This window comes from Cnephaeus nilssonii, assembly GCF_951640355.1.
Source record: "Cnephaeus nilssonii genome assembly, chromosome: 13".
Lineage (NCBI taxonomy): Eukaryota > Metazoa > Chordata > Mammalia > Chiroptera > Vespertilionidae > Cnephaeus > Cnephaeus nilssonii.
Genome location: NC_137084.1, coordinates 41248752 through 41320130, shown reverse-complemented (window position 1 = coordinate 41320130; position 71379 = coordinate 41248752). Strand labels below are relative to the sequence as shown.

The window sequence follows — 71379 nt, the reverse complement described above, 5'->3', positions numbered from 1 at the left end:
AAAGAAATGCATTTGTTTAAACATATTTCTACTTCTTTTAACAGGGTATTCCTGGCATTACTCCAAACACAGAAAACACTACCTTCTCTCCATTCCTTTATGAAAGCTGTTTTGTGATATCAGTTCTAATCATCTTTAACATTCTATCTACTCAATGAAATTTAAAGTTCCCTGAGGTAATGAAACATGGATTATGCTTTTCCATTTCTATGAGGCCTAATAACTGATTATGTTTAAGGTCTAGCAATGAAAACAAGAGCTAATCCTCCCAAGAAGGTATATATAGAAGGTTAAAGGGCCCATAAAAACTGACAAGGGGAATTTCCAGAAGTCATGCCAGCCTCCAATATTACCTCAACCCATCCAGCTGTCTTCTTGTTGGTAGGAATTCCAGGTTTGGAACACCTGCATGTGTGGATCTCTATTCCTTTCTGCTTTGCCTATATTCTGGCCCTGCTAGGCAACGGCACCCTCCTCTTCATTATCCAGGCTGATGCAGCTCTCCATGAGCCTATGTACATCTTTCTGGCCATGTTGGCAACCATTGATCTAGTCCTTTCTTCCACAACACTTCCTAAAATGCTGGCTATTTTTTGGTTTAAAGATCGAGAGATCAACTTCTATGCCTGCCTGGTCCAGATGTTCTTTCTCCACTCCTTTTCCATCATGGAGTCAGCGGTGCTGCTGGCCATGGCCTTTGACCGTTATGTGGCCATCTGCAAGCCACTGCACTACACCACGGTGCTGACCAGGCCCCTTATCACCAAGATTGGTATAGCTGCTATGTTTCGGGCTGTGACACTAATGACTCCACTCCCTTTTCTGCTCAGACGCTTCCACTACTGCCGAGGACCCATGATCGCCCATTGCTATTGTGAGCACATGGCTGTGGTTAGGCTGGCCTGTGGGGACACTCGCTTCAACAATATCTATGGCATTGCAGTGGCCATGTTTATAGTGGTGTTGGATCTGCTCTTTGTTATTTTGTCTTATATCTTCATCCTTCGGGCAGTTCTACAGCTTGCCTCTCAGGAAGCCCGCTATAAGGCCTTTGGGACATGCGTGTCTCACATAGGTGCCATCTTGTCTACCTACACACCCGTTGTCATCTCCTCAGTCATGCACCGTGTGGCTCGCCGAGCTGCCCCTCATGTACACATACTCCTTGCTATCTTCTATCTTCTTTTCCCACCCATGGTCAACCCCATCATCTATGGGGTCAAGACCAAACAGATTCGTGATCATGTGCTCAGTCTATTTCGGAGAAAGGCTATGTAGATGCATACTTTTTTCCTTACTCATCAATATGAGTGGGTGGTGGATTAAAGCACAGAGGAAAGACTTCAAGTAGGAAAATTGCAGAGTCTCCATGTTTGTTAATTCTCAGTAATGACAAGGAAAAAAAAGTGCCAATCTCATAGATCTACCAATAAGAACAAAACAGGTGTGTCCTATAGTCTGACAGCAGAGGTTTGACCTTCCTATTTTCATAGACTCATCACATGGTTAAAGAAAATAAAGAGCCTTCCAAAGTGTTATTGTCATATCAGTGAAAGATAATATGAACATTGGCTGAGACTGGGAGAACTCTTCATCCAGACTATGGGTGAGGAATTGAACCCAAGTTTTGTTACCAAAAGGCTAAAACCACATATAGTACTGAAAATAAATCCTTATCTCTTTTTGATAAGTGGTTTTCAGCCTCTGACAATCTTTAGCCTACTACTGTTGTAGTGGCTTTACAGTTGGACAGCTCCTTTTTTAAGGAGACTTACTCCTTCCATTAAGTCAGTTCCTTTCTGACCCATAGTAATGGTCAATTCCTTATTGCACAATTAGCAAAGGAGTCTTAGGATATCACTTTATAAAAATTTATATTATGGTAACGTACTTTTCACATGCATATGCCCTTTGTCTCCAAAATCCTTACTAATATTTATTATATGAATGCATAGAAGAGCTGAATAGACTGTGGCAATATATTCCCCTCTTAAAGATGAGACTACTGAAACTCAAGAAGAAAATAGTTACAGTATGTAGTTGTGATAGGTTATTCTTGTTCACAGATATTTACTATCCTGTTCCTTTCTTCCTGAAGGGGCATTTCCTTACTCTAGAAAATTCTTTCTATGGCTTTCTTTGGCCAATGGAATTTGAGTGGCCTTGAAATGTGTCATAATAATCAGAAACTTTAAAATGTGTTTGTGTGGCTTGGCTCAGTGTCTCTTGCTTTTCACCTCTGCTACAAAAATCAGTATGTTTCCCAACAGTTTTTTTCCTCCAACCTAGACCCATGATGAAGAGAAGATACACAGAGCACTTATGAGTCTAACTCATGGCCTGGAACACAGCCACAGCTGGCCCACAGTGTTCATGTAACATGAGCAAAGGAGGTTTTGTTGTTGTTTTTCTGTAAACTACTGAGATTTTGGAGTTGTTTTCTGGAATGGTGAGTTCTTTCTTGCACTCAAATGTCAGCTCTTGCATGACAGTTCAAGACTCCAAGTACTTAAATAAAAAAAGAAAGATAATGAAAATCCACTATTTCTTCTTCTAGCATATCCTAAAAAAGAATTTCACTTATCTGTCTGCTTTTGTCTCCTTATAAAAACTCTCACAATTGAACATTAAAGAGTAAGAGTGATCATTCTGGTCAGTTAGCACAGGGTCCTATAGCTGGAATGAAGGTATTAGCATTAGAAAAATTCAGAGTGGACACTGCCATGGACTTGTGGGGATATGACAGCAATCTCGTTCAGTCAACAGTACCTGAGAATCTAGTAGAAGGAGGTCATTTCCCACAGGTAACAATGTGAAGAAGCACCAAATTACAGCACAAGATGAGTCTGGGGTCAGAGCCCAGATAAGATATAAGGAAGCAGGAGACAGTCCTTTCCCATGTGACTGCCATGATGGCAATCTTGTAAAAACCCATTCATCCCCTACTGCAGTTTCAAATCTAACATAAGGAAGAGGGTGATAGGAAAACTCCCGGGGGAATTTTTGAACCTGTATCAGACTAAATTATATATTGAAATGGACTAAGAAATAATTAAAGTGGACTGGATTTGGTCAGAAGTGCTATCTTCTATAACACTTTGATTTTATTTTTACTCTAAATCCTATTGTGCAAACAAAAACATAACCCTGAATCAATGACATATTTTTCACAACTAAACCTGTACTATAAATTTTCTGTTTGCTATACAAGGAACTGTTTAGAGGTCTTTAGCCTTTTACTGTCACAAGACTAGTTATGTGAGTATCACTAATTGGAAAGTCAGAGGTGTACATGAGTGGGTGCTGGGCAGCCAAGGACAACAGAAGAAAGCTGGCTCTGTTGATATGGCTTTCTACAGAGAAGCCAAGAACAGTTTTCCAGAGTGGAGGCTGGTATTCCTGACTGAGGCACAATTGCAGACATTATTTGTTTTTTCCAGGAACTAGTTCCAGCTACTCTTCTGCCTTATCATTCTCCCCTGGGCCTTTTATTGCACAATGAAATACTGTTATTTTTAAGAGGAAAGTTGTTTTTTCTTTATGCCAGACACTGGTATTTTAGATTCATTGTTTTATTACATCACTAGAGGCCCAGTGCATGAATTCATGCATGGGTGGGGTCCAGCCGCGGCCCCAATGGGGTCAGATGGGGGCTGGGCCTATTGGGAGGAGGAGATGGTGAGAGGTTGGCCAGCTGGCCCAGCCCTGATCAGAGGCCTGATCAGGGCTAGGCCAGCTGGGGCGGGGCTTTGGGTAGTGGGCCAGCCAGCCCCACCCCCGAATAGGGTGGGGGTTGCCAATTGGGGCCAGCGGCCTGGGGGAGGGGCCATGGGTGGTTGGCTGGCTGGTCCTGCCCTTGATTGGGGTGGAGGGGGCCAATCTGTGGTGGGGCTGGGCGGGGGGAGGGGCTGCAGAAGGTTGGCTGGCTAGCCCCACCCCTTATTGGGATGGGGGGATGATCAGGGGCGGGGCCAGCTGGTGGGAGGAGCTGTGGGAGGTTGGCCACTGGCCCCACCCTCTGATTAAGCAGGTTTGCTGGCCACAGTGGGCGTCATAGTGATGGGTCGCTGGCTTCATATATATATATATATATATATATATACATATATATATATATATATATATATATATATGTATGTATATATATATATATATATATATATATATATATATATATATATATATTATAACAAACCCATAAGGAGTTAGTATCATTTCCAAGGAGAGGAAACTGAGGCTTAGATTGTGCAACACAATTGAAGTCTGACAGTTATTGGTTCAAATCCATCTCTGCCATTTATTGTAATTCCAGAGCCCAAGTCCTTAACCACCTGTGCCATATGACCCTTTACAAATAACCATAAAAATGCCTCCTACCTCAACTGTTCCCCAATTTCACTTTTCCATGAAGTCTTGCAGATGCAAAAGGGACTGATGAGGGTGTCCTTTACTCCCACCCTGGGGCAGGTGATAAAAAGGGAACAGAGATATTTGTGTGAAGGAGAAGTAAGATGTTGGTTTTGAATAAGAGAGAGATTCAATTATTGGACTTCTGTTGGGTCCTTATACTGCATTCACCACTATGTATTCCCTCCCATCTTGTTCTGAGATAACCCCTTCACCGTGAAAGAGCCCAGCAATGAGTATAGTTGACAATGGAATTAAATGCTCTACTATAACCAAGTTCACACCCTGAGACTGATAGGCATGGATGTTGTCACGGGTGCTTATTCCTGTATCCAGGACCATACAGACAGATGGTATTTTCTCTTTATCCCCAGTCATTCAATGCCATCCATATAAAGAAGCTAGAGATGATTGGTATTTGGTCTTGATCTATGGTAGACCCAACATATTTCTAAAGAGAAACAATTTACTGTGAGGTTTCTGAGAGGATTTGGCCAGCAAGTTAATTACATTTAGAAGGATTAATACTAAGTCCAGATTAAAAGCCCTGGATATCCATATATACTCTCTGCTTACACAGTAAAAACAGACTTTAGGCATTATGTCAAAGAGCCATTCCATGACAAAATTTTCTTGTCATTTCCTTCAGCATCAGTGCCAGTGATACATTCCCCCCACCCCCCCGCTCAAAAGCCTAGGATCATAGTCAGGAAATATTCTGTAAAATAAGCTTCTATCTCTGAGGTTTTTATAGTATCTCTTTATCAATTACTACTAAAAATATTTGGCACTAAAATTATGTTCATAGAACACAACCTTTTCCCAGTAAGTGGACTTGGTTTTGGCACTGGACTCCAGGGCCCTTGATAAGGAGATGGGGAAAGAGCAACCCTCATCCCAAAACAATGGAGGAAAATATATATGAGCCAACCAACCTTAGGTTTAGGAATAGGATTATAAGGAAATAGAAATTTGAAATTAGCTAAACTTTAGAAAAGAGTTTGTGATATCCTAAGTTCCTAATTTTTCCTTTTTTTTTTTGTAATGGTATGCAAAACAAGGAGGTGAGATGCACATTTTAAAGCCTAAAACATTACACCTCTGCTACAAAAATAAGTATGTATTTATTCTCATCACCTTTACTCCATTTTCTACCTAACTACTTTCAAGTCAATCCCACTGTGACCTTCTCTATTATTTCAGTATAGCTGCTGTCCTTAATGTATGCCATTTCAAGGGCTCCAAAACAAAATCCCAAATTGTCCTCTGTCTCATCCTACCTGCTTCCAATTAACTATTATTAGGAGAAGATGTGGGATATTACATTTCTATCTATCTATTAAATGGGGGAAATGATCTGGCTTGAGGACTTTAACTCCTATGGGCAGTAAGGTCCTATTAGGTTGAGATTTCTAATATTCACATTGCCTCCATTCTCAACAAAGTTTTTTTCTGGGGCAAGAAAAAATGATTGGAAGAGCTTGCCAGCACAGTTGGAATTTTTCCAGGCCTTTGCTGACAGAATTTGTAAATGGTCTTCAAGTAGGTATTAGGGTAGCCTGGCCAGTGTTGCCCAATAGTTCTGTGTTGTTTGACCCTTGAACCAAGAGGTCACTGGTTTGATCCCCGGTCAGGGCACATGCTCAGGTTGCAGGTTAGATCCTGAGCAAGGGGTGTGCAGGAGGCAGCCAGTCAATGATGTTTCTCTCTCATCAATGTTTCTATCTCTCTATCCCTCTCCCTCCCTCTTTCTCTAAAAATCAATAAAAACATATTAAAAAAGAAGGTGTTGGATAATTTTACCTTCTAGAAATTGTTCAAAACATTCTTCAAAGAGAAACTAGAAATCCTTTAACCAAAAAAAAAAAAAATAAAATAAAATAAAAATGATCCTAGTTCTGTGGTTGTGCATAATTTGGTTAAGTCAAATAGGAAAAGAGATATTGTAGTATAAAAACTTATTTCTTGATTTCTCTCCACTGTCATATGTCTCGGATATTACCCTCTCCATTTTCAGAAAATTCATGGTCAAACAGAATATATCCTAGAATTCATTATAGACCCTTATTTCCAAAACTCCAGTAAGACCCAGTTGCATGGGTCTTATTGCATTGGCTGCCTCAGTCAGAGCCTTTTCCTTCCATCACCAAGTATCTGCAGGCCTTATAGGTGCAGGATCGTCACTTGGGATGAGCCCCTGCTTTGAAAATGTAGAGAAGTCTCTCTCGAATCTGTCTGGTACGGACAGCATAGACAACTGGGTTGAGGATGGGTGGGATTAGGAGGTAAAAGTTGGCCAAAAGGATATGGATATGGGGAGGCACATGATGTCCAAAGCGGTGAGTGAGAGAGGAAACAGCAATGGGGATGTAGAAGACAAGGATGGCACAAATGTGAGAACTGCATGTCCCTAGGGTTTTAAGCTTAGCCTCAGGGGTGGCCAGTCCCATTACAGCTCTGAAAATCATCACATAGGAGGCAGTGATGGCTAATGAATCCAGGATCAATACTAGAAACCCGATTCCCATTCCATAAAAGTCGTTGACTGTTGTGTCACCACATGCAACAGTGACCACGGCCATGTGCTCACAGTAGGAGTGGGCAATGATTTGGGTCCGGTAAAGGGACAGCCTCAGGCGAATCATCAGAGGCAGGGGTCCAATGTAGAGTACTCCACGGAGGAGGGCAGCCAGACCCAAACGACTCACCACTGTGTGGGTGAGCACCAAAGTATGGCGTGGTGGGTCACAGATGGCCACATAGCGATCAAAAGCCATGGCAAGGAAGATGCCTGACTCAACTGTGGCAAAGCAGTGGATGAAGAACATTTGTGCCAAGCAAGCATCTAAGTCAATGTGGTGGGCACCAAACCAGAAGATGGCTAGCAGTTTGGGCATGGTAGAAGTTGACAGGACCAAATCAATGACAGCCAACATGCACAGGAAGAAGTACATGGGCTGGTGCAGGCTGCGCTCCACCTTCACCACAGCCAGGATGATGACATTCCCCACCACAGCCACCAAGTACATGGAGCTGAAGGGGATGGAGAGCCAGATGTGCATAGACTCCAGCCCGGGGATGCCAGTGAGCCAGAAAGAAGTAGGCACCAAGCAGGCATTGTTAGACACAAACATATTTGAGGGTGTGAAGTACCCAGAGGACAGGAGCTCTTCTTTTTAGATTTTTACTTCTATGAGAAATATTGACTCTGGAAACTGTAGACTACTAGTTCTTTTTTTCCATCCTGGGGAACTGATGGAACCTATAATAAAGCAGAATTGTAAGTGTGTTTTTGAAAATTGGCATATTACATATTTATAAAAGAGACTATGCATAAAAACACCCGCTGGTAAATGTAGAAACAGGCATGCTCATGATTTCTACTGCTAAATTACCCTACTCCACTGTAGAAGTCCCCAAAATGTTCAATCCCTTCGATGAATTTTGCTTTTGAAAACATTTTTTAAAGGAAATGGAAAATACAGAAAAGTTCTATGAGCCATGATTAAATGTAAGTCTATACAATGTGTTTAGCCCAGTGTCTGCATATACTTCTCTTATCACTGTATATACAATATAGTAACATGGTAACATTAACAACAAACAATGATTAGCTATTTGTAATTATTGATTTCATAATAATAAAAAGTTGGGAGAAATATATGTTCAAAAATAAAGCACTGTTTAAATTCTAGTACATGCATTCAATGAACTAGAATTATGTTTATAACCTTTTTAGAGCTATATATTTACATGGTAAGATGTTTATGTATTTCAGTATGGGAGGGCGTGGCAGGAGGCATATTCTGATATAATTATTTAAAAATATATGTGTGGCATTTAAAAACACATTTTAATGTAAAAATACACCCTTCTTTGACTTTTCCTTTTGTATGTATATTGTTCTTTTAAAAATGGTCAAGAGCTTTAAAAATAATCTTAAAAATTATTAGAACTCAATAAAAAATTTTTTCCTTAGTAAATTGTGCCCTTATATTAGTCAAATGCAATTCCCTTTTCTCTAAAGGTTTAACATTGATTTGGCCATATTTTCAAATCGAATTGACTTCTTCAAAGATACTTGACATGAAACCTAATATCTCAAAGAAAAAGCTCTCTCATTTATGGTTGCCCAGATTTCATGGTTAAAAAGATGATGAACAGATAAAGTTCCTTAAGAAAGGTTTAGTGTAAGGACAAACCCTATTAAAATTTCTGAGAATCTGGGCATTGTATATAATTTGAGGCAGATAAAAGAAGAGATGTATCTTTTTATGAGCAAATCTCACTGGACGTTTTTGTCCCATTATCTGATGATAGTGATAAAAAAGAATAGACTGACAGAGATCAAGAAGTGTGTGATCAATGAAAAGGGTCCTGTTGACTGTTTCCTATTCTTTGAAGAGACAAAGAGGTCAGCATGAAAGCACTGGCCACCACCTGTCCAACTCCTTGCTCTTCTGCCCTTCAGGTACCTCTTGCTAAGCATCTAGCAATGGCTCCTATTGCTTCACATCCTTGGGGTGCAGAATCTGAGGGTCTAATTTGCATCCTACTCTGCCTTGGGCTTGACATCCTCATGTTTTCCACCAGATGCTCAGCAGAGTCAAGTCTCAGACTCCCCATGATCACACTCACCATGGTGCCTTCAAATAGCCATGTTTTTGCTGACAGATTTCGCCACCTTCTTGACTTTTATCCAGGCAAATTTCCTCCATTCTTCAAGGCCCGTCGCAGATCACCTCTCCTCTACAAAGCCTTCTTTTGTATCTCTAGCCTATACCAGCATAAGTGGCCAATAGTCAATGCATTCTCCCCAATTGTCTCAAATAAGCCATGCACATTTCAAATATTCTTGTCTGAAACATAAATAGCAATTACATTTTCATAGCAAATAAGCATGAGAAATGCCCCCATGTAACCTCATGAATTCTTAATTCATGCATCAACACAATTTTAAGTTTTTTACATGTTTTCTTACTTCTGGTTCAGGCTTTGGGTGCTTAAAAAATAAAGGAAGTTTTATAAATTTTAAAATGGTTCATAAATGTTCTCTTATATTAACTCCGACTTTACAATTCTGTGAATTGGGTACTTAATATGTTAATGAGGGAATACATGTATGAAATCATTTCCTCGGGATCAAATAGAAGTTTCTGTGAATCTACAGGATAAGATAGGAAAGGGAAAAAGGTCTTGGGAGGCAGCACCAGCTCAGGGCACCAGCTTTACCATCTTCTAAACAAGTGTTCCCACTCCAGAGCTTCATCTTACTCTACTCAGTGTTTGGGAAGTGTCTAGCCTCTTAGGTCCAAGTCATTTTATTATGAAAAATGAGGAGAATACCAACTGTAAAGAATAAGTATAAAGAACAAACAACATAAGCGTGAGACTCTTGGCATGTAGCAACACCTTCCTTTCCCTGGATTCTACTGTTCACGAAGGGGAGTAGACCAGAAATGTACATTCTGCAAGTTGGAAGTTTCCTGTGTTTCTCTGTTTCATGGAACATGTGTAAGGATGCCTTAAAAGATCAGGAATTGTATAGATGAAACAGAGATTTAAGGGGAACAGTAGCTAATAAACAATTTTATCTCGTAACAGGGAGAATATATGAAGTGGTCTCTGAAAATATTGTGATGAACCACCATCCTAAAGCAGAAAGGGGCCTAGTTACTCAATGTTAGGGTAGGTCAACGTAGTGGCTACTCATCACAAAAAAAAAAATCAGTGTTCATAGGATTGAGTTAAACCCAGACTTATAACTTAGATTTGTGCCAGACCCAGTTTAATCAGTGAAACTGTCTTAGGCTGGGACAAAGAGAATGTGAACATATGTATAAAAATAAAATCCACCAAGTTTATAATTGGCACCTTGAGTGGTGGTTTGATCTAGATTGTGGCACCTAAGTTGTGTTACTTCACCTAGAATATTTCAGAGAAATGGTTTCTGTGTCAGCCCACATAAGGGCACTAGTAATGTTCCTGGACACTAGTAATGTTCTTTCAAGTCCTGTAGAAGCATTCTGATGGTGGGTCTGAGGTTCCTGAGAGATGTTTTGTTATGGTAAAATAAACATGGATTAGAAGTAATAGCCACTTAGATTCACATACTAACTTCACTGTTCCTGGCTGCATGACTTAGGGAATGTAATCTCTCTACCTTGACTTTCTATTCTATTTCCCTGTCTGAAATGAAGGGAGTGATAGCTACATTAAAGATGCTTCATGTATTAAATGAACTGTGTGTGTGTGTGTGTGTGTGTGTGTGTGTGTGTGTGTGTGTGTGGTCAGATGTTAAGTGCACTCCCTTCCTAACTGATCCTTCCCCTCGGTTCTTTGCCCTCTTCCGCAGAAAACAGACACAGTGCTATCCTTCTTTCCCAGCTCTATGAATAGACCTTTAGACACGGATATAATCAATTGAAGAGACCTGTTTATCATGTAAGGATCAGCTCAGGAGATCTTGCCTGACTTGAGCAGAAGGCGAGAGGTCACATCGGGCTGGAATAGTCCAGTCTTTCCTCTTGTGTGATGCATTGAGAAAACCTTGGGGTTTTTCGTCTTCCTTGATTCATAATCCAGGCCAAAATTTGACCAACTTATTTCCTCAACTTTTGACTAGAACTGTGAAGAAGTTAAGCCCTGGGTGGACCAAAAGACAAATGTAGTTTCTGAAAATTGGAGTGTTTCCAATGACTTTGGTTCCACCTCTGTGATATACTTACCCATTGGGGTGCCGTCCACAGAGCTTTAGGCTTTGTTTCTTACAGTGGTCACCTTGTCAGGATGCTTGGACGCATTTAGTTCACAGGCAAGGGGGAGGGCATGGCTCCAATCTCTTTACTATTTTCTCTGGTGCCCTTCCCTCTTTATCCAGATGCTGAAAATAGACAGTTATTTCTCAAGGGTTGCATAGAGAAACCTGTGCCCTTCCCTCTGGATTTTCAGTTATTCTCCTTGGGAGCAATTTTCACTCCTTATCTCATTCCACCTCCCAGAACTAGATTACAAACTTACAATTCTATTCTCCTAGATGGGGCTCTTGGCTGGCCCCAGGTCACTCTTCTCTCCCTAGCCCTGAGGTTTTTAAAGACTTCAAGAGGGAAGTCTTGAAGTTGGAAAAGTTAATAAGAGAAGGGGGAGGGGATTGGGGAGGGGTATCAGATACTAGTATAACCAATATGAAAACTTAAATTTTTTTGTCAATTATTGTTTTTACTATTTAAAAACTGTTAATATCAACTCTAGGCTACATAAATAAAAAAGAAATTTACTTAAATACAAACTTCATCAATATTGTAATTTTTCATTCTGCTTCAAGTTTTAATTTGTGTTGACTTAAAAATATTTATAATCACAAGTTACAATAGTTTGTATGTCCATATCTGTGGTTACTTTAACTTACACTTCCCAGAATTAGTGAGAGTATAGTTTCAGTTGTCCCACTATAGCAAGTGGCACAGACATATTGGTCAATAGCCTTTTTCTGCTCAACCTTAGGTTAGAATTCCAGGAAAAATTATCGACCATTGTGCAAGCCTCATGAATTCTACTGTCAAATTGCTTTCCAAAAGTATTTGCCCAGCTGTGTTTAACCCAGCATTCAGTGAGTTCATTTGCTAAATTGCCCTGTAGTAATTTTAAAATATCCACTACATAGATGAGCAAAACAGAAAATTGTTTTCATTTCTACAGAGCATGAACAGGTCAATATTTGAACAATTTTTATCCAATGCATTTATTTTGAACAGTTTCTCTTCTCATTTTCTTTCTAACATATACTTAATGTTTTTAAAGTAGAGAGAATCATTTCTGAAAATATGGCAAAGATTTAATGTTTTCTATAAAAAAGTTCTGACATACAATCAAGGAGGTACTTTTATAACCACTGTTAGAAATTTGTAATACTCCATCTTGATTTATGAGAACCCTCAAGCAGATTTCCTAATTATTCATACAGTGCTTTCTCTCTTCTGTATCCTTGTTGCCAGGACTTGAAATCTTATTTCAGCTTCCTCGCCAGCCTTATAATGACCCTTGTCTGTCTTTCCTATCATTCTCATCTCTACTCCTCAGGTGCCACGTTTAGAGAGCAAAATGGATTGTTCTCTAGCTGTTAACAAAATGCTTTTTGTGGTTGCTCTTTCCATCCAGCTCCAGATTCGATTTCCTGACCATTTCTGGGAAATACGTTTCAACATACCTTAAAATTCTAGATTATTGCTCTTTCCCTGGTGCAGACTAAAGTTAAAGGAATAAAGTCTTAGGCAAAATTGGAAGGATACAGAGATTTCGATGTAGGATAGAGGAGTTAAGTCTGATTTTAAAGCTACCCTCCACTCCAGGTTTATTGAGATACAACTGGCATATAACATTATGTAAGTTTAAGGTATACAATGTGATGATTTGGTACACATACTAGTTAGTATGCATTGTCTAATGATGACCACAATAAGGCCCCTGGAATCATTATGCTGGCCTGAGCAGCAAGTTGTTTTCACCTTGATTGACCTACATGGGATGCCAAACTGTAAGACAGGGTTGATTGAATGAAGACATAAAGCTGAGTTGCAGGGGCGGGTGGGTGGATGGGACACAGACAATAGGGTGATGAAGGTCTGGGGTGGGGAAAAAGGGGGACATATGTAATACTGTTAACAATATAGATTAAGAAAAATAAGCAGACCCGGCACATTCAAATGAAGGATTAAGATATTTTAATGACACGAAGCTTGAGGTTTTCCTGCCATTGGTGTCTCACCTTTGGGCTAGGACGCCCTCTCCTGGACAGTGTTAGAATGAACACGGACCATGTTTCTGGTTCATCTTTCAAGGCTGAATATGCACTTGATTTATTTAATAGAGATTTAAGATATTATTCTATGGGAAAAATTAATTTAATGTTCTTTTGCAAATTTCATATGCATAACTCTCTATCAGTTTTAAAAGGTTACCCTTTTTTTCTGGGGTGTTGATTTGTTTATTTTTGTTTTTTGTTATATTTTTCAACCACAATTTACATTCAATACCATTCCACACCAGTTCCAGATATACAATAAAGGGGTTGGAAAACCATGCAGACTAAAGAGTGGTCCCCCTGCTGACCCAAGCACCCACCTGGGCCAGACCCAGTTTTTTTTTTTTTCCAGCTTCTCTCCTCCTCCTCCTCCTCCTCCTCCTCCTCTTCCTCTTTCTCCTCCTCCTCCCCCTCCTCTTCCTCTTTCTCCTCCTCCTCCCCTTCCTCCTCCTCCTCTTTCTCGTCCTTCTCCTCCTCCTCCTCCTTCTTCAAAATAATTATTTATTGTTGAAAGTATTGCATATGTCTCCTCCCCCCCCCACCGTCAATGACCCCCTCCAGCCTGCCTCCACCCCCCACCCCAGGCCTTCAGCACCCTATTGTCTGTGCCCATGGGTTATGCATATATGCATACAAGGTTTTTGGTTGATTACCTTCCACCCACCCGCCCACCCACCCTGTCCTGCCTTCTCTCCGAGATTTCGCACACTGTTCCATGCTTCCATGTCTCTGGATTCACTCTGTTCATCAGTTTATTTTGTTACTTAGATTCCATATATAAGTGATATCATGTGATATTTGTCCTTCTCTGACTGACTTATTTCACTTAGCGTCTCAAAGGGTAAGAGATTCTTCTTTTTTACTGCTGCATAGTATTCCATGGTATAAATGTACCAGAGCTTTTTTATCCACTCATCTACTGAAAGGCACTTGGGCTGTTTCCAGATCTTAGCTATTGTAAATTGCGCTGCTAAGAACATGGGGGTGTGTATATTCTTTCTGATTGGTGTTTCGGGTTTCTTAATATATATTCCTAGAAGTGGATCACTCAGACCCAGTTCTCTTGACATTATTGACTATATTCCCTACGCTGCAGACCACATCTCTGTGGCTCTTCTGCAATTACCAAATTGTACTGCTTAATCCCTTCACCTTTTTCACCCAGTACCCCAAGCTCCATATCTTCTGGGAACCATACAGTTTTTTCCTTTGTGTCTATGAGTCCATTTCTATTTTGTTCATTAGTTTTCACATATAAGTGAAATCATATGGTATTTGTCTTTCTCTGACTGGCTTATTTCATGGTTGTCTTGAGAGTTGGCACATAAAGTCAAATTATTAAAGGAAGAAGCCTTACTACACGAATCTTTAACACTATAATTCAAGTCTAATTGATTTGATTTATTGAATACTTATCATTTTTAATATTACACAAGATATCCGGGTACTAAAAATCCTAGCTTACCTATTACACTTTTAATTTAAAGGCAGAGTTCAGTTGGTGGAGGTGATTACTGAACCATGTTTCAAAAGCTAGATATGAATCTGTATGGAATGGCATTCCTCCATTACTTGACTGAGGGTATAACATGTGCACAGGCATAAAAAGAATAAAGAACCATGTATATTGCAGCAACTGTGAGCAGTTTTACATAGAATGTAAAATTTAAGGTTGGGGAGCAGGTAGAAAGCTTCTAGAAATTCCTAGCTTTTCCTGAGGTGCCAGAGAAGTAGGATCCTCTGAAAGGGGTGTAGGAGATAAAAATGAGATCCTTTCTGTACTGATTCTATTGCATTAGCCCCTGCCCTGACCATATGGGCTCCTTATCTGAGAAATACCATTAGGATGTCTCTTTTAGGCTTATGAGAGCTAATCTCTCTCAAAGAGTGGGGTGGGGAAAAAGGGGGACAAAAACAACAGCAGTCATGTTGACAACAAGGATGCAGTTTATTAAGCACCTAATATGTTTGTTGTCTTTCTAGCCCCTTTCCATACAGTATCTCAATGAATAAAAACTCAATTATAAGAACTACCCAGAGACAGGCATTATTCCCATTTTATGCTTGAAGCAATGGAGTTCAGTTACATAGTGGGGATGCATGTAGCTGTGTTGGCTTGCAAACTTAAACCTTTGGTGCTTCAAAGGCCATGTCTTGACATGCGCCCTAAAGCGTAATGCCCCAGCAACCCATGAGGATCCTATTAGGATACAAGAGAAACTACTCTCTCCATTTGACTTCTCTTCTTTCTGCAGAATGGAACTTTAGGTTGGGAAGGTTAGGTTAAGATGTAAGAGAGACATGCTGCTCAACCCACAAGACCACGAAGTCCTTCTCTCACTATGTAAACCAAACTGGGGAGAAGTCTGTCGTATCTAGTTTTTAGGATATAGCCATTGATTTGTCTTAACGTTAGTTCAAGACTCTACCATCACCTTCAAATGCTGTAAGGATATCAAACTTCGTTAGAGATTTACTTCCAGGCTGAGATCTAGTCTCAAGGATATTCTCCATCCCTCCTCTAGAAAGGCCTTTCTGATTTCTACTCGGTGTCCTTAGAATAGCTTCAGACTCCAGGGAGGCCAGCAACAAGCAAGAGCAGGAGTTGGACCCAAGGGATCAGACTCAATTAGGTCTGTCTCCTTAGACTTCTCTGTTCCAACCCTGACATAGCAGGGATAACTGTGCCTAAATTTAGGTTCTGTGTCCATCCTTCTGGGACAAAGCCTGCTATTTCCTTCTCCACTGAGGGAAGTGAGAAGGTTATGAGTCCAGGTGGAATTCTCTCAAGCCCTGAATAGAATGCTTATAAGTGCCAGGCCTCAGAGGTATTTGCAGAACCACAGGCTCTTTTTCTCTGACACTACCCAGCCCAGGTAAGAGCATCTTATAGAGGGGAATTTAGGAAAGAAACAGGGGTCATCAGGAAGAGTTCCCAGTCTATAAGGATGAACAGATTGGGACACTTAGGCTGTGCTCCTGTATAAGTCTCCAAGATAAGATTCAGAAGGAAGGAATTCTCTCAGAGTGGGACTTAAAAGGGGTGGAGTCCACAGAGCCAAACGCAAGGAGGCTGAAAAGGCCTCTAACCCACTAACACCAATTCAAGTCCCTCCGAAAACATCTCCGGGTGCTTTAAGTAGATACAATATTTTATTCTCATTCAACATGGGTAGACACTGTGTTAGCACAGGGATTACACTAAAGAAAAAGATAAGGCATGCTTTCTGTTCTTATGGAACACATTCTGTTTGGAGAAACATGCATATAATCAGGCAATTCAGAGCATTATGTGTGCAGTACAAAGACAGGTACCAAGCAGAGAGTAAGTGTTGGAGCGGGCTATTTAAAGGTGACATCTAAGTTGTGGCAAGGTGCATATGTAAGGATTAGCCAGGTGGAGAAGATGAGAATATTTCAACATCAGGAAAGGACATAGGTAATTCTCAGAGGCAGAAGACCATGATGCCGTTAGGAAATGGACAAAATTCAGCCTTGTTGCAGGGTAGGAGGCAGGATGAGGAATGGTAAAAGCTGTGGTTGATGTTGGCAAATGTACCTGGGTAGAATTCAGGTGGGAGGTTGTCCTTCCGTGATTCCTTACACCCTCACAGTAACCTTGAAAAGGAGGTACAGTAGCCTCCTTCTGTTGTGTTTCAGGTGTGAGGGCTGCTCTGACTAGGGAAACATAAGATAAGGAGTGTTGGGATCATAGGGAAGAATGGGTGGTCACCAAGGCTCAGCCTACCCCCATCTAGCAGCTGAAGGACATCTCTCTAGTTGTGAGATGAGGCCTGATTGCTTTCAAGAGAACCTATATGCCCATAATTCATTATGCATACATTTAGCCTCATATTTAATTTGGGCTGTGAGATGACATGACTTTTAGGTTCAAATCTAGAAGGGAATAACTGCCCCAGGGTGTGACTCAGTAGGGATGGGACACAAATGGCATCAGAAGGGAAGACAAACTGCTAACACAGTTTCCTCACTAACAGGAGAGTAATTTCTACAAGCATAGGAACAGAAGGCATAGTCACTTGGCAAGTCCTGCCTATTTTTCCATTTCAAGGACTCTTGTTTTTCTGGAGTAAAACAACATTCTCCACATGATTACACCTTTGCTTAGTATAACATAAAGTTATAAAAGTCAGTTAATAACTGGTAAGGGTAAAATAGACAAGTCCCCTTTTATTGTTCTTAACTTTTTCTGTCTGAGTTATTTCGCTTAGCATGATATTCACAAATGGCAGTATTTCATCTTTTCTTATGGCTGAGTAGTATTCCACTTTACTGCTACTGCCAACACTGTCTCTATTTCCATTTGTAGTGATCTATGAGAACCTGGAGATGGAGAAAACACAGCTTATGGAGAGGAATTCTGTGGGATAAAGTCACCACAACAGACTTACATAGGTTACCATCCTCCCAGAATCATGGCTCCCTTCAGAGACAGACATTCCAGAGTTCTTTGGAGTTGATTGAATGTATTTTGGGTTTTGCACATTATTCTAAAAAGATATAATGCTTGGTGTTATTGTGTTAGATTAAATGAGAATGCATTTAATGACTTCTCTAGGTCACAATGGTTTAAATCTGTTGTGGAATGAAGTTAGTTGTATTTATCTAATGAGATAAAGTAACTTGTCTAAACTCCTATAACCAGGATCTGACACCATATCTGGAAAATTCTAAAACCCAGACTACTGACTACTCTGCTCCATTCAACCCAACTAGGTTCAAAATGTAGAAGACAAAGCTTCTTCCCTTCCTTAACATTCCTGTAATATAGTACACTAGAGGCCCAGTGCATGATTTAATCATGCACCTGGTGCACCAGCGGGCCGGCTGTCCGCCGGTGCACCAGGCCTTCCGAAAGCCTCCGGCGCAGCCATGGCACAGACACTGAGCTCGGGGCACCAGTGGCGCCGCGAGCTCAGCGTCCTGCTGGCCCAATCAGCTACCCCGGCCACCCTGAGTCCCGCCCCCTGCGCCTCCTGCTGGCCCAATCGTGGGCTAGCGGAGTGATGGTAATTTACATATTACCATTTTATTATGTAGGATAGGAACACATTCTGGTATCTCTTAGACCTGAAAAAAATACACTGTAAGAATGACATGACATAATAAGTATGGAATAAAATTAACTGCTATTTGTATTTCTCAACATCAATGTGTCTCTTCTTTCAAGGAGTCCTCACTTTGAAACCAAATATGATCCTGAGAGATACTACACGGTTCTGAAGATTTAAATGACTGAGTAGGTACTTGTCTGCCTTAGGTCATTTCATTCATTGATGCAAGAACATTACTCCTTGAGAACCATATTACAAAAAGATGCTCAGACATGTCATCAAATATGTATTTTGGCCTGTGCTTGGTAAATTTGTGAGTACTGTAATAACAATAATATGATACCTGCACTGTGACATTTTATAATTTCATCTGAGAAAGAAGTTTATAGCATCTTATCAATGATCCTATTCCTTATTATAGGACTTAAGAATAAAATCCTCTTGTCTTTTATTTCTAGAAAAAAAAAAGTTCTACTGCATTTTGGGGCCTAAGTGAGAAGGTTCATTTATGAATAGCTATGCTCACTTTTCATAATGTCTGCTCGGTACCCAGCTCCTTCCAGCTCACTGGCATCCCAGGGCTGGAGTCCCTGCACATCTGGCTCTCCATCCCCTTTGGCTCCATGTACCTGGTGGCCGTGGTGGGGAATATCACCATTCTGGCTGTGGTGAGAGTAGAGCGCAGCCTGCACCAGCCCATGTACTTCTTCCTGTGCATGCTGGCTGTCATTGACCTGGTTCTCTCCACTTCCACCATGCCCAAACTGCTGGGAATCTTCTGGTTTGGTGCTGGTGACATTGGTCTGGATGCCTGCTTGACCCAAATGTTTCTCATTCACTGCTTTGCCACGGTCGAGTCAGGCATTTTTCTTGCTATGGCTTTTGACCGCTATGTAGCCATCTGTGACCCACTGCGTCATACCACAGTGCTCACTCATACTATGGTGGGACGTTTGGGACTGGCTGCCCTCCTCCGGGGTATACTCTACATTGGACCTCTGCCTATGATGATCCGCTTGCAGCTGCCCCTATACAAAGCCCGTGTTATCATGCACTCCTACTGTGAGCACATGGCTGTGGTCACCTTGGCGTGTGGTGACAGCAGGATCAATAATGTCTATGGGCTGAGCATTGGCTTTCTGGTGTTGATCTTGGACTCAATGGCCATTGCTACCTCCTATGTGATGATTTTCAGAGCTGTGATGGGGCTGGCCACCCCTGAGGCCAGGCTTAAAACCCTGGGGACATGTGGTTCTCACATCTGTGCAATTCTGATCTTTTATGTTCCCATTGCTGTTTCCTCCCTCATTCATCGATTTGGTCACCAGGTGCCTCCTCCAATCCACACTCTGTTGGCCAACTTCTACCTCCTCATTCCTCCAATCCTCAATCCCATTGTCTATGCTGTCCGCACTAAGCAGATCCGAGAGCGGCTTCTTCAAATCCTGAAGATACAAACTAAGATCAGATGACTTCCCCTTCCCCCTCTCTCAAATAAGTGCATGTGTTAAATATGGGCAGCCTTCCAAATGGGAACTTCAAGAAGTCTGAGATGCTAGGCCCAGTGGTCTCCAGCTTTAATAATTCTAAAAGAATGCGAAGAAAGAATGTACCGCTCTGAATTCTAAGAGGAAAAGGTATTTGTTTAATAACTATAGGATATTTGAGATGTGGAAGGTAAAACAAGGTCAGTATCAGTAACAGAAATACCAACTAATGTTTACTCAGCAATTACATATCGTGTAATTCTTACAAACATCCTGACATCTTATGAGGTAGGTAGTATTCACATTTGACACATGAGGAAATAGGATAGGATACTCTTACTTTATAAACTGCACACAAAGTTTAAGCTGCCTGGATCAAATGGTTCGATTGGAGTTTATAATATATTGTGGTGTTATATAATACTCTCTACTCTGTTTTCTGTGTATGTTTTAATAAAGTCCTAAAAATCTGAGGTCAGCCTAGCCAGTGTGGCTCAGTGGTTGAACATTGACCTATTAGCCAGGAAGTCACAGTTAGATTCCCAGACAGGGCATATGCCTGAATTGCAGGCTTGATCTCAGTGGGGAGCGTGCAGGAGGCAGTTGATCAATGATTCTCTCTCATCATTGATGTTTCTTTTTTCCTCTCCCTCCTTTTTCCTCTGAAATAAATAATATATATATATATATATATAAATAAATAAATATCTGAGGTCATTTCATTAAAATGGTCTGAGCTACAAGAAAAGAATTTTCTGCCAAAACCGGTTTGGCTCAGTGGATAGAGCGTCGGCCTGCGGACTGAAGGGTCCCGGGTTCGATTCCGGTCAAGGGCATGTACCTTGGTTGCGGGCACATCCCCGGTAGGGGGTGTGCAGGAGGCAGTTGGTCGATGTTTCTCTCTCATCGATGTTTCTAGCTTTCTATCCCTCTCCCTTCCTCTCAGTAAAAAATCAATAAAATATATTTTAAAAAAAAGAAAAAAGAAAAGCATTTTCTGATTTAAGCTTTTAATAATCAAGATGCTGCTAAAGATGCATGTACTAATAAAGCATGAAATATTCTAGAAAAAAACACTGACCTATATGCCTGATTGGTATGGGGAATTCCACTCATGAAAGAATGTGGCCTGGGAAAAAATATCAGCTCAATGAAGGAAATGAGACAAAATGACCACATTGCTCTCGCATTTTCTCTGCAGGCCTAATCCCATTGAGTGGCCTGAAACTTGTGAGGGCTCCATGGAAAGAAACACCTTCTCCTTCTCACAGAAAAACTCCTTAATCCCTGGGTCCATCCACCTGTAGGATCCCTGATCATAATGTGCTTTTGTGAATGGGTCACAGTAAGATAAAGTTATGAATTCTAGCATTTATAGGAACATTGGCTTTACCTTCCAGGTAGAAAATGGATAATACATATAAAGCACTGAGCTACTTAAGTTCTATGAATTGAAAATTACTAACGTGATTCTTATAACTACACTGAAAGGGCAGACATTACTCTCCCCAAATTTCAGATGAAACTGACATTCCCAGAAGTGGTAAAACAATTAATTGCCCGAGGTAACTCAGTTTATAAGAGGTAAAAATTAGCCTTAAAAAAAACAAACTCTAGAGCTTCTACTCTTTCTCTGATCCTGTGCATTTAATATTTCCAACACAGCAGACATTAGCTGTACCCCTATTCCCGAAACTGGGAGTGCACAGATCAACAAAGCAATCTCCTCTCAGTGTTCCCTTCCCAGAGGGATGACAAAGGGTAGAGCTGGATTCATTACAAGTCTTATTACAAACTCCATAACACATTAAACAAAACAGGCAAGAAGACGTTGCAATTATTGGGCTTCGGGTATGCAAAACACTATCATTGGGCATGATACAAAAGGAGGTAGTCAAGTGCAAAGGAAAGACCACTACATAACCACAAAAGTGACTTCTGATTTTGCTTTGGGTATTCCAGTTACTTGCCCCACGACTGGGATATCCAAAATGTATGATCACTTAGGGTTCCAATTATATTCACACTAGAGGCCCGCTGCACGAAATTTGTGCTTGGGGGAGGAGAGGCGGTGTGTGTGTGTGTGTGTGTGTGTGTGTGTGTGTGTGTGTGTGTGTCCCTCAGCCCAGCCTGCACGCTTTCCAATCTGGGACCCCTTGAGGGATGTCTGACTGCCCGGGCAGTCGGACATCCCTCTTAAAATCCAGGACTGCTGGCTCCCAACCTCTCGCCTGCCTGCCTTCCTGATTGCCCCTAACCGCTTCTGCCTGCTAGCCTGATAACCCCCTAACCACTCCCCTGCCAGCCTGATCGAAGCCTAACTGCTCCCCTGCTGGCCCGATTGCCCCTAACTGCTCTCCCCTACCGGCCTGGTCACCCCTAACTGCCCTCCCCTGCTGGCCTGGTCGCCCCTAACTGTCTTCCCCTGCAGGTCTGGGTCTCCCCCAACTGCTCTCCCCTGCAGATCTTGTCCCTCCCAATTGCCCTCCTCTGCTGGCCTGGTCACCCCCAACTGCCCTCCCCTGCTGGCCTGGTTGCCCTTAACTGCCCTCCCCTGCAGGCCTGGTCCCTCACAACTGCCCTCCCTTGCCAGCCTGGTTGCCCCTAACTGCCCTCCCCTGCAGGCCTGATCATCCCAACTGCCCTACCATGCAGGCCTGGTCGCCCCCAACTGCCCTCCCCTGCTGGCCTGATCGCCTACAACTGCTCTCCCCTGCTGGTCATCTTGTGGTGGCCATCTTGTGTCCACATGGGGGCAGCCATCTTGTGTGTTAGAGTGATGGTCAATTTGCATATTACCTCTTAATTATATAAGATTTCTTCTAATACCTCTAATTTTCATTTCATCATTCCATCATGGTATTTAGCTTTCCTGAACCTGATGTCTGAAATCAATAAAAAAGAAAATAAACATTAAAAAAAAGAAACCATGAAACAGATGTAACAGAAGTCATAATTTTAAAATATAATCAACATTAAGACTAAAATATAAGTAAAATTTAATGGGATGCAATGTGAACAAATATTATAACAAAAATACATTCACTTTCTCATTTTTTAGTGCTGCTTTTCATTCAAATATAAAATAAATATGAGAAACAGATACATTTGAAAAGTCAAATTAAATGCTCACTTAAATGTTGTTTGTATTTATTGGTTAGCTTTCTAGCAATGGATACCTTAAGGAAGGATGCATGTAGGGAGTTGGAAGTAAAGAGTCTCATGACAGAAAGCCAAAGATCGTAAGAAATTGATGTGTCTCTATCTAAATCCTGACCTCAAGAGACTTGTTACACTGGCCCAACTCTAAGGAGAATTATTCTGCTGAATGGAAAATTTGGCTGTCTTCTATAATAAAGAGACACTTTTTCTGAAGAAGTAACTGAAATCTTGCAGACTGTTTTCATTGGGTGGTATTGCGGCTGGATTCTCGTGGCACGAAGTGAAATTCTTCCCTTGGGACCTAATGAAAAGCAGCTCAAGCGAAAAGGGCTGTGTGATTGAAAGTGGATGTGTGTCAACACTTACTTGCATGCACGCTTATATACAAATGCGAACACACCTACAGACAAGCCTGACACTGGTCCTTATGCCTAGGTGGCATGTTCAAATAAAGCTTTGGCCTAGTGAGTTGTAGATTTAATCTTTCTTATTATATTCTAAAGGGTGGGAAATCAAAGATGTTGAAAGCTCTTGCTTCTATATAGAATACCTTTTCTCTGTATCATTATTCTGTTACCTTGAGTCGTCACCCTTTTGGGAATGCTTCTTCTTCCTCTTGAAACCCTTCTGCCATGGTACTGGGTGTGGTGAGTTTAAGGCCACACCCTGTTCATGAGGATCCACTCCTGCCATTAATGTCTTAACAGGAGGCAGGTTGAATCCCAGGGGGAAGTGGTCCATCTGTCCTATTGGCACTGTCACAGTTTAGCCTCACACAATGCTGGGGCTATTTGGGTGGCACCTCCTTTGCCTTCTTCATCTGATTGCCCACTTTTCCTATCAATATTCCACATTGTTGTTATTTATGCTTATGCTCTGGCCTGTTCTCTGAATTATCCTATAGGCAACAGAAACTCACAGGCCAAAGAATTTAAACATTTAAGTACAGCAGTTTTGGGGACTAGTTCTCTCACAGGTTTGAAGACTGGACCTTCTAATAGATGATAAGCCTAGTAAATTGGACTTCAATCACCCACCTCCATTTTTAGGAATGTGATGGGTCAGGTTGAGGAAGGCATGAAGCACTCCCCTGCCCCCCAAAAGGAAGCAAAGGTCTCTCACCAATCACCATCACTAGTAAGTATGTCTCCCCTGAGGACCTGGGGCACTGGGAGCAGGTAGCATCAACTCCTGATTTTTCATATTTCCATGTGTCTCTATATCCTTTGCCATTAAAAAATTAATTTTATATCTTATGCTTGTTGGCTTCTTTCTCTTCACTTTATTTCTGCACTGTGATGGTGCCCAGGCAGAAGTCATGACTTTTAAAATATGAACCATGCACCTCGTTTATTTTCATTCTTTTTCAAGTACTTACCCTACCCTCTGCCTTCTCTGGTTTATTCTCTGTTTGGAGAATATTTTGTCTTTTCATATCTTTGCCCTTCCCTTAGTTTGAAAAGCTTATCTTCCTTGATTCCCTTACACTCTATTTTTATTTTTTCAAATAGGACTTTATAATAGAGAGTCATGAGAAATATTGAAACAGTGAAGCCCACCTCAAGCCCCCAGGCAGAACTGAGGAACTGAACTGAACAATGGAGTGGACTTTGAGAGATTATGTATACTATCAGTGTGAAGAGTTCTACATCAATGAAATGAATTATGATTGCTAGAATTTGAATCCTGACTCTGGCTTGCTAGCTTTGTGACCTTCTCTGTCCCTCAATTTCATCTACAAAATGAAGATGTAATAATGGCAGCTACTTTAGAGGGTTATGACAATTGAATGAGATCATCTTTGGGAAAATCCTTCAGCAAGGTGCTTGGCACATATCAGGCTTTCACAAATCTAATCTAGGCGTTTTCTTTTCTTTTCAGAATGCACTCTACATTCTTCTCACTCTAAGGTACCCTGTGAGGACTTGAAGAAACAAAGATTCCTTATCCACTAAGCATCTGCCTCCTCCTGCAAACTGGAAAACCTTAGGGGCCAGAGCACAGAGAAAAGCCAGTCTCTGGAGGAGTTACAGTGTTTGGCTGATGGGCAAAGGCCAAGGGGACCTGGAGTGTCCAGAGAAAAAGCAGGATGATAGAGAACCTAAAGAGGAAAGAAGGATCCCAGTGGGACATCTTTGAAAGTGGCAATACTTCTCACCATGACTCTCTGTTGTTCATATTTGATCTTAAGCTGCTCTTTCAGCTCCCCCTGAAGGATCCTGTATAAATCTCCATTCTTTAGAGTAAGAGACATGTGGACACATCAGAGGATGTTGAATAGAGAAAACTCCAGGGATGTAGGTAATTGACCTGGGACTGGGTGTTGGGCTGATGAGTCTGAAAGCCAGGGTCACCCTAGAAAGGAGAGATAAGCCTTCCACTCCATTTAAAGGTCTGGGCAAGTTGGGTGGGTACTTCTGATGTCAGGATCACCTTCTGGAAATGATGAGAGGATGGGAGAGAGGGAGAGAGCAGGGAACACATGACTACCTTGGTTCAAAGCTGAGAGAGAAAGGGGTAAGTTCCACCATGGTATAATGGAGAGACAGTTTTCAAAGACCACAGGAGTTATAAGGAAAGAAACAGAGCAGTAGGCCTGATTGGGAGCATCTTTATTTGGTTGTAGAGGGGAGGCATAGGGTTATTATAAACACAAAGGCTCCATAATATACATTACTGCCTTTACTTTTAAACAATTTTAATTTAGATTGTGTATTTCCCATCCCTTAAATAAGAATGAAAAATCCTCACATCTCCTACGATTCATTTCTTGGAGTTAAGTGACTTATCTAAGCTTTTCTTCAGTGATTGGCCCTCCAGGTTTTTATGTGAATGTCATGGCAGGGCTGAAGGCAGAGGCTGGTTCTGTGTTGGAAGTGTCTTAAGAGAGCTCTTGATCAGAGCTTTCTGAAGACCATCTTAACAACCAGGAAGCAACTGTGTCTGTATCTTGCTCTGGGTAGTGGTCATGTGGGTGTGTTTGTGTGTTCTCTTTATAAAACATTATAAAGGTGCATACCTGAGATTTGTGCATTTTACAGTATGTAAAATAAAAAAAAACAAAAAATAAAGCAGTAGGCAGTAATGGGAAATGTTTTGGATAGGTCAGGTAAAATAAAAAAATGAGAAGAAATCATTAGATTGGCAACTGGGCATAGATGGAGATCACTGTTGATCTTAGAAGAAACTTTTCAGTAACAATAGATTGAAGAGTGAAATAAAAAAAAATATGATCAACAAACCAAATGTCCTGTCATTTAAAAAGACTAATAAAATATATGAACCTCTTAGCAGAATTAATTCAGAAGAAAGAAAAATGTGGAAAATAAAAGCCTCGAAGAAATGAAAAATATGACCAGCTAGAAGTTGCCAGAGTGCGGAGAGGAGGGATGAGCAGTGCACAGAAGAAAGGTAGATTTGTACAGGATATATATCAAAAAGCTTTCCGTTGTCTTCTCATGATCTATCACTGAAGATGTCTCATTCAGTGACTATACACATCAAGGTTTTTTGTTTTTGTTTTGTTTAGTTAAATATATTTTTATTAATTTCAGAGAGGAAGGGAGGAGAGATAGAAACATCAATGATGAGAGAGAATCATTGACTGGCTGCCTCCTACACTGGGGATCGAGCCCACAACCCGGGCATGTGCCCCTGACCGGAATCAAACCCGGAACACCTCAGTCCGCAGGCCGACACTCGATCCACCGAGTCAAATCAGCCAGGGCTCATCAAGGTTCTTTTAATATGACCATGAAGCAGAGCTTATTATTTTATTCAGTCTGTTCCATTATAAGGCATCTCTTACGTTTAGGCTTTGTTGTTGTTAGTGGTTGTTTATCTGGTTCAATAAAGACCATGGTTTGCAATCATATCCCCAAAACTCTAAATAATAAAGCTTTTTTTTTTGTACTTTGCAATGTCTTTATAGCTTATCAGAAAGAGTTATTTATACAGAAGAATCATAAAAACCTATTGGGGTCATCTATAAAGGAGCCCTAAAGTTTTATTTGCAGCTATTTAATCTATTAAATGAGCCTAGCTCAATGAGGAAATCCAGGCTGAAGTAAAGAAAAGGTAAGGATTATAAATACTTCCAGACAGTTTATTATCTCCTATGAAAAATTATGTTGTTCCCTAATGACCTTATTTTCATGAATTCAACAATTCATTTTTTTTAACCAGAAGGATGCTGCATTCATCTTTTGTCTAGCACTATACTGGGGATACAAAATATGATATGTTCAATATCAGGAAGTTCATTGTTTCATTCAAAAATATTAAATATTAGGAACTGAACATATAAAGATAAAAGAAAAACTCTTTCTTCTGATTTCTCATTCATTCATCTGTTTGCTATAATGAGCACACATATCTTCTTTCAATGGACTTGCACACCACAGCCATGTGTCACAAACTTGGTATAAGGTATAAGTCCATGACCAAGACACATATGATTGAATGCAATAAAGTCAAGGGTAGAGCATTGGAATTGTTAATTTAGGTCCCTCAGAGGTCAGCATGTGAGATTCCATGAAAGCTCAGAAGGTACATAATTTAGCTTTGACATAGAATGGTAGAGGAAATAGAGCAGAAGAGACTTCCAAAGGAGGTAACCGTAAGCCGATCTTTGAACAATGAATAATGAGGCAAAGAATAATGAGGTGAATGGGAAGTGGGGCAGGATAACTTTGTCAGATGTAAGTTTTCTAGTTCTGAACAGACAATACCACCAGGCTTTCCTAACACCACACCTGGGAATAAATCTCACAGGATTGCATCCTTTTCTTACATCATTTTATGCATTAACAGGAAAAGTCTCATCTGTGATGCTGGGGACACCCTACAACCACACAATGGAAACCCCTGCCACCTTCTTCCTTGTGGGTATCCCAGGTTTGCAGTCTTCACATCTTTGGCTGGCTATCTCAATGAGTGCCATGTATATCATAGCTCTGTTAGGAAACACCCTCATCTTGACCATAATCTGGATGGATTCCACTCTACATGAGCCCATGTTCTGCTTCCTCTGTGTTCTGGCTGCTGTGGACATTGTTATGGCATCCTCTGTCGTGCCCAAAATGGTGAGCATCTTCTCCTCAGGAGGCAGTCCCATCAGCTTTAATGCTTGTTTCACTCAGATGTATTTTGTCCATGTAACCACAGCTATGGAGACAGGGCTGCTGCTGGTCATGGCTTTTGACCGCTATGTAGCCATCTGTAAGCCTCTACACTACAAGAGTATTCTCACGCCTCAAGTGATGCTGGGAATGAATATGACCATCATCATCAGAGCTGTCATATTCATGACTCCATTAAGTTATATGGTGAGTCATCTACTTTTCTGTGGCTCCAATATTGTTCTCCATTCCTACTGTGAGCACATGGCTGTGGCCAAGTTAGCATGCACAGACACCATGTCCAGTAGTCTTTATAGTCTAATTGGTTCTTCCATTATTGTGGGCTCCGATGTGGCTTTCATTGCTGCTTCTTATACCCTGATTCTCCAGGCAGTCTTCAATCTCTCCTCAAAGAATGCTCAGTTGAAAGCCTTAAGCACGTGTGGCTCCCACGTGGTGGTTATGGCTCTGTACTACCTCCCTGGGATGGCATCCATCTATGTGGCCTGGCTAGGGCAGGACATAGTGCCTTTGCACACCCAAGTGCTGCTAGCTGACTTATATGTGGTCATCCCACCTGCTTTAAACCCCATTATCTATGGTCTGAGGACCAAACAAATACGGGAGCAAATATGGAGTTTGCTGATGCACTGTATCTTTGACCACTCCAACCTGGGTTCATGAACACAGTCTATTCAGGTCTTGAGCATTCAAGCCTACTTCAAAGAGTATGTCTTAGAGATATGAGGAGATTGTTTGTTTCATCTGGTGAAAAAGGAGTTCTAAGATGAAACTGTGAAGAATATCCTTGTGTAACTTTTCAATTTCTAGCAAGAATGTGAATAAAATGGTTAATTTTTTTGACAACATGTTCAATGGTTTCAACTAGTATCTGAATTAGAGACAAATTTGGGCAGGAAAATACATTTTGGGTTTTTCTTTCCTTAGCTTCTGACCTATATTTTCAACTTAATATCCTACCAGTACCTCTGCAAAAGAAACCAACTGTTTGGCTTCCCCACATCTGGCTGATTTAATCAGAATTGTTCATTTCCTCATGTGATTATATGGAAGCAGCTATTAATATATGACTCTTGTCTTCTGGCCCATTAATGAATCCATTCAACTTGGGCCATGTGCTCACCCCTGGTCTAGAGTCCTTCTCCAATAAAAACGGATTCCAGTTTATCTCAAAAGATGTAAACTTGGGATCACTGATGGTGGCCATTTTTCTAACACATGAACTTGGAAAGAGAAATCTATTCCTTAGCAGAAGCACATCTATAAGATGGGATGAAGAAACTGAGTCTCTGGTTCTCTTGTTTCAATTCATTTTGGATACTTGAATATATACCTTTATTATTAAGTCCTGTAAGATCCTGCTATATCATTTTACTATATCCCCATTGTTAAGCTAGTTGGAGTCAGTGTATTAATTACAAGCTTTTTATTTTTAAGCAACAGAGGCCAAGGCAATGTGAGTTCGGTTTTGGACATCTTTCACTTTTCATCCTAGTCCTGCTTGTGTAACTTAACTGTAGACACAAAGGAGAGGAATCAAATATAAAAGGTCTTTCTTCTTTTGAATACCTCTCAGGTGTGCTCGGGGATGAAAAGGTTAATAGAAAACAATAGCAATATCAATAATGAAGCTGAAATGTCACTACTCTTCTCCAGCTCACCAGATACTTGTTTTTATATTTTACCTTTTCAGAAAGTCTTAAAGAGAATAATCTGTATAAACTTAAAAAAAAGGTTTCATATGTAGGAGTACATATATTTAACTCTGATACAATTGAAAATCTTAATAAAAGATAATTTCCTAATAGAGTTGAAATTATATCTGAATATTAATATCTCCTTTCTACTGATGAAAAAACCAATGATAATTTATAGAGGGTATTAAAATAAAGGATAGCACATAAGATTAACATGTTATACATATTTAAAATATATACCCAATAGATCTCTTTTTAAAAATTATTTGAATTTAGAGACAGAGGGAAGGAGGGAAAAACATTGTTTTGTTGTTCCATTTATTTATGCATTCATTGTTTTTTTCTTGTATCTTGTATGTATCCTAACTGGGGATGGAACCTACAACCTTGGTGTATTGGATGATGCTCTAACCCAGTGGTTGGCAAACTGCGGCTCGCAAGCCACATGCGGCTCTTTGGCCCCTTGAGTGTGGCTCTTCCACAAAATACCACGTGCGGGCGCGCACGGACAGTGCGATTGAAACTTCGTGGCTCATGCGCAGAAGTCAGTTTTCGGCTCTCAAAAGAAATTTCAATCGTTGTACTGTTGATATTTGGCTCTGTTGACTAATGAGTTTGCCGACCACTGCTCTAACCAACTGAGCCAGGCAGCCAGGGCTACACAATAGATTTCTAATTCAATAATTTGAGGTACTATTAGAACTGCAGTCTTATAATTATCATTCATGTGATAATTCTTCCAAACAGACATGCTATATTCATACCTTTTGCTAAAATCAGACTTGACTGTCTACTAGGATATATTCTGTTTCTGAATACCAGTGGAGCAGAAATCAGCCTCTAAAAATCTGATAATGCATTGAGCTCCCAGAGTAGTAAAAATAAATTCTCCGCCTCTTGCAACCCCATAATATAAAAACAAATCAAGATGAGGTGGTTAAGCATATTTGATAAGATTTCTATTTTGAAAAGTCACACTATTCTTTCTTCATAAGCAAACCAAAGAATTGACTAGTATCTGATGAAAAGCAACAAAGGCACAGTCTAGCTTGCACCTAAACCAGAAATGTCTTCACAGCATTTCCATTAGAAACCTACCCTGCAGCTTTGTCTCATTCCCGTTAATATTCCCTGAAACCGGGATCCACTGTTGGAACTCAACTCTTTATTGAACTGAATACTTTAGGAAGTGGACTGGTTCCCTCCCATGGCTATTCCCCAAACAGAAAATCCCGTGCTCTCCCCAATACATTCAGTCACAACTCCTACCCTATCACATGAAGCAGTGTGTGCTCATTTAACTAGTGCCTGTGATTCACAGCACTCTCAATGTTTGCTTTTAAGACATTACAACCAATCCTGCTTGAAAAAAAGGTAGACTATATTTCCTGTGGGTTGTAAACCCACCAATTTGCCCTCTGTCTCTTTCTTTTGCAGAACTCAAGCACTTCACCATTTTAGTAGCCTTTCCCTTCAAGGCTCAGGCACTGCACCCCTTGGTTTCTGTCAGTAAAATAAAAATAGGCAAATCTCATGCCTGAACCCTGCCTTGTGGTGAATTATCACATCAAATTGGAGGTTCCAGGGTAGTCATTTTCAGGGAATATGCAGGTACTCTACCCTTCACATGGCTATCTGCCTCTTCCCCTTCCAGAACACTTTTATAATTGTTCCTCAAATTAGTTTTTGAATAAGATTAGAACTAAACATCATCTAGTCTTTCATGACCCTTTGAGGCAAGGGGAGCTTATTTTTGCTTTCATTCTAGGAATAAGATTGAAAGTTCCCTCATTTGTTTATCAACACACACACACACACACACACACACACACACTCACTGCTAGACTGAGGGTACAATGGTGAACCAGACAAATAAGGTCTTGTCCTGTCTTCATGGGGTTCTTAGAAGAGAAGTGCACATAAATACCCTGAAGAAAAGGGTTTTTCATATGCTTAAAAACTCCCATCTTCTTGCCTGGTCTTAACTATCAGAAAATATGAAATGACGTGACATCACTTAACCTGTAATTCTTCTAACAAGCAATCATAGCTCCAAAATCACCTGATAAATGAAAAAAAGCACACACAAACAAAACCAAAACCAAAAACCCAAAGCCCCCAAATAGTACTTAACAAATTAAGCCATCCCACTTCTTAGTTCATACTAGGTTTGAATGAACTTATCAACTTTTCTCTGAACATTCAAGGATTGTCCTAATAAAACAATAGTAAAAGAACAATATTGACTTTTCCCCAGCCTCTTTTGCTAAGTGTCTATGGACATCTAATGGGAAGCACTTCCTACAGATCTATTTCTCAAGTCTATAAACAATTCCCCAGGCACTCTACCCTCCACATGGCTACTTGCCTACCTGCCTCTTCCCCTTCTGGACCACTTTCCTCCCCACAAAGACACACAGCCCCTCTACTTTAGGTCAGCTCAGCACTTTGCAAAGACCAGGTCTGTGACTTACTTACTAGTCCATTCCCCTTCTGCTAATGCTTAAGAAGTGACTTGGAAGCGTGGTGGGCAGAATGAGTTTATTTATTCATTTTGGCCTTTTTTACCTCTTTCATTTACTAACAATTAAAGTAGAAAGGCAGTTTTTGCTATTATTTATTACATTAATTAGGAATTACTTTGCCTCTGTCCATACATCACCTACTATCTTCTTTGCTGCTCATTCCTTCCCCAACATCATTACCTTCACATCTAAAGTACATCAGAAGTCGTGTCTTTAGTCATGGTGACGATATGTGATGTATATGTTGTAGCCTCTCGCAACAGGCAAAGCCATTTACTCTTCATGCTAGTCTTGCAGTTCATTTCTAGACGCAACCTTCCCACATCACACTCATAAGGCCTGCAGTGAGTTATTTTTGCCACACACAGCAATCCCTCATATGTCAATAGCACAGATACACAGTCTTAAGTTCCCCTTCACTATATTAAGCTCCCAAACTGGCTTTCTGTGCCTAGTGCTACTCTTTCTCTCACACTGCCTCCCATTTCTCCTTCTGCCACAGATTTAGAGAAGACAAAGGCAGGGAGAATGTTACGTAGTTACCAGAACGATTCAGACTCCCTTTGTGACACAAAAAGATCTAAACTTTAGCTCAACTAGCTTGTGGGCGAGTGAGTCTTTTTCCTGGGCATTCTGTTTTTCATTTTAAATTATCTCGTCTCTACCCTGTGGTCACAATCCCAATTCTAATCCAAACAAGAGACAAACGTACAACAGATACACAGTATGTTACAGTAGTCCAGAGTTTGCCCTGGTAGGGCCACGTTCTGTCTAAAGAGCTCCAGACTGTGAGGAGAGGCCCTGAGACAGAGGCCCTGCTGTAAGATGCTGGCCGAGAATGTGAGATAGGAAGGTAGCATGGGCAATATTCTCAACTTGCCTTCCTCTGTCCCTGAGAAAGGAACACAAGTATGGGATGGACCCAAGATCCTCACAACAACCCTGTGAGGTAGGAGAGTATACAGCCACTCCACCCATTTTTCCAGAGGCTGAGAAACCTTTCAATCGGGTGGGAAGTTTCAGACCCAAATGTAATGAATGACACGCAGACACGTGACCTGAGAAGCGAGTCTTGCCAATCTTGTTTCATTCAAATGTGAGAAATACGTTATAATCTCTACAATCTTCTTTCAATAGCTCTGTGAGAAATAACTTGCTCTATTAAGGCCATTTCAGTTTTCTCATCCATAAAGTGAAACTAAAAACAAGGCTCACAGGTTCTCTGATCCTGCCACTCAGCGAGAAGGGCAGAGCCAGGACACAGGTCTCCTTGGAGTCCGAGACAGTGGTGTGCCCAGCTCGTGCTGAGGGGGATGGCCACTGGAGTGGTCTGGACAATCTGCAATGAATGTCTCTAGTTTGCAGGTCAGAGAGCAGGGCTCAAACATTTGCTCATCGGCAGCAAACCTCAGGTGAGGCCTCCTCCAACTGGCCTCTCCAGAACAGCCAACTCTGGATGTGAGCAGGATTTTTTTGCCAACAGGTTTCCAGAAGGCTGGATCTACTTCATCGTCCTTCGTGACTGAGTTATGGCACCAACAGGGACTGAAAAAGAGGGGCCTGAGCTACAGAAAGGACAAGTCCTCCTTGTGAGAGTCACTCGGATCTTCACCATCAGCCCTGTCATGCCTCCCTCACAGGGACAATGCTCATGTGACTAAGCCTCACGTCCCTCACATGAGTGGTTTAGTGAGAGACGTGGGCTGAGGAGCAGCAGACCACTAGGCTAGGCAGAGGAATCCCAAATTCTAGGCTCAACTCAGTTTAAGGGAACCCTTGTCAGGGGCGGGGCCCTGCAAGACCCCCGGGCCCAGGTGAAATTCCGGGGCCTCTGGCTGATGGTGGGTCTCAGTCCTCTCCGTCCAGGGAGCAGATGGCCAGAGGGGCGGTGTTGTTGGCACCGATGCTGTAGCAAGGACTAAAGTAGGGCAGGAGGCGGCCAGGAAAGGGGTGGTGGGGGAAAGTGAAAATGTGGGAACCGTTGTCGGTCACGTTGTAGAAGGAGATGTCCTGGGCCTCATAATCCAGGAAGACACCCACCCGTCGGGGAGGGACTGGCAAAGGCAGGAGCGGGTATTCATCAGTGCCTGCCCGGTACTCATTGCCCTTCCTCAGCCTTATCACCCAGAAGCCATAGTTGGGGGATAAATAGACCACCTCCTTCCGGTCGACATCTTCTTTACACACTCCCAAGCCCCATTCAGACCTGTCTCCCACCTCCACCTCCCAGTAGTGCCGGCCTGAGGAGAGGCACTGGCTGCCCAGGACGATGTTATAGCGGTAGAATCTCTCAGGATTGTCGGGCAGTTTCTGGTTGGTGTCTCCATAGCGCACGCACTTTCTGTCTTCAGACACGATGAGGCGGGAATAAGCAGTGTCTGGATCAAGGCGCACATCAGCTAGGGACAAAGATCCTGGTTGGCAATGCTGGTACAGAGCGAGGGGCCATGGGCGAGGTCTCCCTGATAAATACAGCCCCGATTTCTCAGTGAAGGGTGGCAGTGGGGCTAGTTGGGGTATTCAGAAGACATCGAATCGTTTTATTTTTCTGGGCGGGGCCCCTCCCACTGCCCATCACAACCTCCCCCAGCACTCATTACCTGCATACGTCTTCAGGATCTCTCTCAGGCCCGGCACCCGGCAATCTGTCTTCAGTTCCAGGGAGACTGGTTCTGGCCGCTGGAAGCTCCAAGACTTGCTCCTAATAGAGGAGGGTCAAGGAGTCTTAGCTCAGCCACATGGACCTTCCCTTAGTACAGGGAAGAGGGGCTTGGCAGGGAGGTGCCATTCCCCAGCATCACCAGGCAAAGCTGTGATGCTTATTCGACTGAGAGGAAGGTTTGTGGCACAGACAGATCATTCACCTGACACGGGGAGAGGAACAGGTGTGCCACACTCAGAGCTTAGAGACTAATGGACACGTCTGTAGTGTTTTTCCCTCCTTGAGAGATCTATTTGAAACCACGTATTTTATAACTTTTCTGAGATTCTTATTGGTAACACTTGAAATGAATCTGACCAAATACAAAGAAGAAAGGTGAATAAAGCTTCTTTGGCCAATGCAAGGAAAGAGGGAGAAGATTATGGAGCAGCCCCTGGTTCTCTGCCGCATGGGTCTCTGCTCCTTCCCCACTTCTGGCCAGGCCCCTCCTGGGTCTGCCAGGGGCTCCAGGGATGGGAACGTACCTGTTTAAGACCTCCCGAATGCCCTAAAAGGAGAAAAAAGTGCAGCACATGAGTATCTGCTGTTCCTTGGAGGGACCAGACAGACATTGAGCGCTGGGAGGGGGTTTCTCTAAGGGCCAGGGAGGCGCAGAGCAAGGCTGGAGAGAAGGTGTGCAGAGGTGGAAGGGAGAAGCCTATGGGAGGGGAGGACAGGCTGAGCTGGACTGGCTGACTCTCAACAATCTGCCCAAAGGAGTAGGAATGCAGAGCTGCCTGAACACCGCCCCACCTACCTGCCTACAATGGGCCAGGTCATCCAACCAACCAGGGGCAGAAGTGCCGGGATGGGGGGTGGATACGGATGCACTCACCTGCAGCATCCAGCGGACAGGCCTCTGAGACCTCTCTTCCAGCTCTGCGATCAGCCGGCACAGGACCCGGCTCTGCTGGATGAGCGCATCGTGATTCAGCTCCAGTTTCTGTCTCGTCTCCCTCTCCTCCCGCTCCAGGCTGGCGAGAGCTGAGGCTGCCTCTGCCTCCAGCTGCTGACCTGGTGGCTTGTGCTTTAGTAATTGCCGATACTTCTCAAACTCCCACACGATACTCTGCTTTCGGGTTTCCACCTGTATCTGCACAGCCAGGATCAGAGAAAAGCACTGATATTGTTCATGCAAGGGCCACAGGGACTGTGCGTGTACACACACACACACACACACACACACACACACACACACACACACACACTCTCTGGAATGTTTTGGTACCAACTGTATGCCTGGCACTGTAGAGGCCAAGTTAAAGGCTACTATTTTTCTTATCTTCTGTTCTCACATGCTTCTGGGGCCCTATTACCTATCCTTATCCATTCCAGTAGGGCCCAGGATATTATTTTGGTACTATGTGCTCTAGACTATTTCCTATTTTCAGAATAGTATATGCTATTTTCAAAATAATGACCAGAGCATTACACTTGAGCCTCTAAGGCAGGTAACAACTACACTGGTAGATGTTTTTGCTTCTTACTGGTATTATCTCAGTTCACTATGTTGTTTTTGACTGGTTCAGTGTTACCTTCTGTTGATCTAAAGTTCTGATAGTTTGGTAGTTACAGCCTCAAATTTATTTCAGAGGCGATCTTCCAGTGTATGTGAGGTGTGCATGAGGACATATGAGGGCACTAGGCCAGAGGTTACCCTACATCACAATCAAGAAACTGGAATGAGAAGTACATGGCCTGCCTAGGGCTGCACAACCTGTGGAGGAAGCTGGCATGAGGATCCCTGGCTCTGACTTCAGTCCCCACATTCTGCTTATAGAGATGAGGAAGTCACCATGGCCAGCTCCAGGACATCACCGGAACCACCCAAACTCCTTCCCCAGGCGGCAACCTGCCTTCCAGGTGGCAGTTCGTTTCCTCTCACCAACTTCCAGCTTCCAGGCCTCTTCTTGCTCTTTCCTCAGGTGTTCCAAAGCCTCGTGGAGTTTCCACTGAAAGAGATAAAAACTTCAGCCGGCTTGATAATGAGGCTTGCTAGGTAATGGGGAAAAAAGTGTCCCTCAGGTGATGAGCCAGAATGAATGCTGGGAGCAAAGGGATGCCAAAGAGGGAATGGAATCCTGCCCACATGACATCCAAGGTAGCTCTCGTTCTGAGAATCATTTCAACTCCCACAGTCTCTAAGAAAATGTCTGTTTTCAAGCTTGCCAGAAGGCCTCCTTGGACTTCCTATCCATGCATCTTTTACTTATCTTCTACATTACCCTGGGGTCTCCTAAAATCTTCCTACTCAAAGTGTGGGCCAAGTGGGTCGACAGCATCAGCACCACCTGGAAGCTTGTTAGAAATGCAGAGTCTGGAGCCCCACCCCAGACCTCCTGAATTAGAATTAGAATTTTAGCAAGAATTTGGGGTGGTTCAAATGCTCATTAAAGGTAAGAAGCACTATCCTAGAACACTCATGCAAAAGATTACTAATGGAAAGCATACAGTATTCTGATGATGATATTAACCATTTTGTTAAAAAGTTACCAAGTGCCACACATACGCTTCAGTACTAAATATACATTCAGTACTCAACCCCTTGAGACTGGTATTATCCCCATTGTACAGATAAGAAAACTGATGCTGAGAGAGAGACATACTCAAAGCTATTCAGCTAGTAACTGGTTGAGCTGGGACTTAACATGCTTCTGTGATACTGCCTCTCTATTCTAATACTCAAAACAAAATGAGCAAGTAAATACTTTTAGTTTTATAGAAATTCTCACATAGAAAAACAGCTAATTCTGGGGATGTGTTTTACACTCTTACCTTCTAATCTCAACTTCCAGAAAGAAAATTAAGACCAATATTGCATCAGAGTCATTGGCATAATGATTCTGTAAAGATATGTCAACATGGACAACTGAGAGAAGTATAAGAAGCTGGAAGTTGATGAGGGTAGATTAAAAAAAAGGAATAGCAGGTGTGTCAGAGATTACTCCCCCTGCAGTCCCCCCAACCCCCCAAAAAAAGGCCTGAAAGAGGAGAAAGAAAACTGGCCCAAGAGCAAGACCTGAGTCGTATCATTTGATCTTCCTTTAACTAACTTAACGAAAAGTCAAACATAAATGTCTCGGCCATAGTCTTTTCCAGCTCTAAAACCAATTATTATGATCTCAAATTTCTAAGCCTTAGTTTTGTCTATAAAATGAGGGGGTTAAAGTGACTCACACAATGTCAAATGACTATTTGTGGCATTGCTAGGGGTTTGCAGTTTCTGGTAGCTGTAGCCTTGACTACCCCATACCACATTCATTCAAGGCACCAAGAGTTCCAGCTAAACGATACTGCGTCTCCTTCAAATTCTCAGTAAGGAAGCATCTTTGGGTTAGGCATTGAGCCATGTTGGGGTTGGGGATGGGGCATGGAAGTGGGAGGGAAGGAAGTCAAAGGAGGTCATAGATGCAAGGAGAGATGTGGCTCACTGAATCAGGTCCCACGGCTCTGTGGACATGAGGACCAAAGGAATCAGTTCTCATTTGATCTCTGGGGCCGCTGGTCAAGTTCCTAATTTAGACATAGCCAAGTGAGAGGCAGCCTCCCACCTTGTACTCCCAGGCGACATCCTCCATGGGCACGACGCTGTGGGCCTCATGCTCAGAGGACCGGCTGCAGGTCTCGCATGTGATCAGGCCATCCTCTTTGCAGAACATCTTTAGCTGTTCTCCATGGAGCTCACACACATCACCCTTCAGCCCCATTCCTGGGTGCAGGCCTAGCAGGCAGACTTTTTCTACCACGTTGGCCAGCTGCCAATTAGGCCTCAGGTTCCCTGGTTGGACAGGAGTCCGGCAGAGGGGACATGTGTAACCCCAGTTCTGGGATTCCCCTGGGACCTCCCAGAGTCCAGCGAGACAGCTGTGGCAGAAGCTGTGGCCACAGTCAATGCTCACAGGCTCCCTCAGGTAGGCCATGCAGATGGGACAGGCCAGTTCCTCCACGACGGCTTCCACCAGTGCTGCCGGATCCATGGCTCCTTTTCACACCCTCCTCGGAACATGAACAAAACCAGGCGGAGGTGCTGAAGGCTGAGAAGAAGAAAAGAAAAACAAATAAGAGGAAAACGTAACAGAGGAACAAAGGGATCCATAAATGGGATAATTCATGTGTGGAAAAAAAACAAGTTTCTCCTTTCAATCCTTCCTCAGTCCTTTATTGACCCTGTTTAATAAGCACTGGCCTTCCCAACTGAAGTTCTGATTGGGCCACATTACTCACACCACAGAGGGCCATCTGGGGATGCTGGAGCAAGCGAATGATGGGAATTCTCACTTTCCATTCATTCAGTCATCTCTGAACCTCCTCTGGGGTCATGAGACCCACCTCAATCATGATCTCCAAATCAGCATTATTCCTCTGGAACTTGGACGAGGTCACAAAAATGGGATGTTTCAGTACCTAAAATAAGGCCAGAAATACCCCTAGTCTCACCCTCTGGTATATTTATATGTATACTTATATACTTCAAGGGGCAAAAAGAGGCTGTGCCAGAAACCCATTGCCTACATGCTCAATTGGCAGATAAAAACGAAGGTCATCTGATGTTAATCAAACCCATACGATGAAGTCACTACCCAGCAAGAAACCTGAGATTTTTGCCAGGGCCACCTATGGGTATGTAACTTACACAGCCAATGGCATGCTCTTGGCACGGTTGGCAATATTTACTCGTTCACTTTGCAAGTTTGTGTTAGCAGCTAGAGTCTGTAAATGGAAGAGCCATGTTGGTCTTAGTCACTGCTGTACCCTCAGCACCTAAACAGTACCTGAAATGCAGTTACTACTGAATAAATATTTCTTAAATAAATAAACCAGCTAGACACAGGAAATAGTTCCTACACTCAATAAGCTTTTATAATTTGTTAGAAAATCGAGAGCATATGTTAATCATAATAGCAAGCACTCCTTGAGCCCTTACACTATCCTGAGCATTTTACATGGGCTAGTTTATTTCACAACCTTAAGGAGAAACCATTATTCTACTGTTCTCATTTGACAGATGTTTGGTCCTGGGCCCCACCATTCTATCTTGGGCAAATTACTAACCTCTCCAGCTTCAAGGTAGGATAAAAATTCGAGAGAGAGAGAAATCACTGTGGTTTCGAGTAGTCCAGGAAGTCTTCCCGGAGGTAAGGAAGCAGTAAGTAGATTTTGCAGGACTCGCTGTTAAAGGCGAGCAGGAGGTCCAGCCTTCTCAATGGCCTCCCTGTCTCCTGCTTCCCTTCCCCCCTGCCCCCCACTAACACTACCAAACTGTGGGATCTAGTATCCTAAAACCTAGTTTTATGAAATCACTAGCCCACTGAAGAGCCTATCCTGGTTCCCCAGCACCCAGTCCAACAGGAAGCTCCTGTTCTTCATCCTTGAAACAGCTCCTGTGTCCAGTCAAGCAAAGAGAGAAACTTCCACACGTTCCTACAACCCCCTGCAGACGTTCCTGGTCATTTTACCCCACCTGGGTTCCCGCTGTTCTCCCAGCTTGAAATGATTTCTCCATGATCCTGTTCTTAACATCATTTGGCAGGTATGTGTTTATTGTCTTACTTGCCCACTGGAAGTTTCAAGAGGATAGTGACATCATCAATTTTGTTCACTCCTATATCCCCAAGACTAAGAACAATGCCTCCAATATTTTTTTAATATATAAGAATTAAATGCCAACTGTTGAGGTCCAGCTGATCCTAGGTTGGAAGTGGAAAAAGTGTCAACATCTTCATCTAAAACAGAGGGGCACTAAGAGCTACCACAACACAGGTTGAGATCTATGATTGAAAGCTACAAAGATCAACAGAATAATAATAAAAAAAATAGAATGGAAAACTGGCGGGAGGTAAAGAAAGAGCAAAATGATAAATCAAGAAATGCGGTGTAAGTATATTATTTAGATTTAGTAGTGTCTTAAGTTAAAAGCGATGGCCTCTGTAAAAAGGATTTAGAGGTGGGTAGCTATTACTCTTAGGATATAAAACCTGCTTCATTGTTTCCTTTGTTCTACATAAATTACTCCGACAAAACTTTATTAAACATTGAATTGCTCAGAAATTGCCTTTGGCAGGGCGGGGAGTCAGTCTGGGAAAGACCTTTGAAGGGAGGGGGCAGAGCCTGGAAAAGCCTTGCAAGGAGGGATCTGAGTGGGGTGAGGGGTGCGTGGAGGCGGCGATCTTCCGGGTTCGAGCGGAGGGGCGGGGGTGGTAAACCCTAGGCCCCAGGGCCGGGGCAGGGCCTCCGGGCGCGCGGGCAGGGCCCCAGAACAGAGGCAGTGAGGAGACTTCGCAGGACCTCTGACTTCAGAAGAGGCTCGGCTGTCGACCCACCTTCCCCCTTAGACCGCACCAGCGCCCCACGGCGACCGCGGAAAGTGGAGATGCCAGGTTCCCACGGCCGAGTGTCCGCACCGTCAGAAGCGGCTGGACCGCAGCACTTACCGCCCGTGGGCAGAAGGTCCCCGCGGCCGCCGGCTCCTCGGCCTCTCGCCGGCTCTTCGGCCCTTCGCCCGCCCTCAGGCCCCGCCCACAGGGCCGGAGCCAATGAGAGGCGGGCAAGGGCCCGGCGCCGGAATTCGTCCTGAGGCATCTTTGTGGAAGCAGCCAATCACAGTCAGGGATCAGGACAACCCTAGCCAATCAGAGGAGGGGACGGGGCCTCGGCACACCTCTGGGCATGCCTGTTTTTTCTCTGCTATCTCGATGTTGGCGTCCCTGTCCCCAGCTCAGAGCCCCTTAAAACTGTGAACGGGCCCAGGAGGCAGTCCCAGGACGAATCGAAGGGTGCGGCTCTGGGATGCGGGCGCCCAGGCTCTGTATTAGCAGAGGCCCAGTGGGTTCCCGGTCCCAGGAACCAGTGACGTCCATGACCAGCGGCTGTCCTGAGCGATGCTGTTCCTTCCGGGTGACGACACCTAATGCTGTTCATTTGCCAGTTTCCTGTGTTAAACTCACCAACCTGTGAGATCAGCCTTGCTTGGTTCAATGACGCGAGTTAGCGCAGGTCTGGGTACGTAGCTGAGCTCTGCAGTTTCCGGCAAGATAAGCGACCTCTCCTGGCTCCAGGCGGCGGATACTGGGTTCTTATAACCCCCCCTCCTGAGTATTTTAGCAGGCACAGTTCATCACTATTGCTGCAACACACCTTCAAGTTAGAAGCAGATACTGGGAGCTGCTGGAGTGAAAGTGAAATGGATCCTTGGTCACAAACTGTCATTAAAAAAAAAAATTAAATTAAAATAAAATTTTATTAAACAACTGATACCCCTCCTTCACCCAGACACAGACATACAGCTTCTAAAGGGAGTGAATTGGATTTTTCTTTGGACTCCCTGCACCTTGTCCTTTTCCTGATATTAATTAGGTGTTTACTGAATAAGCAGATAAAGGCACATCCAATCTACATGGAAAATAAGGAAATCCTCCAATTGAAGCTCATTTCCATTTTTTTTGGATTTAAACTCTTTGGGTCCTCAGGCCAATGTCAGGACCCAGGACATGGTTGAAATTCTGAAGGGTGAGGCCCAGAAAATTCCTGAAACAAATGGGGGAGCAACAAAAGAAGAAAAGAGGTAACTGAGGTCTGAGCTGGACCTTCTGTTTCACCGGAATCTGGAGAAATGGCTGCCATGACAGAATAGGGAGTGGGTTCATTGAAACAAGCCACTTTAAACATTTATTGACCATCAACTTTTTGCAACACTTTGTGCTGGATGCTGGGATTACAACGGAGTCACACAGCCTCTGCTCCTAAAGAGCTCAGGATCAAGTTGGTTGTGTTACAGGGCAGTAAGGAGCTCAGAAAATTCCAGGGCAAGTGGAATAGGGAAACACAGGAAAGTTAAAACAAGGCCAAACAATGTGGGCAATTTGTAGTCAGTTTATAAATAACAAGCCATTATTTTTCCCAGACAAGGACACTTGAGAGCAAATGGTTAAAACCTCCCCAAGGAGAGAATGCAGAAAAGGAAGGGGGAAGGTGAAAAGAAAAAAAGGCCAGTTTTACTCACGAAGCAGAAAATCCAGCAGTTTCAAGGCTTGGCAAGATAAAATGGACAGGTGCTTCTCATGAATTCTGGGAAGGTCACAATAAAGTAAAAAGGGACCTTGATAATTAATCTGTACCAAAATATTCAGCAGAGGAATTCTGAAACCTATAGATAGAAGGATTTTGATGGTTTCAGGTATTACATTTAATTATTTAATCCATTTTGAGTTTATTTTTGTATATGACATAAGAAAGTGGTTCAATTTCATTTTTTCTATGTATCTGTCTAGTAACCACTTACAGAAGAGACTGTCTTTACTCCATTGTATCAGTATAGTCTTGCCTCCTTTTTCATAGATTAATTGACCATATACTAGTAAGTGAGGATTTATTTTTGGGCTCTCTTTTTTGTGCCATTGATCTATATACATTGTATCTGTTTTTATGCCAATCATACTGTTCTTTTTAAAAATTGAATTTATTGGGGTGACAGTGGTTAATAAAATTATATAGTTTTCAGGTACACAATTCTGTAATACGTCATCTGTATATTGATTGTATTGTGTATTCACCACACCCCAAGTCAAGTCTCCTTCTAGTACCATATGTTTTGATTATTGTAGTTTTGAAGTATAATTTGACATCAGAGAGTGTGATTCTTTCCACTTTGTTCTTTCTCCAGATTTCTTTGGGCTCTTTGGGGTCTCTTGTGGTTCCATATAAATTATTGTATTAGTTGTTTTAATACTGAGAATACCATTGGTATTTTAATAGGGGTTGCATTGAATCTATGTATTGTTTTAGGTAGTAAGGACATTTTAATAATATTAATCCTCCTAACCCATGAAAAGGTATATTCTTCCATTTATTTGTATATTCTTTCATTTCTTTCTTCAATATCTTATAGTTTTCAGAGTATAGGTTTTTCACTTTCTTGGTTAAATTTACTCCTAGGTATTTATGCTTCTGATGCAATTGTAAGTAGTATTGTTTTATTAATATCTCCTAATTATTCATTATTTATGTATAGAACACAACAGATTTCATATATTAATTCTGTATCCTGAAAGTTTGCTGAATTCATTTATTTTAATAGTTTCTTGGTGGACTCTTTAGGGTTTTCTATACTAGAGTATTATGTCATCTACAAATAAAGTTTTACTTCTTTCTTTCTAATTTGAATGCCTTTTATTTCTTTTTCTTGTCTGATAGCTGTGGCTAGAATATTCAATACCATGTTGAATAGAAGAGATAGTGATAGTGGGCATCCTTGCCTTGTGAAAATATTGAAACAAAAATATAGGGATAGAGTATTATTTTAAAAGCCATACCATGATCAAACTTACACAGTATTCTTATTACTGTAACAAGTAAAACACTGCTTGAAACGTTCCTTTGGAAATTAGCCATTTAAAAATGGAACCAGCATGGTGCTTGATGTTGCTACCAAAAATGTAAGGGGACCTTCCCATTAAACATGTCTCAATTGAAGTAATAGAAATGTGAGTTATGAGTGAACATCAACAAGAAGACCAATAATCTCTGCATTAAGAGGGAATTAAAAATGAATCTGTAAACCTCCTCCTTTAACTGTGCACATCAGTGTCCATCCCCCCTACCAAAAAGGAGGATAAGATTGCTCAGAGGTATGAAAAAAATTAAATTCATAATGTTAAATGCTTTAAGTTAAACAAAAGGAAAAGAATAGTCACTTGGAGAGTCTGCCTGCTCCATCAAGATTAGAAGTCAGGAAAGATCTCCTTAAGCAAGGATGTTTAAACAGACACCTGAAGGCTAAGTATTAATCAGAACAGGGAGTACAATTAATGTCCTTCCCATGGGTAAAAATATGTGAAAGCTGAAAGGTGAGAGAAGGCTTGGCACATTGTAGCCGTGGGATAATTTTGGTACATCTGGGACTTGGTATGCAAAAGGCAGGTAGACTTGCTGGTGATGGGCTTTAGACATACACAGAGGTGACTCATGGAGGCCTTATGAGCTGGGTTAAGAAGTATAATGCCTGATGTTGTTACCAAAACTTTTCATTCTATGTCACTGGGAAGGTACTACAGACTGACTTGTGCTTTGAAGGTCGCACTGGCCACAGTGTGGAGAGTGAATTGGTAGGAAAAATATTCAGGGAGGCTGGCCAGTGAACGAGTTATTCTAATGATCTAGGCAAGAGCTTATTTTGGCTTGAACTGGAGTGAAGACAAAGGAGATGGAGAAAAATAATCTAATTCACGAGTTATCCAGGAGGAAAACAAAGAAGACTTGATGATTTTTTAAAATTATTTTTCAATTGCAGTATAATTTCAATACCATTTTGTATTGGTTTCAGGTGTGGCTAGACAATTATATACTTTACAAAGTGTTCCCTTGGATTATTCCAGTACCACTTGACACCATACATATTTACTACAGTGTTATTGACTCTTTTCCATATGTTATACTTTACATCCCTGTGACTATTTTATAATTACCGATTTGTACTTCTTAATCCCTTCACCTCTTTCACCCAGTCCCTCAATGGCCCCTTCCCTCTGGTAGGGGGAGTTCACTGTTGGGGGACTGGGTCCACTCTCTGTGTTTATGAGTCTGTTTCAATTTTGTTTGCTCATTTATTTTATTCTTTAGATTACACATATAAGTGAAATCATATGGCATTTGTTTTTCTCTAATTGGCTTATTCCACTGGGTACAATACCTTTTAGGGCCATTCATGCTGTTGCAAATGGTAAGATTTCATTTTTTTAAATGTCTGAGTAATATTCCATTATATATGTACCACAGCTTTTTTATCCACTCATCTATTGATGGGCACTTGGGTTCCTTCTACATCTTGGCTATTGTAAATAACACTGCAATAAATATAGGGTTGCATATGTTCTTTCAAATTAGTGTTTCTTTTGATAAATCCCTACAGTGGAATTGTTGGGTCATAAGGCAATCCATTTTTAACTTTTTGAGGAACCTTCATACTGTTTTCCATGGTGGCTGCATCAATCTGCATTTCCACCAATAGTGCACAAGGGTTCCCTTTTTTTCTGCATCCTCACCAATACTTGTTTGTTGATTTATTCAAGATAGCCATTCTGACAGGTGTGAGGTGATGTCTCATTGTGGTTTTAATTTGCATTTTTCTAACAATTAGCCATGCTGAGAATCTTTTCATATGTCTATTGGCCACCTGTATGAAAAGGACTTGGTGCTTGACTGGATGTGTTTGGAGAGGGAGGTGAGAGAGAGACAGGAAGAAGGTGGAGAAGATGGTTTCTAGATTTCTGGCTTGGGCAACAGAATCATTTCTGTGACAAGGAACAAAACACACACACTGGGGCACAGACTGGGGACCAGAGATAATGAGCTTAGTTGGAGGTGCTGAGTTTGAGGTGCCTTAGGGACACCTAAATGGTGATGTCCTATAGATATTGCCATGCCTTGAGTTCAGGATATTGGTCTGAATTGTTTGGGAGATAAAAACTATGGGAGCAGGTGATATTGCTCCCACTCTACTCATGGTTACCATGTGGAGGGGAAAAGACAGAGGGTCGACCAGGGTCATAGCCTTGAAGAACTCCACTAGAAATGTGAGAAGTAAAGGACAGAGAGCCTCTCAACTAACTCCATCTTGTTGACATTTGTGTTCAATCTCTTCTATCTCCAAAATACACATTTTAAAAACTCTCCTTTGACCTATCAATTCTTCACATTGCCTATTTCCATGCTTCTCTTCAAGTACAAAATTATTTAAAAAGTTATCTACACCCAAGTTCTCCATTTCTTCCCAACACACTCCTTACTCTACTTCATTCAAGATTCTGTTCCTACCAGCTGACCTCACACTTATCCCAAGCTAACCAGTGACCTTCTCTATTTCCAGTCTATAAACTGCTTGATATCTCCGCAGCCTCTGCACTGCTGCCCTCTCTTCCTTCCCAATGTATTTTCTTCCTCTGGCTGTTGTAGCACTATCTCAACTGGATTTTCTCCTATGCCAGTGGCTCTTCCAGTTGTTTTGAATAATAATAATGAACACAAACGTTCACTGGAGAGTTGCTAGTATTTTCTTTTATTTTTCTCTTCAAACTGAGGCTAGGGGGGTCATACCATTAGTAAGTGGTTGGGCTCGGATTTGGACACAAGTCTGTTTCCTCAGAGAGACCTACATATAAAAACAACCATGCTACATTGCCTCATTTGTGTGTGTGTGTGTGTGTGTGTGTGTGTGTGTGTGTGTGTGTGTGTGTATGGGCACGCGCGCTGCAGAACTGAAGCGGGACGATTAGTGGTTCAAGGAAGAAAGCTGTCTTGAGAGAAAGGGAGAGCTAAGGGGCAGCATAGTACTGTGGAATGAGTTGATTCCTCAGGACCTTAAGGGGCTGCAACTCCCCAAGACTGCCACAAGAGGGCAGTATCAAGAAGTGAGAAGCTGCCTGAACACAGCTCTGGATACCCTTGGATAGTAACAATATCCTTGTCTGTGTGTTTTCTAGTGTGTGCCCACTCTGCCATTCCAGTAGCTCCTTTTTTTTTTCAGTGTGGGTCATTCCTTTTCTTCTGTCCAACCTACAGCACTTGCCTTCCCTCTAGTCTTCTGAGCTGGCCTTAGAATAGTAACAGAGCGCAGCCCCTTTGGGTAGAACTCAGGGCTCAGCTTTCCTGGGGCACCTGAGCAGAGCATGGCTCCCAGGGAGCCTGGAGTAATTCACTCTTCATTATCTCTCACACTCCCTAGGGTCCCAAAAAGCTATATATGGGCGGTGGCTTTGGACAGAGATACTGTAGGGGAGTGCGTTAGGCTCAGCTCAGGTAGGGTAGGTGAAGCTTGCCACAGAGACCTGTAGGATAGGAGGCATTTCTGAGGAAGCCTGGCCTTTGTGAGACAGCCTGGTTGCTTGGAGAGTCTGCCTGCTCCTACACCTCCCAGATCACAGAGGCCTGAATTCCAGACCTTATTCAGGGACCTACCCAAAGAGAAATTTCTTCAAACCACTGTGAGACCTATTCCGAACTTTCAACTCCCCAGTTCCAGCCTCCCACCCTTCACTGAAGAAACAAGGCAAGCGAAATTTATTTACCCAGGAAAAATATGTGTGGTGGTGGTGGTGGTGGTGGTGATTGGTAATGAAGAAGGAAACCGATGGCTGGAAGGGTAAGCTGGAGTCACACTGCGAATGGCCTTTAGTGCAGACCAGGTGATTTGAACTCTATCTTGAAGGCTTTGGGAGTCACCTTAACTTGCTAACTAGAAGCCTGAACATGGCAAGTTTGCTGTGTAGGTGGTAGTGATGTGAAAGGTAGATTGACACAGAGTGGGTTTAAAGTCAGGAAGGTGAGATAGGAAGCACTTTTCATAATCAGAGCAGAGTGGATGATGTAATGAGGTTGGGAGAGAGGGAGGGTGTGTTAAATAAGGGGAAAAGTCATAATAGATTCATTGGAAAACAAAATCACACCTGGAGGTGAAAGAGCGGAGAAATCAAGGTGGGACTAGATGGGACTGGATGTCTTGAGTGACAGAGTGTTTCCATTCAGAAAAGGTCCTCTTTGGGGCAAGATGGATATGAGGATAGGCTATCAAGTAGAAGTATGAAGAGGCAGCAGGTTATATGGGTCTGGATCTCAGGACAGAGGCTTAAAATAGAGTCGTCTGTGTATAGAAAAGAAATTGAGCCTGGGATGATATGGGTTCACGAGGGAGAGTAGTGGAGGGAGAAAGGTGTGCATGTGGACACCAGATAGCACCACCAGCCACATGGACTGATGTTCTTTTCATGTCTCAGGTGCATCTGGTTTACATGTTACACCCCAGACAAGCAGAATCTGGGTCTGACTGTTATGTGGGCCTTGAGAAATCCTGATGAAAGAGTCTGTTCTTTTCCTTTTTTTTTTTTTTTTGAGTCTGTTCTTTCTTCGGGCTAGAAATAACAGGTTTTTTTCACCCTCTCTCCCCCAGAACTCCAGATGAGCTTTTCCCAAACTTCTCAGATTAAAAACAAACCAGCTTGGGAGAAGGGTATAATGGCTTTTGTTGTTGTTGTTGTTGTTGTTGTTTTTAACTGGATTTCTGGATCCCTCTCCTGGAAATTCTGGAGTAGGACCTGGGGGTAAGTTCTCAGTAACTGCTTCAGATGAAGCTATCAGGGAAGTCTGAGAAATGCTGCTCAGGACTAAATAAAAATTTGTCTCTTGAAATCCAGTCCCAGACTCAACCCCTGATTCCTGCCCTAAATCAGATCAAAGTGGTCTTAAAGTCAACTACAGATTGGATCCAAACCAACCCTAACCCCACATGCATTAGAAGAGCTGGGGTTAGTGTAGATGGGAGGTTCTGTGCAAGGCAGTCTACTCTGTTGGGGAAGTGGCCAAGAGCAGTGCCCCTGGTCAGCTCTGGAAATTAAGAGCTGTTGAATATGCTTTCTGAGTGCGTCATCACACACTGAGATTAATGGGACCTCCAGGGAGGGATGCACAAGGAGAATTAGAGTAGAGGGAAGATGGAGTTCAGAATTAGTGTACTAGAAATACTCAGTCTTTCTCTTTGTTACTTCAGTACTTCAGTGCCCTGTCCTTATGTTTTTTCTCTCTGCTGAGCCACTAACTGAAGGATGTTTCTCTTTTTCACTTTTATAGTCGTTGGACTTGGATGCAAAAGCCTCAGCTCTTAGGTCCTGTCATGGCTACTCCAAATGAAACTGTGGTCCACCCAGCATACTTCCTGCTGGTGGGCATCCCTGGCCTGGGACCTAACACTCACTTTTGGCTGGCTTTCCCACTGTGTTTTATGTATGCTTTGGCCACCCTGGGCAACCTGGCCATCGTCTTCATCATCCGCATAGAAAGGCACCTGCATGAGCCCATGTACCTCTTCCTGGCCATGCTTTCCACCATTGACCTAGTCCTCTCCTCTGTCACCATGCCCAAGATGGCCAGCCTCTTCCTGACAGGCATCCAGGAGATTGAATTCAATGTTTGTCTGGCCCAGATGTTCCTTATCCATGCTCTGTCCGCCATGGAGTCAGCTGTTCTGCTGGCTATGGCTTTTGATCGCTTTGTAGCCATCTGCCACCCACTGCGCCATGCTTCTGTGCTCACAGGGCCTACTGTCGCCAAGATTGGACTAGCTGCCCTGACCAGGGGATTTGCCTTCTTCTTCCCACTGCCCTTCCTCCTGAAGCGGTTGTCCTACTGCCAAACACATACTGTCACACACTCCTTCTGTTTGCACCAAGATATTATGAAGCTGTCCTGTACTGACACCACGGTCAACGTAGTGTATGGACTCTTCATCATCCTCTCAGTCATGGGTGTGGATTCCCTCTTCATTGGCTTCTCCTACATCCTCATCCTGAGGGCTGTGTTGGAGCTGTCTTCTCGGGGGGCAGCACTCAAGGCTTTCAACACCTGCATCTCCCATCTCTGTGCTGTGTTGGTCTTCTATGTACCCCTCATTGGGCTCTCAGTGGTGCATAGGCTGGGTGGCCCTACCTCCTTGCTCCATGTGATGATGGCTAATATCTATCTTCTACTACCACCTGTGGTCAACCCTATTGTCTATGGAGCCAAGACCAAGGAGATCCGTTCACGGGTCCTCCACATGTTCTCACAGGGTGGCAGGTGAGCAGGTTAATCTTCCCAGTATCCTCAATTCCTACCAAATATGGGAGGACAAAGATCCTGTTCACTGTCTTGGTGATTGGATCATCCATCCCATTGGGCTGTCATTTAGTTATCTAAATGGATCTTGAATTCTGTTTCTAGGAATGTGTCAATATATGAGAACTTATGACTCAGTCTGAACCAGCCATCCTGGAGAATGGTTACCCTAGTGTCTCTGCTCTGGTGGCCTTGCCTTATTTCCCTCCTCCAACTAGAAAACATAGTTTTTACACAATAAGGCTATAAACGCCACAGCTCAGGATAATTCCAGTTTTGATATATGATTTTAATTATTATTGCTCCCATGAACTCATGTCATTAAAACTGTTTTGGTCATAAAGCTTCTTTTTTGAACCCCAAGTGGTTATGCAGTTTTTTGGGGGGTTGGGGGAAGGTGATAGTAATTGAAGAGAGGGGAGGGAGATGGTAACAGGAGATGAGATAGCTCACATGAAGTGTTTACATTTCTGTATGCATGTGGGTGTATTTATGTGGAAACTGCCAATGCTCATCTATGTGGCCCTACTGGAGATTGCTTTTCCATAAGAGTACTGTGTATTCTGAGTGTGGTAGTGAGTGTGGGTGTATGTGAGTGTGGTATATTTATGTGGGTGTATGTGATTTTTAGTGTGTGTGTGGTGTGTGTGAGTGTATCTGTATACATAAGAAATGGGCCAGTTGTGCAGTTGGTGAGTGTGATAGCTGTGACTTGGCATATATATATTTAATGAATAACAGATCTGATTGCACATTTATTGTGTTTATGTGGTTTCTGTTAGTTGGTATGTGATATGCACCTATTTGAGAATGTTGAACAATATCTTTATGAGTATCGGATGAAAATGTTGCCTCTATCTTTTCTTCATATTTGTAATATGGAAAATGTAGAGTGTAATATGTAGAATGTAAAATATTATATATTTTTAACAATGTAGAATATGTAATATGCATGAGTGTATGGAATGTATGGTATTAGGATGGCAATGTGATGTTTATCTTTGGGCATACGCCTGTTGTGCATAGTATTTGTGATATGAAATCATTTTGTGTGATACATGTGTCTTTAGTCACACGTAGGTGGAATGTAATGTCTGAAGGATATGTATGTACACACGTGTGTGTGTGTGTGTGTGTGTGTGTGTGTGTGTGTGTGTATGCAGTGTTTGTGAATACTGTATTTTAGGGCATATGTCTGGTGCATATACTTTAGGATACATTTCTTTTATTTTTAATTTTTTGAACTCTTATGCTTTCTAATAAAAATGAATCTTTTATTCCTGAAATGCTTGTATCTTCCTCTCCTTTTGCTCATATTCTCTTCTTCTACACTGAGATACAAAAGGAAATTGAAAAATTCTAGTCATGCTGTTGATGCAGGTGATACTTAGAGGTCATGGGTCTTGCCATTTTTCTCTTAGTGAATAGGTACCTCTTGACTGATTCCCACCTGATGTTCTCACTAATCTCATTCTCTCTCTTCCTTTCCTTCATCAAACCCTGTTCTCAGAGCTCTTCTCAATGCCACTTGCAGTGAAGCCTGATAAAACTATAAATGTTGGACTGCTCAAAGATATATGCATTTCTTTTTAAAAAATCTTTATTGTTGAAAGTATTATAGATGTTCCCTTCCCCCACCCCATCGACCCGCTCCAGCCCACCTCTGCCCCCCTCCCCAGGCCCTCACCATCCACTGTCCGCAGGACACATTTCCTTTGTGTGGTAGGTGTGGATTATATGGCACAAGAATGAGTACACTAACTGTGTTTCTGGGCGGTGATTATCGAATGATATCTCTATGTATTCGGGGTGGCAATAGGAAGTTAAGGTCCTGATTATGGAAGTAATTTCCAAATCTGAGAGCAATCTCAAAGGCCCAGTTTCTTGGCCTGGGCTCAGCATGGGTATGGCTCAGCCTCTGGAAGTGATAGGAGAGGAGAGTGCTACCTCTTTACATCTTCTCAGAGGCCAGACCACACCTTCTTTTTCCTGATCACATGATTTTAGGTGCTTCTGTTACCTCTTCCCATCTTTCCTCCCACACTTCCTGCTCTTCCTGAGGCATTGAACTCTCTAAATCCCTGGCCTCCTACCTCAATATCAGGTCCCAGTATCTTCTCCTCTCCCTTCCTTTTCTTGCTGGTCTACCAAATATGTTTAAATGTCATTGGTTCTAGGGAGGTTCTCGAAATCCCTCTGGAGAATCAGTGAACAAGAATGAGGCAGGGGGCGGGATGGGGGGCACCAATATGAGACTTTGTAAAGGCTCTGGCATCTCCTAGAAATAAGAAATGTTCACATTGATGAAAAAGTAAAAAATAAAAAAATTTTAAAAAATGTTCACAGTGAAGAAAACAATGTAGGTTCATTTGAAGCAGAGGAAAGAATACTAAAGTAGTACTTATGAGGTTAAAATCCTGAAAATATCATAAAGTGGTATACCATATAACCACCCTGGATCTCATTTCCTCTTCTGTGTAATGAGACACTATAATAGCGATGATGTTGTAAAGCTCAAATACTATGAACATCCTTTATAAGTCGCCAAGTATTGTAAACGTGCAATAAACTATTATATTCATGTTTGTTTTATTGCTTTAGGAAACATCCACCTTCTGGTCTTTGTGAATGGTGTCTCAGAATTGTGCATCACCAGTTTGGCCTGACTTATTGTCATTAATTAAAACAACTTTTTAAATTTATTCATAAATTGTTTTCATGAAGCTTCAGAGAAGTTGAAATTCATTTCCCTGTGAAATTCAAATTTACCAGTTAAATTCAATGAAAGCACAACCTTGCCAAGAAATTCCTTTAAATGTGGTCAATATCTATATCAAGAAAAGAGATATTGTGGGGATACAATGAGGTGCCATCTAGGTTAGGATCACTAGCTTTGATATTTAGGCATGTTACTTAGCTTACTGAACCTCAGTAATTTTGGAAACTGTAAGCACTGTAAAACAGAAACATACTGTAGCTCCTATGAGTGGTTGTGGGATTTAATAGAATAATAGATGTGAAAACACATGGAAAATAGAAAGTGATCAATAAATGTTGGTGCCAATTCAGTCATTCCTCACTTTAAGTCAGTGGTTCTCAACCTTTCTAATGCCGCGATCCTTTAATACAGTTCGTCATGTTGTGGTGACCCCCAACCATAAAATTATTTTTGTTGCTACTTCATAACTGTAATTTTGCTACTGTTAATGAATCCTAATGTAAATATCTGTGTTTTCTGATGGTCTTAGGCTCTACAGCAGCGGTTCTCAACCTGTGGGTCGCTACCACAGGTTGAGAACTGCTAGCAGGGTCGCCTAAGACCAACGAAAATAATTTTATGGTTGGGGGTCACCACAACATGAGGAACTGTATTAAAGGGTCACGGCATTAGAAAGGTTGAGAACCACTGCTTTAAGTCATTGGTAGTTCTTGTGACTTTAAGTGAAACGCTTGAAACGAAACTGATTTGACCACAGGCTAATTGATATAAGCAAGACTTAAGTTCCTGCAGCATCTCATCAATGTTATAACAAAATGACGTTGAACAAAATGACATTATGAGGACCTGCCATAGTTTTAAATAATAAAGCAAATAAAATAAGATATGCTTATTTTATTACAGGGGAAAATATTTAAAAGTATAGTCATTTTCACCCTTCATAACCACATTCTGTGCCAAGGCCAGAGCCAGTCCATATTGCAATGTTCCTGGTTTTAGATGAACTCATGGCTTTCTTTCTTAGGAGATCTGGGGACATCTCTGAGTCCCCTAGAATCTCTATATTTAAATAACTGGTGGTAAGTGCAGTAACTGTTGCTTGTTGGAAAACCTGGCTAATTGCTCACTAGATTAAAGGCTTCCTCTAGGCTCCCACAGGCTCTGTGCTTCCCTCTATCATAAAATTAGGGCTCTATATTCAATTGGATGTTTACCGCTCTGTCACAGAGCTTAAATAGTTATGTAACCTTTTGTTCATCCCCTGTTATAGAACTTAAATATCCATATGATAGTTGTATGTCTCACTTGAGGACAAGGACTAGGTTTTCTTATCTGCAGCACCGGGCATATAAGGTGCTCAATGGCTGTGGGGTTAAGGCCTTTCTGAGAGAGGGAAAGGCTGAGTGGTTTCTTCACTTTACGTAAACAAATTCACTCTTATTCCCCTACCTACTCTCATCTCTTCTTCCTTTCTCAATAAATTATAGTCCTTAAATTTTATAAAGTCCACAAAGTACTTTCTGCAGCTATTAATGATCAATTATGATCCAAACATAACATTATATTATAGACAGAGTTGGTTAAATATTCTCACTTCTGAGGCAAGATCCTTCTGTATTCTCCACTCATTATGTCATGAATCTTAAAGTTTTCTTGTCTAGCTGAAGTCACTATGGTTGACCCTAAGTGAGCACTGGATATGTGAAATCTAAGCTTTTCTGGTGGAACTTTCCCTAGCTTGCTCCCATGCATGTGCTGATCAGTGTTCAGCTGAATTTTTGAGGAGGACCCTCTACATATCTCTGGAGTTCTCTCTCTGTGTAGATCACTCATCTCTAATCCTCTGCATTCAAATTCTAGCTAGCTTGGTCTTCCTGAACTCTCAGCTCCATATCCTCAAGTGAAGGCGTCCTCTGTCTGGTCCTCCGCCCCTGTGCCACAGCATGAAAACTCTCTTAAGGCTGTGAACTGAGGAACCACAGGTTCACCTCATGTGTTTCCCATGTTTCGGGGCTCACTGTCCTTCATTGCCTGATATCCAGTATCTCCCAAACCATTGTTTTATGTATATTGTCCACTTTAGGTCTCTTTGGGTGAATGTTATGTTCTGTTACTCCACCTTGGCCAGCAATGGAAGTTCCTGGGTTATTTTTAAAGTCTTCACACAGTGTAAGTCTAAGTGGGAGGTTGTGGGAGGTGGTTCAAGGGAGATGACAAGTGTCAGGCTGCAGGTGTGAAGGTACCTGGAGCCCTTGTAATCTCACATTTTGATGTGGTCTGAGTTGAAATGACCTGATTCGACATTGTCTGTTTGTGCACAGCTTAAAGTCAGCACACCCTGTGTTGTGAATTTAAAACTTACAGTTGCAAAATTAGTCAGTAAAAAGTAAGAAGAAATCAACTAGAATTCACTTTGCTTTATTTATAGACATGTTTTTAAAAAAATTATTTAAATATGTAAGGTATTTACTTTCACATTCAAATTGTTCTCCAACTCCCTAAAATGTTCTCTCGCTATTTTTGTCCTTAAGAGAGAAAGCAGATGTCGTTGGTCTTATATGGCTGGTGTTGGTGTTAGGGGAGGATTAAAGAAATCACATTCTCCTTCCTCAGCCAGACATTCAGAAACCCAAGACTAAAGAAGAAGGCAGAGGCATGGTCCCTGGGGACCACTGGTATGAATTAACTAGACACAGGACCCAAAGGCTGGAGACAAAGAAGATGAGCTTTGGGGGAAGGCAGATGGGTCAATTAGGCTTAGTAAGGACCCAACCAGGTGCCACCAATGGAAAGAAGGTGGAGGACAGAGAAAGCTTCAGGAAGGTGATGAGCTGGCACTTAATCATGGGGTCTCCCTTAGAGCGTATGTAGCCTTTTCTCTGGCTGAGTTTGATGAACCTCGGAAGAAACTTGGAGAAAAGCCCCTCACATAGACCATGGACACACAAATGAGTTTTTTGTAGCCTTCCCTTGCTCATTTCCCCTGTCTAACTTCACATTTGGAACTGGCGCAGGGCCCATCTGAGGAGGACTCTAGGGATCTCAGCTCTTTCTGCTCCTCCTTCCCCATCCCTCAGGCATACCTTCCCTGGACACAGAAGCCAAGAAGGACACAGGACCCACAGTTGGCTACTGAAGGGTACCTGCTCGTAGACCCTCTGGGCAGCACTCCTCCCCGCTGCAGGGAGAAGCAGAGGGAGGAGGAGATAAGACAGGGAACAAATAAATAACCCTGATCAGGGAGGTCCCAAGGAGGGAGCAGAGACAGAGAGGGCTGCACTGCAGTGTAGCTGCCAGACCTCTTCTGGAAAAGTACTGGAGAAAGGGCACAGGTTCCTGCAGTGCAGCTGAGGTGAGTGCAGGGAAGCAGGGGTACATCCAAGCATAAGGGCTGCTTGTAGATAGGGGTCTCCCATTAGACCTGCTGAGTGAATGAGAAATCAGACTGAAGAACCAGAATTATAGGGGTGGGGCTGGGGATATGAAGCTGGCCCCAGACTCACATGACAGCAGGCTCAGCAATTTCTGTGTTTGTGTGGTAAAGGGAAGCACAGATGGTAGTTTTCAAGCAATTTTCCAGTGATCAGTTTACTGGGTGCCTGGCAGGAGATGGCCTAAATGAAGATGAAGAGGGACAGAGAACAGATGGGGTTGGAACTGGGGTAGAAATAGACTGTGGTTTGGTGTGTGAACAGGGCCAGTTCGGGGTTGGTAGTGTGGTCCAAGCTCAGTTTGTCATTAGAGGGTCACACGATAGCTCTGTTTGGGGTGTGAGCTCTGAATGGGGTTCAGGCTAATTGGATGCTCGGCATCAGGAGTCAGTCTGTGGCTGAGATTGAGATTTAGCAATCTTCCTAAGGCTCTGTGCCTAGAATCAGGGTTTAGTCTTCAGCCCATTTAGAAAGTGAATTCGTGTCTACACTGCAGTGTCCCTGGCTTGTACTCAATCACTTTCAGCTTCCCAAACAGGTATGTTCTCTTTCTCTCTGGGTTTTTGCATTTGTGAGAGGGCACTTTTAAAAACAAATTGGATCAGGTTTGTTGCTTAATTTCCTCCAAGTCACTCAGAATTAAATCAAAACTCCTTGCCTGCAAGCCACTACATGATCTGGTCCCTTCCCTCACTCTGCCCTCATCTAAAACTCTCCTGTGATCTTGATGCTCCAGCCACAATGACCTTTCTGTTTTGTGAAACCTCAAACTCATTCTTGACTCAAGACCTTTTCCTCTTGTTGTCTCCTCTGTCTGTAATAATCTGTCCCTAGATCTTCGAATGGCTGATGTATTTCATCACACAGCTCTCAGTTTATGTGCCACCTCCACAGAGAGGCTTCCACTGACTTCCATCTCAAATATGGGTACCTTGTCCCTGCCCTTTGCCTCCTATTGCTCTGTCTTGTCTTCAGTGCTCTTATCTTTGTCTGAAGTTTTCTCGTGTATTCATTTGTTAAATTTTTTTTTTGTTATCACCCTCTTAGTGCATGAGCTCCCTGAGAACAGTGATCTTTTCTGTTGTATCCATCATTTTATCTCCAGTTTGGGGCAAATAGTAGGCACTCCACATGTTTTTGTTGTCTAACTGAACATTGCTGTCTCCATGCCCCCGAGCTTGCCCGGTTAACTGCTACTAGTCCCCCAAGTCTTGGCTCAGATGTCACCTCCTTAAGGAAGCCCCCTGAGCATGACAACTTGGTGAGCTATTGTCTGTTTGCTCCTGAGGGCCTTGTAGTTTCCCTGGTCCTGGCATTTATCACAACATGCTGTGATGGCCACATCATTGTCTCCGTTTCTCCCCACTGTGGGAGGGATGAACTATGACTTACTTACTCTGTATCTTAATATCTCTGGTCTGGTCCACAGTAGACAGCCAATCAATAACTGTTGTAGAAATCAGTGTTTCAATCAAAGATCCAGATCTGGCTTTCCACTGCACTATACTTCCCTGTGTGCAGGCAGCAGCCAGAATAGCTGTGATGGGCACTGACAACTAGGTCAAGCTTTCCAGCTCTTTGGGACTCTGATTGGCTCTGGTCCTCCTTGGGAAGGAGAGGGGCAGGGACCAGAACCCTGGGGCTCTGCATAGGAGTGATTTTGGAGGGACAGGCTGACTTGTGTGAGTAGGGTGGGGCTGGGAGTCTCACTTTCTATTGAGTTAGAAATTGCACTCTCTTATCTTTCTATTCTCATCTTGACCAGTCTAAAAAGAATAGACAAGACCCTGCAAGGGTTCATCTGCTTCATCAAATATAAGACCCTGCAAGGGTTTATCTGCTTCATCAAATACAGAGAATATGATAATTTGGAGTGGATGTGATTCCGGGGCTGCCACCCTGATGGAGTACTAGGAAAAGGGCTTTTCCACAAATTGGGTGAAGAGCTCCAACCTCCTTGCTGGTCACAGCATTGCCCCTGAGGCTGGCCTTCCTTCTCTGGGCCTGGGAGCGGAAGCTAGAGTCTCCCAGGTATTTCTGGACTTCCCTCCAGAAACATTCTCTGACAGATGTTCCCGCAGAGGCTGGCAGTGGTACCTGAGACCTCCACCCATTGTTCCAGGCTTTGCAACAGGCCAGGCTACTACACATGTGCACAAAATTAAAAGCAGCTAAAATCGGGGGAAATGTATAGGCCTTGGAGTTAGACAATCTAGGTTATATTTCTGCTTTACCAGTCAACTGTTAAACCCTGGCAACATTATTTTTCCCCTTGGGACATCCGTTTTCTCACATATAACATAGAGAAGATACACAGAATTGCCATCATGCAACATATTTCTTGGGCTAGGGATACACAATGCAGTGCCTGGAATTTTGCAGGCACTCAATGATTTCTGCTATTATCATAAAAACAATAAAATCAGCATTGGGAGTAACCTCGTTGTTCTGTTAGGTCAGAAGAGATGGAGCTGAGAGCCCCGGCCTATCTCCCTGACTGCTTTTCCATGGGTCTCTGAGAAGGCAGGAGCTGAGAGAGTTCTGGGGAAGAGTGTGAGAAGGGGCTGATCATGAGGGCTGAGCTGGCACTGGGGGAGTCTTGGAGGCCACGGGGAAGGAATGAAGAGGATTTAAGGCCTCAAAGTGGATTGCCACTCTTTGTAGTTGGGGGCTCCTGCTCCCTCATCCTCAAGAAAAGGCCAAGGTGTTCTTCACAGTTCTCCAAGAAACATTCCTGGGACTTGCTAAGATAGTGCGACTTTCTCAGAGAAATATCTTAAGCACAGGATTATTCCTTAGTAGTGAGAGCAGTGTGGGTGGGCTCTCTAAAAGAAAAGAAAGGAAAAGGAAAGAAAAGAAAAAAGTTCCTTTGTTTATTTTTCCTTGATTATGCCTTATTTTCAAACTAGAGTGATTTAGTTCCAATTTCCTCCAGATCTCCAAAGTTCTATCGCTGAGTATGTGCCAATGGCTCTAATCACCAACAGTTACTCAGGCTGGAAGTCATTGGGTCCTTCTGCCTGCCTCCTCGGGAGACTGTGGGAGACGGGGATGCTTCAGGGATGGGCAGTGTGAAGGGTGACACTTGGGCCCTCTGGCTGGCTCCCTTGCCCATTCCTTTATTTCTCTCCTGCTGCAGTCTTCTGAGGTGTAGCCGGATATTTTACCTCCAGCGATAGCTGCCCGTTTCCTGCTGCTGAGGCACCTCCCTTCCAGCATGTGTGTGTTGTGTGAGTGTGTGCTTAAGGTGGAGTGGCAATGAAGGTGACGAATAGGAGGGAAATAAAACGCTTTTAGAAACTTCATACCTCTTTAGAGATCTTCTTTCCCATTTTTATGGAAATGTTCAAAAACAGTGTTTTGCACACTGTGATACAGTTTTTGCAATGCCTTTTGACATGCCTTATATGATTTTGCAGCAGCACTATGATTTCTTATTATTGCCCTCTGCATGTATTTATTGCTGAGACTTGCATTCCTAGTCCTAGGACTCGGCTCATTACATAATTTTACCCTCAGAATATGGCAATCCACGATTCCTTCCCAATACATCGCCTAAGGCAGCACATTTTAATCCTAGTCATTTATTGCACTGCACTACCATGTCTGTTCATGTGAAATTTCTGGATGACATGGATATCTGGCTCTCTGGAGAAGCAGAGCCTTCTTGCTAATGTCTCCAGGTGAGGCATCCTAGGTCCCCTCCTCTCTTGGGCACAAACCGTGTGTATGTCCACTTTACATTTATTTAGAGGCAAGACTTTGCACCTGCTCTGTTCTCTATGCAGCCTCTCATGCCCTCTGGCTCCCTGGGTAAGAAAGACCTTTTCTGTTGGACCTAAAAATTCTTGTTCTGAAGTTAAGACCACCCCACCTGAACCTTCCAAACATTCTTTTATTCTTCTCAAAAGTCTCTAAAATTCAGACAACTAGAAATCCTTCCTACACTCTTGACCTTGTTGTCCTCATTAGATGCCTATTGAGGGATTCTTCTTTTGAAAAAACTCATTTTACTTTTTAAACAAACACTAACTAAACACTAATAAATATGGTAGGGTTTCTGCCATTAAAAACTCATAATTCAGGGGAAAACTATAAATATGCAATAATTATAGTTCAGGAGGATACATTCATAAAATGAGACCTAAACAAAGTTCTCTGGGAGCACAGAGCAGGAAATATTTAATTATACCCAAGGGAAAGAGAATTAGGAAAATAGCATAGGAGAGAGAGACAGTAAACCAGGATGTGAATGGTAAGTAAGATTTTGCTCTGTGGAAAGACAGGAGAGGGAAAGAGATACTCAGAGAAACACCGATGCGAGAGAGACATATCGATTAGTTGCCTCCTGCACACACCCCTGATTGAGGTATGTGCCCTTGATTGGAATTGAACCTGGGACCCTTCAGTCTGAGGGCTGACTCTATCCACTGAGCCAAACTGGCTAGGGCTCAAAGGAATTTAAAAAAAACGCACAACACAAAACAACGGCTAGTGACCTGATTTCTTTTGGTTAGAAGACTATTGGGATTGTGCCAATGAAAAAGATTACATGGGAGTCATGGCAGTCAGAATTGGAGCATCTAGCTTGTGTGACTATTTGGGCCACCCTAACAGAAAAGAGGAAAAACTAGAGGAAAAACAGTTAACAACACAGACAAGATTTTTTGCACATTAACTATGTGCCCAGCATTGTGTTAAATGTTTCATCATCTCATTTGATCCTCACATTGACATTTTTTAGGCAGTGACTGTTATCCTCATTTTAAAGAGGCTTAGAAAGGTTAATTGGTTTGCCTCAGATTGCACACTTAAGGAAGTCTTTGATTGGGATTTGAATTCAGGATTGATTTCATACCTCATATTCTTAAGAGCTATAAAACCGTGTGTCTGTAAGAGTTTGTTTTTGGACAGGGAGAGTTTGATGTGCTTGAGTGACAGACAGGTAGATCTTTTAGTAAGACTGTAGAATTATGAGTCTGGATCACAAAAGATAATTCATGGCTTGCTATATAGATTTGGGAATCAATAGTTTATACGTAACAAATGGAAAGGAATGAGATGGCTCCAGAAGGGGGATATAGAACAAGAACACTGAGGATAAAATTTTCAGAGCATTATCATTTAAGAGCATGCTTAATGATCAAGCAGAGGAGATGGAAGATCCAGAAAGGAGACCAAGAACTAGTGATCAGAGAGATGAGGAGCAAAGGGAGGAGGGAGAAGTTCTAAGAAGGAGGGATTTGCTCCCAGTGTCATGCTACAGAGAGGTCAGGACAGAATACTTAAGTGACTTTGCCTCTTTGCCTAAAAATCTAGGTTAAATATGGCTCCTTATACCTTCTCCCCCCAGCAGTTTGAATTAAGCTCTGTTGTTCTCTGTTCTAAAACTTGTGCTCCTAGTGTTCCCCTGAGTGACAGCTTAATGGTAGAACAAAGATTATTCACACATCCTGAACCCAGTGTTAGATGCAAGTCCCTCCTGATGCTGGCCATGAGCTCTTCTTCACACTCAACTCTTCTCTGGTTACCCATGCAGAGAAGTCCTACCCTGTTGTCAACAGCCAGATCTTGTAAATCTACCCTGGCTATTTTCTTCCCAAGATAAAACTATCTGAAATATACCCTAACAATAAATGTCACTATTTCCATAGCTAGCTCCCAAGTTATAGCTGAATGTGTGTGTGTGTGTGTGTGTGTGTGTGTGTGTGTGTGTGTGTGTGGTATAAATTCATACTATTTACATAATCTCGTAAAAAGTACGTGAATATTTATGGATGGTAGAAAAGAAAGGAGGAAGTTAGTTAACTCTAATTGTTTTAACTGAGAGAGATGATCTGAGCAAACTCACGTCTGACATTTTTCACCTCAGCAATCTCTACTTACATCCCTCACTTTTGTAACCAAGGGTGGGGTTGGTAATCATGGCTGGGTGAATTATCTGAACCTTGACTTTTGAAGGATGGTTAGGTTGAGTTTAGAATAGGCTCAGAGGGTGGATAGACAATGACATTAGAGTTAGGGTCAGAACAGGGCATCAGCATGGAGGGAAGAGGTGTGGTGTTGTGATTCAGGAGGATCTGACAATTGTTTATCTTTGCATTCCAGCCTCCCCAGGTGTGGCATTGATTGCAACTCAGCTTCTTCACTATGGTGGGCCCTAATGGCAATGAATCCAGTGCCACATATTTCGTTCTAATAGGCCTCCCTGGCTTGGAAGAAGCTCAGTTTTGGTTGGCTTTCCCTTTATGCTCCCTTTACCTTATTGCTGTGCTAGGTAACTTGACAATCATCTACATTGTGCGGACTGAGCACAGCCTACATGAACCCATGTATATTTTTCTTTGCATGCTTTCTGGCCTTGACATCCTTATCTCTACTTCATCCATGCCCAAAATGATGGCCATCTTCTGGTTCAATTCTACTACCATCCAGTTTGATGCTTGTCTGCTACAGATGTTTGCCATCCATTCCTTATCTGGCATGGAGTCCACGGTGTTGCTGGCAATGGCCTTTGACCGCTATGTGGCAATATGCCACCCACTACGCCATGCTACTGTGTTAACATTGCCTCGTGTTGCCAAGATTGGAATGGCTGCCGTAGTACGAGGTGCTGCACTTATGGCACCTCTGCCTGTCTTCATCAAACAGCTGCCTTTCTGCCGCTCCAATATCCTTTCCCACTCCTACTGCCTACATCAAGATGTCATGAAGCTGGCCTGTGCTGACATTCATGTCAATGTCATCTATGGCCTCATCGTTATCATCTCTGCCATTGGCCTGGACTCAGTTCTCATCTCCTTATCATATCTGCTTATCCTCAAGACTGTGTTGGGCTTGACACGTGAAGCCCAGACAAAGGCATTTGGCACTTGTGTCTCTCATGTGTGTGCTGTTTTCATATTCTATGTACCGTTCATTGGATTATCTATGGTGCACCGCTTTGGCAAGCGGCAGGACTCCCTCCTGCCCATCATCATGGCCAACACCTACCTCCTTGTCCCTCCTGTGCTCAACCCTATTGTCTATGGAGTGAAGACAAAGGAAATCCGGCAGCGCATCCTTCATCTTTTCCATGTGACACCCCTCACTTCAGATCGCTAGGTGTCAATGATAAGACTTATTTTTCATTCAAAGTTCTTTAATTCAGATTTTAATATCAATATTTTGGGAGACAGTATTAGGAGAAAAACATTTTCCTTAATAAAAACACAACTGATTCTTCAAAGATGAAACTGGTTGGAACATCTCCTGTGGATAAGGGCAGCAGAACAGTATACTCCCAATCTCCATTTGTGAATATTATTTTCCCCTCTAGTTATTTTCTATGTATAATTATTAAAATCCTGAGGTGGTTGTAGTTGTAGGATTATTATTTCCCATTTAACCATCCAGTCCAATTCTCTAAACTGCTTGTACTAGTCCACAGCATTCTGAGATAAGGGTGCTACATCTGAAGCATATTTACCAAAGGCTTAAGCATGGAAAAAGTGAAATAAACTCAAGAATACAATACAAACAGATACTTTGGCTTAAAACTATGATTTTTTTCTCCCCAGAAACCATATTGGATCTCAGAAAAGAAGATATACCTGGATTTTCTTCTTCAAAATGATCTCCACAAGGAATATATAATTTACTTTCTTTTGGGGCACCAGCCCTTAGGAGGGAGATTGGAAGTAAAACCATGCAAAAACGACTGTTACCTGTATTAATGGAAGATGACACACTGTTCTGAGAGTTTTTACAGCCCATGGACACTTCCTTTCAATCTGAATAGAAATATAATTAGTACCACCATTGTACTAATGGGGAAGCTGATGTTCAATGGGTCATGAGGTCACACAAAAAAGTTGTCTTTTGATGCCTAACCCTATATTGTGAGGAGGAATTGTTAGACCAGTGGGATAGTGAATTAGACATTTCCATAGTCTTACATTTTCTAGGGGAGGTATTTAATTTCCTTTCTCACTCATCCAGTGTTGTATTTAGACATTTCCCATTAGTATTGTTGGTGGCTTTAATCTCAATAGCTTCTGGTCCATTTACCAATGAACTTGTGAAGTAGCAGCAGGAGTGTGTTTGGGTAATTCCTAACCAGTGGCTAATTTGGGAAATAGTATGATTGGCAGTGGAAGCACTCACTGGGTATCTGGAGAGGCGCTCTATAAAGAGATGCATCAGAAAACACCTTGAAGCTCATGGGAGAAATGGCAGGTCTACCACAGACCAGGGAATCAAGAGCATGACACATCATGAGACTGAGGAAGCGCAAGGGGCTAGCCATGAAGCAAGGCTAAGGCAAGCATAGGTCCACAGAAACAGAGTAGAGCATATAGGTGGACAACTACATCCCCAAGGCTCTGAGCTGCCTTACAGGGGAAGCCCACAACATCAATGCTTGGAGAACAAATCTACAGGAGAGACCAATAAAGACTGCTTTCCTGCCAGTTATGTTTAGCATAAATGTGGTCCCAGCGATCCCAGGACCCCCACAAGCTAGGTAGCATAGCACTTCCCAAAGGAAGCAGAATGGGAAAGAGGGGTTATGGGCTTCACAGAGTGCAATAGGAATAAACAGAGCAGAAGCGAGACCACTACCCACAAGGGGAGTGCTAGTCAGACCCAAAGAGAGGTAGCTAAATGTGAGAAGCAGGTAGTATAGTGGAGAACATGGCACAGGGCCAGCCAGACTTTTCTGGCCATAGCACAAGATTACTTAGTAGAGAGGATATGGAGCAAGCATATCTGATTTCTTGGACTGGAATCCAGAAGACGAGAGTTATGAATAGTATGGAATCTAATATACCCAGATGAATGGTGGCCAGCAGTACTAGGAACATAAACTTGAGTCATTGCAGGCTTCATTTGGAGGGAATGAAGGATTAGCCCATTGCCTGGTAGAGTCCAGACACTGGGACTGAGAGAAAGAGACAGAATGAAAGAGAACGACATGTCATTTTTTCTTATCAGGAAATCAACACATGATTACTATAAATATAAATCTTAGACATTGTGAAAATATTTAAAAAGTAACAATATAATAAAAACACCAATAAATTTGTCACCTTAAAAGAAAATAATTATTAGCATTTTGGTGTTTATTTTTTCAGATTTTTATTGTTTATATTCATGCTTCTGTAGGGGCATATGCTAAATGTATGTGTCTGTTTTATATTTGAAGTGCTATTGGAGACATAGATAGATGAATAATAAGAAGATAAATATAGAGATGTCAATTTCATTATTTCAGATTTTAGAAGGGATTCCATGTCTATGGTACTTAATATACTCTGGATAACATTTTATAGATTTTATCCTATACAACTTAAACATTTTGTGAGTGTAAACACACACACACACACACACACACACACACACACACACACACATTGGGTCACCTGGAAAAGCCTGGAGTTAAGAACTAGAATGAGAGGAAGAGGCTGTTTCTTTTTAGGAAATTTGGCTGGAAGTTAGGTTAGGTTCTGGACGAAGACCCTCATCATATGCCTTTTACACGAGCATCCTTTTACCTTCCCCATTTCTTTTGTTTATATATTCCTGCCTCTGGCCCTACCATCTCAGCCACTTGGACCTTTTTGAGTCCTGAAGAAGTCTGAATGTTAAATCTGTCTATAAGTCACTTTTTTAAAGGTTTTATCTGTTTATAAAACAGTTTATGAACTGTTTTACAAACATGTCTTGTGTTCTCTATTCACCAAACCTAATTCCTCCTCATTCTGGACACACAGCTAAGCATTTCTCAGCCTCTTTTGAGATGGGTATGATTAAATGCTAACCATTACTTTCAGTGTGAGTGCAAGTGACATGTGCCACTTCTCTGCCAGGCTCAAAAATCTTCACATGTTCAATCTTCCACATTTACATCAAATGTGACTTGGGAAGCCATTAGTTGCACATGGTAAACCACAAGCAGCCTGGGTTCCTAAAAATTATGTAGAGACAGATCCTTCGTACCTGCCACTCTCCATCAACCCATATTTACACTAGGCAGTTGAATAAATAAAAAACAAAGTACTAATGTGTCAAGACTTTGTACATGTTTTTGTTGTCCTTAAGTAGGGTAGTCTTATAACAACACTAAATAAATAGTTATTGAATAAACAGATTAAAAACTAAAAGAAATAAAACCTGGAGAGTAAGGAGCTGAGGTAAGACTGCTTTTTATCCTTTTAGAGAAAATACTGGATGTATAAATTTATCAAAGAAGCAGATATTTATTTACATTAATATAATTATCAAAAGTCTTAATCAAGCTGGGTCTCATATAGATTTAAAAAAAAATTTACTCTGGGTCAATACCTTCTCACCTTCTCAGGAAACTTATATTATTGTTCCTTCTCCCTATTAGATATTCAACCTCACTATCTCAGTCATTCTTAGCATTTATTATGTTCCAGTCTCTTCCATATTAAAAATGACAATGACAAGTATAATCCTGCCAAGATACTATATCCCTCCTTTATCTCTTCCCTTTCATAAAATCTCTTAGAGAAGTTAACTAATTTCCACTTACGCATCTCTCATCTAGCTCTTGCAGTGCTCCGATATAACCATAGCCTTGGTGGAACTGCCAAAAGAACTTTTACTATCATCATCAAGGTTTTTAGTCCTTATCTTCTCTGACTCCTCAACAACATTCAACACACTTGACCACTTCCTTTTTCTTGATACAGTTTCCCCTTTGGCTTCCATGGCTTCACACACTTGGCTTTCCTCTTATCTCTCTTGATACTTCTCTGTTTCCTTTGCACCTACAGTATAGTCTTCTTTGCCTGATGAGACAACATGTAATAAGACAGCCTACAATCAGACTTTTTAAAAAATATATATTTTATTGATTTTTCACAGAGAGGAAGGGAGAGGGACAGAGAGCCAGAAACATCGATGAGAGAGAGACATCGACCAGCTGCCTCCTGCACATCCCCCACCGGAAGATGTGCCCGCAACCAATGCACATGCCCTTGACCGGAATCGAACCCGGGACCCTCCAGTCCGCAGACCGACGCTCTATCCACTGAGCCAAACCGGTTTCGGCTACAATCAGACTTTTAATTGTTATGCAATCACATTTGTGTTGATGGTGTCTATAGTAGGTGCTGTGGCAAACACTGACTACTCTCCATGACTTAAATTTATCTCTAGACTAGACCATTCAGCTAGTCTAGTGCCCCTTTCCCTATTCAAATTTATTTGTACATTCAAAATAATTATTGAGCTGCTATTATTTCATGAACACCACTAGACACTGAGTATATGTTGGCACCTTTGGAGTTATTGCATAGTAGAGTGGCAGAATATTAAACATGTGCAGGAGACAAACAAGTACCAGTGGGTAATATGGAAAAGAAAATTAATTAGACAAGATTTTCTGAAAAATTAGACTTATACTTGACAAATGAGGAAGGTAGCTAGAAATGTGATGTAGAGTGGGGTGATGAGAATGTTGCACGCAGAGTAAATGGTAGACCCTGAGACCAGATAAACTGATTGTGTTTTAGGTTGTAATCTGCAATTCATACTCCTAAGTTATTTTATAGTAAGAATATTTAATAAATAATTTGTATGTATTAGATACAAACCAAATTACTTAGAATAGTATGTGCAATCCTTTACAATCTACCTTTTTGACTTCATCCCCCAACTCCCTCTTTAAACCCTACGCCGCAGGCATAATGGTTAAAATATAAAAAGTGGTAGAGATATAAAAAAGTTCAGAAATGCTCATCTTTCCACAAACACATGTACTTTTTCAAAATATTGAGCCTGTTTTTTATATTGCTCATTTCCCCCCTAGGTTTTTCTCCTTTTTACTCAATTCCTACATTGCCTAGGAAAAAACACACACCATGCTACATTTTTTTTTCCCAAGATGAAATGAAAAGCATCCTCTTCCTTGTAGAAGTTTGTCCTATTTTTCTAGGCGAGGTGTAGCAACTACTAATTTACAGTCTCTAGTAATCTCTTGCAAAAAACTTTATTATGATACTTATAAGTCTGTATTCTAGTTGTGTATGTATATGTCTTTAACCTGGTACAAAATTGTGAGTTTCTGGAGAAGACCATGTTTTATATATTTTTCAGTCTTTAATTCTTAGCTCTGCTTCCAGTACAAAGCAAATGGTGAACATAAATTTGTAACAGAAGGAAGCCTGATGGCCCTAACCAGTTTGGCTCAGTGGATAGAGCGTCGACCTGCGGACTGAAAAGTTCCAGGTTCGATTCCAATCAAGGGTATGTACTTGGTTGCTGGCACATTCCCAGTGGGAGGTATGCAGGAGGCAGCTGATTGATGTTTCTCTCTCATCAATGTTTCTAACTCCCTCTCCCTTCCTCTCTGTAAAAAAACAATAAAATAAATTAAAAAAAGAAGCCTGATGGTCTTTCCACTGTATTAGCATGGACAAGGAATTTTCAGTACTCGCCGAGTGTAGCAGGTTTCTGTGAAGCTATAGCAAGTATCCTTTATGGTACCCAGACCCTGTTGTATTTCATAGTTTCATCAGCCTTGGCCCTTCCACCTCAGCACTCTGAGCATGGCCTCCCTGATGGGCTTGGATTTCACACTGTAGATGATGGGGTTAAGTACAGGGGGCACCATCAGATACACATAAGCAACCAGGGCATGTACAATGTGAGGCAGGTGTCTTCTAAAACGATGGATCATGGACATGGTGATGCATGGGATGAAGAAGACAAAGACAGCAAGGATGTGTGAGACACAGGTGTTGAGGGCCCGGATGCGCTCCCGGGGGGAGGTCAGCCCCAGGACTGTGCACAGGATGAGAGTGTAGGACAGAATGATGAACAGGGAGTCTATGCCCCCAGTGGACACAACCACATAAAGCCCATAGCGAATGTTTATGGTGATATCAGCACAGGCTCTTCTCATTACATCAGGATGGAAACAGAATGAGTGGGACAAGAGGATCTTGTTAGGGCAGAAGTTCAAACGTTTAAGCAGGAATGGCACTGGGAAGAGAGATAACATAGCACGGGCTACAACGGCCAGTCCAATTCTGAAGATGATATTGTTTGTGAGGAGAGCTGCATAGCGCAAGGGGTTGGAGATGGCCACAAAGCGGTCAAATGACATGGCCAGGAGCACCGAGGACTCCACCACAGAGAAGGAGTGGAGGAAGAACATCTGCACCAGGCAAGCATTGAAGGCGATGTGACGATGGTCAAACCAGAGCACAGCCAGGGTGGTGGGCATTGTGGACAAGGTGAGACCCACATCGGTGAGGGCCAGCATGGACAGGAAGTAGTACATGGGCTGGTGCAGGCTGGGAGTCCTCCTCACAGCCAGGAGGATGAGGCAGTTTCCAGTGAGGGCTGCAGTGTACATGCAGGAGAAGGGAATGGAGATCCAGCCATGAACGGCCTCCAGCCCTGGGATGCCAATCATCAGGAAGGAAGCTGGCTGGAAGAAGGAGATGTTGACATAGGATTGGGAAGGGAGCATCCTTGGAAGGCAGAAGAAGTCTCCAGAAAGATGTGACCTCTTCAATCCAGGAAGACAAAAGGCATTGACAGGGTACCTGTCATTAGGAAAACATTTATTTTTGCTGTATAGGCTTTTAAATGAATTATTTTTCATTTCTTAGTTCTTCGTATTATGAGTAGTTCAAAGAATATGCATACATTAGTGAATATGTCCTCAAAACAAATACAGAATGTAGGGGATAGTTTTAAGTTCTTCAAGATTACAGAAAATAAATGACTGAAATGGACTTAGAATTTAGTTGTTTCTAAATGTAAATTCTATGCTATTTTCACCTTACATTTACATGCAGAGTCTTCATTAAATCAAGTGATGTTTATTAATATACTTTAATATATATAGTACTCTCTAAATGATCATTAACATCATCATCATCATTATCATCATCATCATCATCATCATCATCATCATAGGCTTTGTCTAGGTCTATATTGTTATTTTATTAATGGTGCATTTTGCAGTATTTCTAAGTGCTTTCACATAGCCTTCTCATTGTTGTCTCAAAATTACCTTGCTGATACAGAAGGAAAATATTTTAGCTAATGTGAAAGGAGAGAAATTATGTAGCCCACCATAGGGTGAGAGATTCTCCCTGGATCAGTTTATTAGAACTTCAGATCTTTTTGTGTTGAGGGGTCTGAGTACAAATACTAGGACATTCTCTTTTAATCAAGTCCCAGTAATGATAAAGTCCCAGGATGAAAATGAGAACAAGTACTAGGTAAGTTTTAGTAAATGAAGAGATAGTTGATTTTCGCCAGGTAACTGAAGACACTTAAATATATAGGTTCAGCCCTAGCTGGGAGATCAGTTGATTAGAACATCATCCCAATATGCCAAGGTTTGGTCACCTGTCAGGGCACGTAGAAGAAGCAATCCATGAGTGCATAAATAAGTGGAACAACAAATCGGTGTTTCTCCCTCTCTCTCAAGTTGATAATAAAAATTTAAAAATATGCTGTCTAAATATGCCTAGCCCAGAGAATATCAGCCAGGGTCACTGGATGCCAGTGTAATCCAGGCTACACATTGCTTTTTTAGGAATCACCCCCTCACTTCATTTATTTAACATT

The 71379-nt window shown here is 42.2% G+C and overlaps 7 protein-coding genes across 11 annotated transcripts; 4 read left to right on the top strand and 3 right to left on the bottom strand.

The window, feature by feature from the left end:
- Positions 1–333: 333 nt before the first annotated feature.
- LOC307109592 (olfactory receptor 52K1) lies at positions 334–1278 on the top strand (the record flags this gene model as incomplete). Its single annotated transcript, XM_079788405.1, has 1 exon — positions 334–1278. One exon carries the CDS (start codon positions 334–336, stop codon positions 1276–1278), a length of 945 nt encoding a protein of 314 aa, XP_079644531.1.
- A 5309-nt stretch (positions 1279–6587) lies between these two features.
- On the bottom strand, positions 6588–7541 carry LOC307109561 (olfactory receptor 52M1-like; the record flags this gene model as incomplete). Its single annotated transcript, XM_079788373.1, has 1 exon — positions 6588–7541. The coding sequence occupies one exon, from the start codon at positions 7539–7541 to the stop codon at positions 6588–6590; it is 954 nt and encodes a 317-aa protein (XP_079644499.1).
- An 11259-nt stretch (positions 7542–18800) lies between these two features.
- On the top strand, positions 18801–65798 carry LOC307110130 (uncharacterized protein; the record flags this gene model as incomplete). The annotated part of the gene is made up of 2 exons (XM_079789171.1): positions 18801–19751; positions 62911–65798. 2 exons carry the CDS (start codon positions 18801–18803, stop codon positions 63883–63885), a joined length of 1926 nt encoding a protein of 641 aa, XP_079645297.1. The 3' UTR covers positions 63886–65798.
- LOC307109546 (olfactory receptor 52I2-like) lies at positions 27761–29099 on the top strand (the record flags this gene model as incomplete). Its single annotated transcript, XM_079788358.1, has 1 exon — positions 27761–29099. The coding sequence occupies one exon, from the start codon at positions 27761–27763 to the stop codon at positions 28733–28735; it is 975 nt and encodes a 324-aa protein (XP_079644484.1). The 3' UTR covers positions 28736–29099.
- On the bottom strand, positions 31063–42132 carry TRIM68 (tripartite motif containing 68). Of its 5 annotated transcripts, XM_079788344.1 has the most exons (8): positions 41427–41447; positions 39220–39363; positions 38547–39029; positions 36852–36947; positions 35831–36088; positions 35481–35503; positions 34895–34995; positions 31064–34693 (listed from the first exon to the last, which is right to left on the bottom strand). In XM_079788344.1, the coding sequence occupies exons 3-8, from the start codon at positions 38970–38972 to the stop codon at positions 34143–34145; spliced, it is 1455 nt and encodes a 484-aa protein (XP_079644470.1). In that variant the 5' UTR covers positions 38973–39029; positions 39220–39363; positions 41427–41447; the 3' UTR covers positions 31064–34142. The 5 variants fall into 5 exon arrangements, with proteins under 5 accessions (XP_079644473.1, XP_079644470.1, XP_079644469.1 ...); XM_079788343.1 differs by lacking the exon at positions 39220–39363 and having other exon boundaries at positions 41427–42132; XM_079788346.1 differs by lacking the exon at positions 39220–39363 and having other exon boundaries at positions 41316–41598.
- LOC307109542 (olfactory receptor 51D1) lies at positions 49584–50596 on the top strand (the record flags this gene model as incomplete). Its single annotated transcript, XM_079788354.1, has 1 exon — positions 49584–50596. The coding sequence occupies exon 1, from the start codon at positions 49622–49624 to the stop codon at positions 50594–50596; it is 975 nt and encodes a 324-aa protein (XP_079644480.1). The 5' UTR covers positions 49584–49621.
- Positions 65799–69304: 3506 nt separating the features above from the next.
- Positions 69305–70292, bottom strand: LOC307109627 (olfactory receptor 51I2-like; the record flags this gene model as incomplete). Its single annotated transcript, XM_079788446.1, has 1 exon — positions 69305–70292. Exon 1 carries the CDS (start codon positions 70265–70267, stop codon positions 69305–69307), a length of 963 nt encoding a protein of 320 aa, XP_079644572.1. The 5' UTR covers positions 70268–70292.
- Between the last annotated feature and the right edge of the window lie 1087 nt (positions 70293–71379).

Excerpts from the sequence above, each read along its gene's own strand:
- TRIM68 (XM_079788343.1), bottom strand. The coding sequence starts at position 38,972 with ATGGATCCGGCAGCACTGGTGGAAGCCGTCGTGGAGGAACTGGCCTGT. Across the intron at positions 35,504-35,830 it reads CTGTCCGCTGGATGCTGCAG|GGCATTCGGGAGGTCTTAAA; the intron begins GTGAGTGCATCC and ends TTCTCCTTTTAG. Across the intron at positions 34,694-34,894 it reads GATCCTGAAGACGTATGCAG|CTGATGTGCGCCTTGATCCA; the intron begins GTAATGAGTGCT and ends CTTTGTCCCTAG.